This window comes from Petaurus breviceps, unplaced genomic scaffold (genome assembly GCF_028583685.1).
Source record: "Petaurus breviceps papuanus isolate PSGF00001 unplaced genomic scaffold, PetGlider_PUasm1.0 90925, whole genome shotgun sequence".
In the NCBI taxonomy this organism is placed as follows: Eukaryota; Metazoa; Chordata; class Mammalia; order Diprotodontia; family Petauridae; genus Petaurus; species Petaurus breviceps.
This window is the reverse complement of record NW_027187380.1, coordinates 9702901-9766444: the sequence shown is the minus strand read 5'-3', so window position 1 is coordinate 9766444 and position 63544 is coordinate 9702901. Positions and strand designations below refer to the sequence as shown.

At 42.1% G+C, this 63544-nt stretch overlaps 2 protein-coding genes across 2 annotated transcripts in view; both read right to left on the bottom strand.

Moving 5' to 3' along the window:
- Positions 1 to 2834: 2834 nt before the first annotated feature.
- Positions 2835 to 46324, bottom strand: KCNH6 (potassium voltage-gated channel subfamily H member 6). Its single transcript, XM_069076854.1, is given in 13 exon segments — positions 2835 to 5203; positions 8586 to 8820; positions 10038 to 10218; positions 10386 to 10667; positions 14980 to 15177; positions 18576 to 18828; positions 21268 to 21467; positions 23610 to 24009; positions 28948 to 29373; positions 35603 to 35814; positions 36112 to 36273; positions 45285 to 45515; positions 46249 to 46324. Coding segments are annotated over 13 exon segments (2973 nt in total). The 3' UTR covers positions 2835 to 5086.
- A 6330-nt stretch (positions 46325 to 52654) lies between these two features.
- The window catches only part of LOC138152768 (angiotensin-converting enzyme-like), a 44997-nt gene continuing 34107 nt past the window's right edge, over positions 52655 to 63544 (bottom strand). Inside the window, 3 exon segments of the mRNA XM_069076853.1 lie at positions 52655 to 52992; positions 54472 to 54662; positions 63312 to 63434. Of these exon segments, the coding sequence (XP_068932954.1) occupies positions 52655 to 52992; positions 54472 to 54662; positions 63312 to 63434 (652 nt within the window).

The window sequence follows — 63544 nt, the reverse complement described above, 5'->3', positions numbered from 1 at the left end:
CCCAGGAATCTATAGTCTTCACCAGGCTGCCAAAGGTATTCGTGCACAAAAACATTAAGAATCCAATGGGCTTGTTTCTAAAGGCCTTTATAGCTCTTAAGTCTTGTGACCTGTAACTTTTGGTTTTAACAAATGATTCATAGTTGGATTCCTTTGAAAATGACAACATCCTTTGTCCTAAATCTGTTTATTTAATTAAGAGACTTGGGGTGGCTTAAGATGGGAATAGACCCAGAGTGCTAGAAGCCAATGCTAATCAGAGACCAATTAAAAGCAAAGACAAGATACCTCTGAAAGAATGTGCTTAATAGCACTGTGAAATTATGGTCTAGTTACCCCTCAGAGAAAAATATATTTCTCTGAGGCTGTAAGTTATTGAGAGCTTATAATTGCCATTGATTGGAGGCTTCCCATACCAATGAATTCACAGGTCTCTCAATCTATTGACCCCCTTTGTATAAAGATGAGACAGACTGGAATTGTGTGCACTTTCTTAATTTTAGTTGAAATGTGGTAATACAGAAATATCTTGCCTCCTTTATTTTAAAATGAAATTTTCATTATGAACTTGATAGTCATCAAACACTATTCTATTTACAAATGACAAAAAATGATTGCATATGACACTTAATCTACCATGTAAAGCTTTTCATTTTTAAAGTATACATCTTAGCATGATAGTATCAAAACTGCCCCTGTTGTTTGGGTCCTCTTTTGAATTTTGTTCTGTGTACTTTTGTACATAGTTCATTCATTCATTTCATTTCATTCATTCATTCCTATCCTTTTTTCCTTCTTTCTTTCTTGCCTCAACATACCTCCAACATCCCTCCCTTCCCCCCCACCTGTAAGAAAGCTATGCTTTGTGATAAATGAGTATAGCCAATTAAAATAAATGAGTAGTATTGGTTCTGTATGAATGTCCCCCATCTGTCTGCCAGAAAGTGGAATATTAGTTCTCATTAGTAACGAAGTACTCCATTATCAATTTTCCGGGATAAAATTGGCCCCTACATTATCAGGGTTCTTAACTTAAGTCTTTTAAAATTATTGTCCTTTACAAAGTTATAATTATTTTTCAATTATTAAGACTATAAGAGCATAATGACCAAACTAGGATTTTACTTAAAACTTGAGTTTGTTTCTTCACTAAACCTCAGCAAAAGCACAGCAAGACAATAGGCAAAATATCTAAAGTATCTAAAATATCTAATATCTCTTCCCATTCTACCTATACCTCTTTTCCCATTACGAGTCACTCTTCATATATCAAAAGCCTTGGTCCCTTAGGTTTACATCAAAGTTACTACATATATAATTTATTAACAGGATGATAAATAATAATATGGATATAAATGATTATATTAACTCTTAGAAAGACAGCAGCCAGTCACCTCTAACAACTCTTTCGGCAGATCTTGTTTCATACCTTGTGAATAAACTTGAGGCTATTTCTCTTCTCTGCATTGCCCCTTGACACCATAACCATCCCTATGTCTTCCTTTGTTCCAATCTCTGATAATTAGGCAGTTCTCTTCACCAATGCCAACCTCAACCTTTCCTATCTTCTCCAGCAGATTGCCTCCATTATCATTCCCTCTAATCTTTCATCTCTCCCTCCCAAAAACAATTAGCTACTTCCCTGCTGTATTCCTCATTCTTGAAAATCCCTCACTAGATCCTACCATTCCCTTAAGCTATCATCATCTTTTATCTTTCCTCCCTTCCACAGCCAAACTCTTTCAAAGTTCTCTTCTCTTACACACTGGTCAAACCTTTGCAGATTAGTTTCCTACTTCATCATTCAACTGAAATTGTTCATTCCAAAATTAGCAATGATTTTAATTGACGAATCCAATGGCTGCTTCTACAACCTTATTCTTTGTACCCTTTCTGTAGCATTTGACTCGCTAGGACTACCCTTTCCTCCTGGACACTCTCCCCTCTCCGTGTTTCTGTGATGTTGTTTTTTGTTTGTTTCATGCTCCTCTTACCCGCCTGACTTGAAAGTGTCTTTTTTAATAGGCTCTCCTAAAGCAAGATTAATGCCATGCCACCTAACTCTGGAGATAGCCCACATAACTGTCCTGGACCCTTTTTCCTTTTTTTTCTCTGTACTTTTAAAAAATTAATTAAAACAAGTATTTCTATAACATAGCATAATAAAAAAAATGCCCATGAAACTACAGATCTGTTGTGTATAACTTGCTATTCCTTTTAAATATCATAAGTTTATCATGTAAATTTCTTTTTCTCTATACTTTTTCACTTGCTGATCCCATCTACTCCTATGGATCTAATGGTTTTAGATAAATTATTATTATCTTTTGTTTCTATGTTATCTACATTTCCTACTGTATCCCTCCACTGTCCACACCCTCAACATCTGGTTGGTGAGAGCCATCCCCTACAATAAAGAAGAAAAAAAGATTCAACAAAACTAACCAACATTTCAAAAAAGTTTGACATTCTAAAATGTTACACACTGTCAAAGGCTTGTCATCTCTATCCTAGCGTCTCTCCTGAACTACAGTCTTGTATCCCCAACTGCCTGTTGGCCATTTCACAATGGGTGTCCTCTGGTCATCTCAAACTGAACATGTCCATGACTGAACTCATTTTCTTTTCTCCCTTCTTTTCTCCTCTTTCCCCCCTGTCTTCTGAGCTTTCCTGTTCCTGTCAAGGGCACCGCCATCTATCTTTTCAGTGTGTCAGTTTATTAACCTTGGTGGCATCCTTGGTTGATCTCATTCATCCCACTTATACAATAAGCTGTCAAATTTTGTCATTTCTTTCTCCACAATACAGCCTAGCCAAAACGTCCTTCTTATGAATACATGGCATTTTATCTCCCTTCTCTATGCTTTTATTTAGAATGCATTCCTTCTTCATCTCAGCCTGTTGAAATTCCTGGTTTCCTTCAAAACCCATCTCACAGTACACCTTCTGCATAAAGCTATTCCTGGTCATCCTAATTCCTAGCGCCTTCTCCCACAAGGCTACCTCTTACCAGGTTTGAATATAACTATAAATTTGCATGTTGTCCCCCATCCCCACACCAACTTTTAGAATGCAAACTTTAATAAAAGGGACTATTCCACTTTTGGTTTTTTATCTCCAGCATCTAGCTCAGTGCCTGGCACATAGTAGGCATTAACAAATGCTTATCAATTGATTGATTTCCTGTTCCTCTGCCAGTAAACCTAATCTATGGGGGGAGGGGGAGGGGAAGGTGAGGGAGTTGAGGAGGAAGAGAAATCCCCAGAAGAGAAAATCCTGCAAGACTCTCAGTCCTACACAAAACTCACATTTCCTTAATCTCCTTTAGAAGGAGTGTAGGAGTTTAATTATTTTGTATCACCTCAATTTTAGTACCCTAGGGACAGTGCTTCAGTTGCCCCTACCATAGTTATAGCTCTGCCATTTGCACACTCCCGTTCCCAGGACTCTATGATGTGACTGCCCAGAATATGAATTTATTACTACTTATCTAAGCTTGTCCTTCCCTCCACACTCTTAAATTTTGGTGGGTTTTTTTTTTAAAGGTGATCTCAACTGATATGATTATGGATCTGGGTAAGTGACTAAGCTGGACAACCCACAGCTATATCACGCATACAACCCAGTATGAGTTTTGATGGATTTATTAACTGGCTAAATGCCACAACTTCCCCAAAGAGGTCCAAGTGGCATTGCAGATCTATTAGAAAAGTCACTTTGGGATAAACATCAGAGGAGCAAAGGCCATTGTAAGTGGATTGGAAGCTATGCTTTTCCAGGGAAGTGATAACCACAGAAGGCAGCCTGAGTTTTCTAGCCAGAGACCATTTTTTTCTTGGTAGAAGTCACTCAGAACATGTATAATTAGTTCTAGTTGTGGGGGAAGGGTGGTAATTTTGTCCTTCTTTCTAGATTCTGGATATCTATCAGTGAGGACCAGAGATCTTTTCTCTTCATCCCACTGGTCCTCAAAAACCTGGCCCTGAACAACTAGATGGTTCTTTTCTCTATGTACGGGTAATGGAATATTAGATCTTCCCTGTCCATTAATCGGCCTATTTGACCACGTGTCCCCTTTTCTCTTGGAACAGGAACTGTGTTCCCAGGTCTAAAGGTACACAGGTATTTCAATCATGTATGTCTTTTTGCCTTGAACTTTTGCTCAGTTCACAGCTGTGACACATCCTGAGTCACATAGGGCCCATATAGAGATTTATATTGCTTTGGGGGAGGAGCTCGCTTAGGGGAAAGTTTGCTTATGGGGAGGCTTGCTTGCAGGAAGGCTTTCACACCTTTTGGTACTAACCCTAGTTGGCACAGAATCACACGATGCCTTCTGGCTTTGAGCCTATTAGTTGAAAACTATATATCCTGGGAGGTTGGTGTTTTATTTTGGGGCTCACTCATGGGAAGAATGTTTCCTTGTGATATGGCCAGATGAGACTGAGGGTAGCCATTGTTAAGGAGCACCCCCTCCTTTGAGAACCCAGGTTGGTGTTCCCTGGTCTATTACTTTGGTTAGACAGTTGGAGCCCAGTTTACTGTTTCTTTGCTTGTATTTTCTCCACGTTCAGGGTGCTGACCTTTCCCCTAGACTAGTGAATGATTTATATATGTTTAATTTAAGTAAGATTGTTGACCCCTTTGAAGCTGTCTTTCCTTTAGAAAAGCAGATCAAAGAACCCGTGCTAGCAGGCCGTCCTGGGTGTGCTGGGGTGCTTTCTAATATACTCTATCACATGGTAATGTTCTTTCTTTCCTCACATTGCAGGACTCCTCTTCCATTGTAGCATGATTTTATGAAGATGGCAAGAGAATCTGGGAAAGATGTTGAGTGCCTGCCTTACTGTTAATGAAACAATGTTGTTTTGGGTTCATCTTAGATGGTGCTTGGAAGCTATTTTTCTAGAAAAAATGTCTTTAGAGACCATGCTGTAGAGAGTTTGGGAGAAGCCTCACTCCCAAACCTTGGTGATGTCTTCCTACTTTTCAAACCCCTATATTACCTACATACCTATACATATATGGAACACCCAGTCCTATCAGCAAGGGTGTCAGTTGTTATAGGAATCAGTGAGTCAGATTCCTAGATAGACCAGTCATGCTGCTGAGCCACATCTGAGGGGTGCTTCTGGAAGTCCAGCTATTTGGGGAAGGATTAAAGGTATTCAAGGAGTGAGGGCAAGTGGGGACATCTGAATCCCTATACTCGATGCAATCTCAGAGGGGGTGACTGAGGGGACAGAAGCTGGTCAGGATATCATTTGATGCCACCAGAAGATAAATGTCACTGAACGAAGAATCTCTTCATTTCTGAATATATTTTTCCAGGTCACTGTAGCTTGGAGTCTGGAAAGGGGGGAGAAAGAAAGTGTGAATGATAGGTATCCTTCAGGCCAAGGAACAACAGGACAGGGTCTCCCCACTTTTGAAAGGACCTCCTGCTCCTGCTTAAAGATACCTCTCAGAAATCTACCGCTCCACATCCAACCCACATTACAGATTGCAAGAGTTGGTAGAAATGTCAAGAGATAATATGGTAAAAAAAAAAAAAACCTCTATATTTTTTAAATGAAACTTTTTCAGTAAACAGAAATAGCTTTTTTCTCCCATTCCCCTCTATTGATTAAAGAAAGAAAAAACCCTTGTGACAATTATGCATAATCAGGCAAAACAAATTCTAGCCTTGGTCATATCTAAAAAAAGTCTCATTTTGCACCCTGAGTCCATCCCAGCTTTTTGAAGAGGTGGGTAGCATGTTTCATCATTGGTGAAATCCTCCACCTTTAGGCTAGAGAATGTTAGACTAAGAATTCTTAACCTCAATTTTGTAACATTTCAGGATTTTGCTAATTATCTCAAAGAGTGTTATAAAATTCTTCTCCCATGAGTTATGATGAGCTTTCATTTAAAAATAAATATGTATAACACCCTCCTTACCTTATCAGACCTCTAAATCTTTTTCTGCCCTAGGAAGTAGGAAGAAATATACCAATGTATAAATCAAGAATTCAGTCTTTGGTGACTTCAAAATCCCAACTTATCCCAAATTATTTCCTATTAAGTGCAATGCCTGTCCAGCCACTGGACACACAAGAGACCTATGAGGCGCTCTCGCTCTGCCCCAGCCCTATATTCAAAAGACAAGAGAAATACAGTAATAGACACCAAATGGAAGACGCCTGGGACCTTTCTTTTCCTGTGAGATCTTATTTGTTCCTTCCATCTCCCAGAATTAAAAAGCTCACTTTCCAAAAGCCAGACGTAGAGGTCCTGCTTCTTTTCTATTCACATATCCTGACTCAAGGAAGCTTCTGCATGAGTGGGAGGCTGGGTATTCCTCGGCAGCTTCCTTCCACCCGCCCTCCAGCTGCTCTGCCCTTGCAGTTCTAACAACAGGACTTTTACATGGGGAAGAATATGTTACAGAGGCAAACCCACAAGATGGAATAGAGGTGTGCCAAATGAGACAAACTTTTTAGACATGGGTGATGTGTTTATGTGTTTTGCTTAACTATATTTAGTTGTTCTAAGGGAAGGTCTTCTATGAGAGAGTGTGTGTGTGCCCATGAATTAGTGGGTAGTGAAAGAAATGAAATAAAAGAGTATCAATAAAATATTTAAAATACACAAGAAAACAAAAGGTCAGACAGAGACACAAAAGAGGTAGTTTCATTACCACTTGTTTTAAAAAAAAAAACACCTCTGTAACATAATCAGAACAAGTTAGTGGTTTCATATACAGTCTTTTCTTTTTTTCTGTATTCAGTTCTGGAAGCTCCTTGAGAGCGGGGTCTGTCTTTTGCTTTTCTTTGTAACCTCAGCATTTAGCACAGTGCCAGGCACATAGTAGACACTAAAAATATTAGTTGACTGACTATTGAAATGTTGTTTGTTGATGATTATCATGTTCATAATAAATAAAAAAAAGAAAGAATCCAATAAAAGATTGGGAAACAGTTCTTTGCATCCTGAAGATATTCAGGTTTGGATATCTTTTGCTAAAGCACATCCTAGAAGTATTCAGTTCAAAACACACATATGTCTGGTTAACACCCCAAACTACCTCCCCTGGACCTCTTTTTATTTTTATTTTAAGCAATTGCGGTTAAGTAACTTGCTCAAGGTTACATAGCCAGTTATTTTGTGTGGGTGCCAAGTATCTGAGGCCAGAACCGATCCCGGGTCTCCCGATGCCAGGGCTGGCGCTCTCACTGCGCCACCTGGCTGCCCTTTGGACCTCTTTTTAACACTCTCTGACTTGAAGAGGTTTGTTATTCAGTCATTTCTGACTCTTTGTGACACTACTTGGGGTTTTCTTGGCAAAGATACTAGAGTGATTTGCTATTTCCTTCTCAATCTCATTTTATAGATGAGGAAGCTGAAGAAAACAGGGTTAAGTGACTTGCCCAAGTCTAGTAAAGTATCTGAGGCCAGATCTGAATGAAGGTCTTCCTGACTTGAGGCCCAGGGTTCCATTCACTGTGCTACCTAGAAGAGGTTATCTCTTTGCCAATAGGTTGCTGGTTCTACAGAGAAAGGACCAAAGCAGCTCTAACCTTAGAGGGGGAGAGAAGCAAAAGTCCAATCAAGTCTGCCTTGGGTGGAGATAAGGACTTATCAATAGCAAAAGACTTCTCGGACAGGCTTCCCCCACAGCCTGCATTAGGAACTCATGTTTAATAAGATAGAGTTTGAGGCAAGCAGAGTGCCAAGGGACCGCTGAACTCAGGAACTCCTACAATTTGACACTGCTCTAATAGATCTTTCTGTTAATCTGTAACTTCCCACCTGGAATAGGATTTCAGCTGTCCTCGACTTCATTTGTTACCTTGTGAAAGGAGTCTCACCTGCCTAGGATAAACTCCTGTTTCCTAAAGGCACTGATATATTTGTGTGTGTGTGTGGGGGGGGAGTTGGGGGTTCTTGACCTATGACCTCAGGGGTATTTAACTTGTCCTCTGGCTCTCTAGCCTACAGACTTTTGCTCCTTGGATGATCTGTCTGAGATTTACTCCTTCCTCCGTCCCCCACCATGAAATTCAACAGGTTCCTCACTAGAAAGTCACACCCCTGGCTCCAGTTGGGGGTTCCCACATTCCTCAGTGGAAAAGCATAAGAAGTCCTGAGTCTCGGGGCGGCTAGGTGAATACAGCACCAGCCCTGGAGTCAGGAAGACCTGAGTTCAAATCCACCCTCAGAGACTTAACCCAAAAAACTAGCCTGTGACCTTGGGCAAGTTACTTAGCCCCAATTGCCCTGCTTTCCCCCCTCCAAAAAGGAAAAAAAAAGAAGTCCTGAGTCTCTCTGTACTACCTCTGGCCCCAGTAATCAGCATCCAAACTCTGGGACCCTGAACTAGTTAAGAAAAATTCTTTGCAACCCCTTCTGAATGATACTTGAGCTTCAAGCTCTTGCCCTAATTATTATATTAGTAGAATCTAGGACAGAGAATAAAGCTGGAATCAATGTCCTGGCCGTAGTTGTTGCATGTATGTTAGTGTCACTGTAAATGAATCCTGATCGTGAGAGAGTAGTGTCCATTCTGCCAAGCCCACCAAGGAGAAAAGCTCTGCTCTGCTCACCTGTCCAAGGGGTGTGGGGTCTTCTCTAGGCAAAGAACCCTGCAGCTTCATGGGTCCAGGGCCCTGAGCACCACCAGCAGGAGCAACAGTAGCAAGAGGGGGAGGGGGAGGAGGAAACAAGTCCACAGACTCTGAAGCTGAAGAGACAGGGTCATAGGCAGGGGGCCCTTGGGACAAATGGCGGTGCAGGAGCTTCAGAATGATGCTGAGATCTGAAGACATCTGAGATTCCAGCCTGCCAGAGAGATCCTGGAGGTCAGGGTTGGATGGAGACACCAGGGAGCAAAGCAGACTGGGAAGGATGGCTCTCTCTTCTCTGCCTTGAGGGCTACTCATGATAGAGTTTTGCCTCTTACCCTTCATACCAGCCACTAGTGACTCACTACTTATTATTCTCACTTCTCATTATTATTTTCACTACTCTGCTATGCCTTTAGCAGAACCCTGGCACCAACAAACTGGACCTACTTTTACCCCATTAAGGACTGTGAGGCTGACCATTCCCCTGGCCCTCTTTGGGGCTCTACTGAGTGAAATCATTTAGCTAATTATGTTTTAAAGTGTTTGGGTTGGGAAATTTATAGGCAAAGGAAAGTTATATACATTGAAGTAATTATTTCTCCTCCCTCCCGTCCTGAGAGTGGGACTCTGATCTTAGAGCCACACTGGGCTTTGATGGATCATGAGATTTTTAGCCAAACTACTACATTTAGCCCACACTTGCTCTCTACATACCTGGTTCCTCTTTTTGTTTTGTTGTCTCCAGCTGCTGGGAGCTAAGGGCAGGACTGTCTTGCTGGCTTTTATATCTCTAGCACTTGGCACAGTGCCTGGCATATAGCAGCACGTAATACATTCTTCTTTTATGTGTGCATGAATGTATGTACCTATCTATTATTCTGTGTTTAAGGGTTCTTAACCATATCCATGGACCCCTTAGATTTCAGGGGATCAGGGAATTTGAATGGGAAAAAAATTACATCTTTATTTTTACTCACCTTTGATTTTATTTGTAAGTCTATGTATTTTATTTTGTTTTTTAATATTAATTTAATTTAAATTTAATTTTATTTATGCATTTAAAAACATTCTGGGATTGGGTTTCAAGGTTTTACCAGAATGACAAAGGAATCCATGACACAAAAAGGTTAAAATTCATTATTTTACCTATATATTTATACAATTGCATAATTCTAACAGCTAGAAAATGTAATAGGAAATGCATATAAAAGATTCCTGCACTGGAAGGAACTGGATACCTTCTAAAGTCCCATTTTCAAGTTTAAGATTCTATGGTTTGTCAATAAAAAGTGGTCATTAATTCAAGACACTCATTGTGTCCCTGGTTGACCATTAGGAGGAGCTCTTACAGCACCAATTCCAAGGCCTGCCTTTGAACCTTTTATTCCCTCTTTGCTCCTCACTCAAAACATCCTGGAGCCAGCACCTTACCTGTTCAGCTGGGTCCTGAGACACTCCAACCTGGAGCCCAGATCTCTGGGCCAGCCATCCTGGCCTCCATCCTGGGGACTGTTCACCAGGGGTATGTGCTGGGAAGGCATCCGATGGGGAACTGCAGGACGGTCAGCCCAAAATTCAAAGACATCTTGGGTGCCTGGGAGTCTGGCTCTGGCTGTAAATGAGAAGAGGAAGTCAGGGCAGGGAAGGAGGCAGGGTGTGGCTTGATCTGACCTGTCAAGGCCAGTTTCTGCCTACCTAACCATCTTCCTATTTCTTTCACCTTCCTCCCTCCCTTGCTATGATAGAGCCAATCTGGGGGACGGGAGAAGAGCTACTCACCTGAGTACTTCTGGGTACTGCTGCCTGCTTGAGCTAAGGAATCAGCTTTGGGACTGATGAGGTTTAAGCTGGCAGAGGAGAACTCTTCCTGGGAGCGAGGGTGGACCCTGGGTCTGGAGGAGTTGGAAGGGCTTGGAGGTCTGGTCTCAGGCTCACTACTTAGGGAACTGGTCAAGGAGCTGCTACAGAACTCATCCCATGGGGCCTTGGCAGGGGACCCCTGCAGGTGGGTGAGTGGTGACTTCCTTAATGATTTCGTGCCATCCAGCCCTGGAGAGATACCTAGAGAGGAAGGGGTTAAGGGAAAGGGCCATGGAGGTCCAAAGGAACTAAAAGCTTAGAAAATATACTTACTCCCCAACTGAGTTTCCAACCCAAAGGGAAAAGGTTTCCACACCTTTACTCCAGGAATTGTTATTAATGGAAAATAAGAATCAGGAGTTGAAGGACCAGGCTTTTAGAGGGCCCTTCTTCATGCCAGTTCCTTCGGGGTCAGGAGCATCAAGGAACAGAGATTCTTATTCACTAAGAGAGAGAGAACCTTGATGATATCTGCTAAGTGTAACCCTCCCCCAAAAGAGAAGATGAGGTTGAAAAACTCCTGGGAGGGAAAGGGACTGAAGAACAATACTGAGAGAGGCTGGGGGTTGGGAGAAGGGAAGGGACTGACTCTGCTTACCAAGCTTGCATCGTTTTAGAACAGATTGAGGAGGCCTGGCCCAGTGGTAGGGGACCTCCTGGTCCTGGCTGGGTGGTGATCGGGAAATTCTGTCTACCTTGGGGGAACAAGAGCTTTGTGTAACAGGAAGCCAGATCATCTCCTTGCTGAAGCCTTCCCTGAGCCCACTCCCACTGCCTTGTTAGGGTTCTCGAGGCCCTCCGATTTCCTTGCAGGTCCCTATCTTTGTATACATTTCTTTTCCCTACCTCTAACTTCCAATAGGAGGGCAGGGATTGTCTACTTTTTGTCTTTGTGCCCCCAACTGATTACAGTGTCTTATACAAAGTAAGTACTCAATAAATGTTTTGATTATGTTCATTCCTTTCCTGATTCTTTTATGATTCCCATCAGAAACTGATTCTAAGCAGGAGACAAAGAGTTCAGAAATCAAGAATAGTGGATTCCAAAATGTAGGACACTAACATGAACTCAAAGGCCTACATGTAAACCAGTAAGAAGGTAGGAAGATAGATCTCTCCTTCACCTCCCTTCAATAACGAGTCAAAGATCTTATTTCCAATACAACCCCACTGCCTGCTCTGCAATGTCAACCTTGAATACTCTAATTAGGGGTATGCTAGTAAATGTTTAACAACCAATTGTTCTCAAAAAGTCTATGGCATGACACCACTTTTGAATATTTCAGGCACATTTTAAAATTTAATCAGAATTATTATGGGAAGGAAATAAACATTTGTATAGCACCTACTATATACCAGACCCGTTACTAAATGCTTTCACAAATATTATCTCATTTGATCCTCACAACAACCTTTAAGGTAGGTGCTGTTATTATCCCCATTTTACAGTTGAGGAAACTGAGGCAAATAGAAGTTAAGTGGCTTGCATGGGACACATGGCTAGCAAGCCTGCTTTGGAGACCTCTGTGATATGTTTCATGGGTCTCTTATCTCTATCTAATAGTCTTTTTGATGATTTACTGAGAAATTTAGTGCTTTTATAGAAAGCCTCTTCCAGAGACAGGAAATTCTGCTGGGCTCAGGACTTTTTTTTTTCTTTTTGGAGGTGGGAAGGCTGGGCAATTTGGGGTTAAGTGACTTGCCCAAGGTCACATGGCTAGTAAGTGTTAAGTGTCTGAGGCTGGATTTGAACTCAGGTCCTCCTGAACCCAGGGCTGGTGCTCTATTCACTGAGCCACCTAGCTGTCCCTGGTCTCAGGGCTTTTAAGAGCATTAGAGAAGAACTCTAGTTCCAGCCTCTGTCTTTTCTCTGATTCTCACTGGGAGAACAGACTTAAGCTTATGATATCTTGAGGACAGTGACTGGTGGGCACTAGTTCCCAATAGCAATGGACAAGGAAGCCTAGTTTCCATACCAAGGACAAAGTCAAGACTGGTCAAGCCAGTGGACTGAAGAGGCCTTACCCAACCTGCCATGTGCCTTAGGGTGCTCAGTACCCCATGGTAGACCATTCTCCTTGGTAGCTGGGCCCAGAAATATGATTCTTACCAAGTGTCTGTTGTGTGTATATACATATGTGTGTATGTATGTATGTATATATGTATATTTGCATTTATCCATCCATCCATCTATCTATCTATCTATCTGTCTGTCTGTCTGTCTGTCTGTCTATCTATTGTGACTGTAGGGCTGGTGATGGGTCTGGGCCTGATATCACTAGAAATGGTTTTGAAGAAAACCAGCCAAGAATTCCAACATGGGGGGTGGGAAGTCAGTGTCATGGTAAAGAATGGTCAAGCCCTCCAGGATACAAACTCATAAAGAAGGCCCTGTCTCATTAGCACTGGCTAATAGCCAATCCAGAGGTATTAGCGCCAACTTCTCCAACAATTTGGTTCTAAAAGATTTAGTAGTGTGTGTCTGGGGGAGAGAGAATGGAAAGGACCTGAATCTCTTAGAAGCAGTGTTACTATCCCTCAATCACACAGTCAGAGACAGAACTAGAAACTGAACTCAGGGGTCCTGGCACCACCATGACTTTGCCAGCCTGCCAAATAGCCAGGGGAGGAGTTTCCTCTTAACTCCACTGATAGGACTTTATGGTAGAGATCTTAGAGATCATCTAGTTCAGGGGTCCTTAATCTTTTTATATCTTTGGCAACCTCTTCAGAATAAAGTTTTTTGTTTGTTTGTTTTTGAGGAAGTTGGGGTTAAGTGACTTGCCCAGGGACACACAGCTAGTAAGTGTCTGGGTCACATTTGAACTCAGGACCTCCTGACTATAGGGCTGGTGCTCTATCCCTTGGACCACCCAGCTGCTCTCAGAAAAGTTTTTAAATGCATGAAATAAGATTACAAAGGAAGCTGATTGTATTGAAATACAGCTATCAAAGTACATATTTAAAAAAAAAACAAGTTTGTGGACCCCAGGTTTAGAATCCCTGACCTACTCCAGTTTTCTCATTTTACAGATAAGGAAGTGAAAGCTCAGTAAGGGAGGCAGCATAGTATAATGCTTTGAATTTGGAGTTAGGCAGTGGTTCAAATCTCTGCTTATGCACAGGTCTGGTATTTAGGGACCCTCCTTATACTATATTAAATTTGCCCTCATCTGTACCATGAAGCCCATGTGAATTTCCTGTTGGCCAATTCGGATTGTGTGAGATAACTCATTGCTAACTCCTTGGCAAGTCTTCGTTTTCTTATCTCTAAAATTCATGGGGTGTGCTAGAACTCAAGCTTCTTAAACTGTGGGTCTCGACTGGTCATCACCCACAGTTTAAGAAGTGCTGAAGGGGTCAGTGAGTGGAAAAAGTTTAGAAAATCTCTCAGGTCCCTTTCAACTCAAGATGTATGATCATAAGAAGTGATCAATCTCAGGGCGGCTAGGTGGCGCAGTGAGTAGTAAAGTGCTGGCACTGGAGTCGGGAGGACCTGAGTTCGGTTCCAGCCTCAGACACTTAACACCCACACAAAAATACTAGCCATGTAACCTCGGGCAAGTTACTTAGCCCCAATTGCCCTCCAAAAGGCAAAAAAAAAAAAGTGATCAGTCTCAGGTCAAGTAAAGAAATAAGTAACAGGAATGGCATTTGAATCCAGGTCAAATTCAGTGTTCTTTCCACTATATTTCATGCCTTTCACACTAGGCTGAATTTTCTTGTCCTCTTGGACCCCCTGGGGTAGTGGGGGTGGGATGTCACTTTTCTGAAACCTTAGCTTGGAAGTGCAGCATTAGTGGTCATGTGAACCACACCATCTCAAACCAAACAGTTGGAGAAACTTGGGCTCTCTGACACAATCTCCTTCTTTTAAACCCCTGCTTGGTAATATAGATGGTGATCAAAAAGATCTTCTGAGATGAGTACTCTAGGCCCATTTCAAAGATGATAGATGGGCTATGGTAGGGGTAAACAGCCAGCCTGATGTGGTACCCATAATGAGGGTGGAGATACTGGAGTTTTGAGCATTAATTTAGGGACTCCTGACAACATTTGTTCTCCTTCAATAGGTAGAAACAACTGAGCTTACTTGGCACCTGGCTAGTCAGAATTGTAAGTTAACATAGAAGGGTACCAGAGGGTATCCCTACCCTACTTCTTCCCTTGGTAGGGGTTTCCCTTGAAATGACCTCATGTTATCCCAGGGTCTCTGTGTTTCTCCCCCCGCCCCCCATTCTTCCCCATCCCACTGATGCAAGGGTTTCTATTTACCATGTGTTACTGGGTTTTAAAGTCTGAGGTCTTTCCCCCTCCCATACTCAACTGGATTTGTCTTAAAATGTTGACTTGGATGTGTGTTTCATGCTTCTTGTCCCTGGATACTTTTTGGTAGTGCTTTCCTGGGGTGACAGAATAGTTAGTTAAGGGATTGGTCTGATGGGGTTGCTATGCTGACCCTCTTTATTAATGCCCCTGCCTTGTGGAATGCCTCCTGAGCAGTCCCTCTGACTCACATCATGCAAGTTGAAGGTGATCTCCAGTTTGCTCCAAAAGCTCTCAGAGAAGGCAGGGTACATTTCTAGCACCTCCAGCAGGTCTTCCCGTTGGATCTTGTGCAAGTCACAGTAGGTCAATGCCCGCACATCTGCGTTGGACTTTCCTGGCCGTGTGTAGAGGCTGATGGGCTCCCCAAAGATGTCATTCTTCCCTGCTGGCCCAAGGTAAAAACAAGTGCTTGTGGATAGGGACCTGGCATAGAAACTTCTACTCCCAAGATGTCACCCCCAGAGATGGATGGCTCTCCAAGTCACAAGCACTTCTTCCCAGATTTCCCTCCCAGACCCTCTAACTTCTGACCCACCTTCTTCCAGACTGGGGGACTTGACCCAGTCCCAGTATTGCTCTGTTAGAGTGAATTCTGAGGAAAATGATGGTTGACTATGGGGAAAATACCTCTAGACCCTCAGGGATTATAGAATCTTGAATCCTTAGGGACAGAGCTTGTATCCCTTCTCTTTCCTTTTTTATTCCATTTTTATTCATAGTGACCCAGTGCCATGCATCCTTACATTGGTCCCTGCCTGCCATATTTCCTTACTGAAGCCACCTGTACAATACCCAACAATTCAAATTCCAACCATATGGTCCTATCAAAACCTACTCTTCTGTGTCCTCAGGGTCTGCTTTCTAGGAAAATGAGTCCTAATAGACCCTTAACCTTTAAAGAGAGGGTGATTAATGGTGAAAATTCCAGGTCCTGGGGCAGGCCAACGAAGGAGATATTTGGGGCCACAGGGAGGCTTAGGAATCTACCAACTGTTCTCTGCTTGCAAAGGCCTGATAATTAAGAACATTCCTTTTATCATATCAAATTTGCTCTCAGTTTCAAAGTAGAATTATAGAATGATGGATTTAGTGCTAAAGGGAACCCAGGAAGACATTTAGTTCAACCTAGAGGAGGAAATAGAAGCTCCAAAGGGAGAATCAACTTGCTAAAAATCCACTGTGAATTATCATTTACCAACTCAGAATGTATGAGCATTCAAACACTGCCCTACTCCTTGGCCCCTGTGCCTTTCCCACCCCAAGTCCCAGTTTGCTGTATCCTGTTCACAGTCAAATGTCTGGAACAATCAACTGGCTCCAGGCCAGAACTGTTGGTACTTGAGTGGAAAATAACAGTGGTAGTAAGGGAACTTCTTTTAAATTTAAATGTCTATACATTTATGCCTCTTGAAGGAAGGTAAGGGTTCTAGACTCATCCTTGGGGTAAGCCCTTGGGAGCAAGTGTCTGGCTTCATTAATGCTCCCTCTTTCCCATTCGTAGAGGGAACTTTGAGGGGATTCCTACATTGAGCTGGAGGCTAGAACAAATACTGTCTAAAGTCCCTTCTAATTTGGAAGATCTTAAATTTATTTTAAGGTTTTATTTTGGTGTATGAAAATAAATGCTTTGGTTTAAATTGTTCCATATTTCATGTTTGGACATGTCATAGCCAGCATGTATATAAAACTTTAAGGTCTGCAAAGCACTTTACCTATATTATCTAGTTTCTCATAACAACCCTGGGATATAGGTACTATTATTATTTTACAGTTGGGAAATTGAGGCTGAGAGGTAGAAAGTGACTTGTTCAGGGTCACACAGCTGGTTGGATTTGAATTCAGGTCTTCCTGACTCCAGCCTAGTGCTCTATGCACTGAGTCACCTAGCTACCCTATATACATATGTGAGTAGTTTTTCTGTCTACATGGTTTCTAAGTTTTCCTGGGGCAAAGAACTATGATATGTATAATATATGTGTGCATATATATATACACACATAATGTAATTGTGAATATATACATATAACCATGCAAACATAATACAGTCAGATACATACATAGTCACACATATACATACTCAGGCAACACAATACAGTAATGAATGCATACATACAACTGTATACACATAATACAGTCATACATATATACAAACAGTAATGTATACACAATATAGTCAGGCACGCATACAGTCATATATACATACATACATACATATATTTCCATATGACATTGTGGTGTAGGGTAAAAAGCACTGATTAGGTTCACATCCTGCCTCTGCTGCTTACCTGTGTGACCTTGGGAAAGGCACTTAATTTCCCTAAGCCTCAGTTTCCTCATTTGCAAAATGAGGGCTTTGGATTAAATGACCTCCAAAGACCCTTCCCACTCCATATCGACTGTCTTAACAATCCTACATCTTCTTTATTTCCTCGATTCCCTCCCTCCCCTCCCTTCTCCGATCCAGTGGAAAGAACACTGGACAGGGAAGGAGTCAGGAATCTTGGTTCTAGTCTTGGCTCACAGACAAGATGGATTGTGTGACTGCTTAAGGCACTTCACCTCTTGAGCCTCAGCTTCCTTAACTGTTAAAAAAAAAAACAAAAACAAAAACCCTGAAACCTTCAGGGATCTGTGATTGCATCAGTACAATCCCTTCCTCCATCAGATCACAACCCTTCTATACCTCAGCAGATGGTCTTTGTGAATGACTGTGACCAAAAAGCCCCTCTATCTGGGCAACTAAGCTTTTGGGAATGATCTCTCCCACTGGGAAAAAAAAGTATAATACCTTAAAGCATTATATAAACACCTGTGATTATATGGGCAGCCTGGCAGAGTGCTACAGTATGCCATTTGAGGTACAGATTCAAATCCTATCTTGGGCATATGCTATATGGTATGTTCAAATCCTTTCACTGACATACACTTACTTACCTTGAGGGCCAGCTTCTTATGTGACCTTGGGCAAGTGGCTTAACCTTTCTGAGTTTGAAATAACTGTCCTAGGACTTAACCTGTTAAGTTATAAATGTTATCGTTTGGTAGAGTGCCAAAAGAGTACCTAACACGCACGTCCTAGAGGAGCTCCCAATATTGACAAAGTCACAGATTATTTGTGTATTGTTTTTATGCACAATTTAGGGGGGGGGGCAGAGGAAGCATGTTGTAATGGATAGAGAAACCATTGACCATGCGCTCTCTCTGTATATAGGAACCCCTTCTGCAACATCTCCAACAAATGGACATTCACCCTTTGTGTGAAGAAGGAGGACCCCCTAACTTCCATTCCATTTTAGGGTTGGCTCTGATTTTTGAGAATTTTTCACTTACATCAAATTTGCTATTCCTACCCATTGTTTCTAGTTCTGGTCTCTCAGGCCAAGCTAAACAAATCCAATTTCTCTTTCATATAATAGATCTTCAGATACTTGAAGATCGTTATATTCATACTTCCTTCCTCTCCCTACTCTTTTCTGCTTCAGGCTAAACATTCAGTTCCTTCTATTAATCCTTATGTAATATGAGTTCAAGGAGGATTTCAACTACGAAGGGAGGGAACCACTCAATATGACCTGTCCCTTCCCAGAGGAAGTCCCAACATTTTTGACCTATGTGATGCTGCCTCAAATGACAGAGAGATCTGGCCAGACAGAGGTATAGAGAAGATACCAGGACATGTTCTCTAGGAATGCATGAGCACAAGAGGGGTAGGAGACTAAAAGGACCACTCTTTCTCTTGGTCCACTGGTTCCCTATCTTGGGCTGCCTAGCCCACCCCACCTAGAATGGCCACAACAATGTCCTCACGGAGAATCTCAATGGAGCCTCTGGAAATGAAGTAGAGTGTGGTCAACACGTCCCCATAATGCACCAGTGTGTCCCCTGGAGGTGCATGTGTGGTCTTGAACCTCATGGCCAAGGCGCGAAGACAGCCTTTGCTGGCACCCTGGAAAGCCTGGCAGTGTTGCAGCAGAGAGCGGTTCAGATGCAAACATATGTCAGCCTGCAAGCACTCAGGAAAACCCTTCAGCACCTGTGGAATAGGGTGGGATGTAAAGGGACAGGGGAACAGGATCAGGGGTGACAGGAAAAGTAGGGTTAAAAAGGAGAGCCTGGTCTTTAGGGAAAGGTTCCCAGGAATAGAATTAACTTTTGGGGTCACTGCCAATCAGAGGAAGTTGTCAGTCCTGAGGGAACCCTGAGGAACGCTACATCAAATACCAGAATGGTTACTAAAATAAAGGCCTCAGCTTAGTTCTGGAGTTTGGAGTGTTTTGGGGAAAAGACTAAACCAGAATCCTTAAGAAAGGGAAGAGAGGGAAAGGAATTGGAAAAAACGAGGAAAGGGAAAGGCAGTAGAAATCTAGAGGATTCCTTGGTCAAACCCTGAGCTTTATAGTCACCTACTACCCTCTACCTCCATCCATGGGGAAAAAAAGGCAAAAATATTAAGAATGGACACAGAATAGAATTTTTTGTTGTTGGAAGGGACCTTGTTATGTTGTTGTTTAATCATTTTAGTTGTGTTGGGCTCTTCATGATCCCATTTGGGGTTTTCTTGGCAAAGATACTAGAGTGGTTTGCCATTTCCTTCTCCAGCTCATCTTGCAACTGAGGAAATTGAGGTATACAGTGACTTGCCCAAGGTCACACATCTAGTAAGTGTCTGAGGTCAGATTTGAACTCAGGAAGATGAGTCTTCCTGATTTCAAGTCCAGCACTCTATCCACTGCATCACCTAGCTTCCCCCAAACTGTGGGGTATCCTGTCATACCTAGGAGCAAAGAAGAAATAGTAATAGTTCTCTCCCTCACACCTTAGCTACCAGTTACTCACTTGCCTTCTCTTGTATCATGTTCATTCATTTATTATGGACCTACTATATGTGCAGAGCACTATACAAGGTTCCAGGGATGTGGGAGAGATATAAAGTTAGGATCTTAACACATCACTCATCTACCTTCTCCTCACTCTCATTCAAGGGAAGAAAACACTTTGCCTACATTAAAGAGCTAAGTAGCTGCCTTTCTGGCATAATGAAATAGAATCAAAGCATTTCAGACTTGCTAGCAAGTCCCTAGTATGGTATCTCAGGGCATATGACTGTAAATGATTCTTCCCTTTCCTTTTAACTGTAAAACCTACCATTATCAGTGCTAGCCTATTTGTACCTTCTCTCAACTCTTAATCTGGAAATTTGGGTAACAAAGAAAATGGCCACTGGTGAAATAATTTGCTTGAGGTCATAGAGGTAATTAATAACAGAGGTGGATTTGAATTCAGGTCCTTTGACTCCAACTCCAATAAGTATCTAAGATAGAGGACTTTGGTGACGATGGCAATGCTTGCTAGATCTTTTCTTCTTTGCAGGGTACCTGCCTGGGTTTGGGGAGTAAAGAGACTATATTTTCAAACTACCTAGAAAGGAGAGTTCAAAGATTCCATTCTGCTTAAAGGAGGAAAGAAACTCTCAGAGATATGGGATACATCTCCAGTTACCAGACCATCACAAAAAATGCTGGGGGCAGCTAGGTGGTGCAGTGAATAGAGCACTGGCCCTGGAGTCAGGAGGACTTGAGTTCAAATCTGACCTCAGACACTTGATATGCTTGCTAGCTGTGTGGCTTTGGGCAAGTCATGTTACTCCAATTGCTTTGGCCCCCCCCCCCCCAAATGCTGCAAGCAAAATCTAGAGTCCTGGCTCCCAGGCAGTGGCTTTTGCCATAGTACCATTATTTTTGCACCCAACTCGACATTTCCTCATTTCCCTTTGGTAAGTCATGACTGGACTGAGGGTTCTGGGCCATAAGCATAGAACTAAATAGGGTCAATATGTGGATTTGGTCTGGACCTGGAATTTCATTGGTATAGAGCGCACTTGATAGGGAAACTCCTTTCTACTAATATAGATAAGTAACGTAACTTCTGGTCTCAGAGAGTTGTGCTAAGGGGTGAATTGCTCAGGGTCACACAGTCAAAGTGCCAGAGGCAGTACTAGAACCCAGGTTTTCCTAAGGCCAGCTCTCAACTACATGCCTCTCACTACGTCCATATCACAACTAAAACTCAACCTTCAAATAATTTTCAAGGTGAAGGAAAGCAATTAGCAAACCCATGTATTGTACTTGTGTTTTGCCTTTTCTTCCTGAGAATAATAGTTTTTTGTGTGTTTGTATTTTCACACCAAAGATCCTGGTTCAGCAAATGAACCATCATGTCTCAGTATTAGTACTGTCAAGTATAACAAACAAAAAACCATTTGAACAGATGGTTCAAGAAAAAATACTCGGTATGTGCTTCCTAATTGTTCTTTCTTCATTTAGTTTAGACGTTATCTGAAACTTGTTTTTTTTAAACTATCACCATTGTATTATATACAGTCAGTATTCCTTGCCCCACACCCCCCACCTGAATATTTCCTTCACTTTTCTACCTTCCTACTGTATCTCACCATGCCCAGCTTCCAACTTACTGCATTCATATCGATACCATTTGTGTAAGACCAAGCATGCTGAAAATACTCCTCAAGGCGCTGACGTAGTGGGTTCGGGATCTGATGGAATCGGATGAACTCCTTGACCCGAAGCATCTGGGTGTGATAGCGAGCAGTGCCTGAGTAGAGCCTTTGGATGATAGCGGACACATTGCCAAAAATACTGGCATACATGAGTGCTGAGGGGAGAAGCAGAGGGTGAGCCCCTGATACCCAGCAGCCTCAACATCCTGGGTTATGGGGGGGAGGTTGAGGGTAAGCTCCTAGACCCACTGAGGCACTCTTCCTTCAGGCCCTCTGCAACTTCAAACAACTCCTGCATGGTAGCACTATAACTAGTTAGTTATACACCCCAGGCATAGAAAATAATTTTGCCAACATTTTGCCTTCATAACCTAAACTCACATCTTGCTTGGGAAAGTTGTAGACCTTTTATTGGGAAACCTTTCCCAACCCTTCTTTGTTCTAGTGCCTTCTCTCTGTTCCTTATTTCCCATTTATCCTATAGATAGCTTGCTTTGTTTCTCCCTCCCCATTAGATTGTAAGCTCCTTAAGGGCAGAAGTTGTCTTTTGCCTCTTTTTATATCCCTAGTAGAATTGAAACAGTTCAAAGGCAACTCATGATATGCAAATTTAGAGTATTCACCCCAAATGTTCACATGAACTATTTGTGCCCGACCTGTGGTAGAACATTCCCAGCTCATCTTGGTCTGATCAGTCAGTCAGATACATTGGAACCTGACTCTAGCATAGTGATGTCATTTTGGTCCTCTTCAGGATGAAGGATATCAACCACCACCACCACCACCATATCCCTAGCACCTAGGAAAGTACCTGGCACATGGTAAGCACTTAAATATTTGCTTGCTTGATTTTTTTTCTTGATTTTGTATGTCCCTCACCTTTGGGCATCTGAGACAAGTGCCTAAAGCCCTTGTAATGGTCTTGTTGCTCAGGTTTTCTGAGGTTATTTAAAAAAACTTTCTGGTTCCCAAAGGGTTTCCGGAGCCAGGCACCTTCAGGGTTCCATTCTCCCCAGGTTCCCATGGAGACTGAGGAACAAAAAGTCAGGGACCATCAACCACTTTCGTGAAACAAAAGACCTTATGGATTCCCTAAGCTACCACTTCCACTTGCCACCTTTTAGCCCTCCAAAAACAACAAGAAAAACAAAAAATCCCACCTACCCCAAAGCACAGTAACTTTCCAATTCACTTGGGAAGTTTTTGGCAGAAAATCACTATGAGTAATCAGTATTTCCTCTTCCCTCTCCTGTCTTCTCTCCTGGGACCTCCTAGCCTAGACATACTTTGATTCAAGGAAAAAGGAAAACAAAAGGGGGAAGAATATTTTCTTCCCATTGTGTACATTTTGTTCTTAGTCTATTCAAAATCTCTTTTCCTGAAATTTTATCTTCAACTCTGCCAAACAGGCTATTGTAAATAAACCAAATTATACACGATAAGTTACAGGTGCTACATTTACCGTACAGGATTAGGGGTGGTGGTGGTGGTGATGGTGGAACCAACAAACAAAATGATTTTTAAATATTTAAAGGGCATAAACAAAAAGTATTGATAGATCATATGATATAGTGGACAGAGGGCTAGTCTTTGAGCTGGGAAGATCTAGGTTCAAGCCCTATATCAGATATCTATTAACTATTTGATTATGGACAAGTCCCTTACTTCTTGGAGTGCCAATCAATTCTCTAAGACTTTAAGTTAAAGATGAGTTGCTGATTTATATAGGTGGTAGTAATTTCCACATGCATCATATAAGAGGTCCAGACCAAAAAAATACATATACTTCAATTCCCCCCTGCCCCTACCAAACTTCCAATTTCTCTCCCATGTTTGTTCCCCCATAATTTGGAAAATGCTTTCTTCTCTATCCCAGACAACAGCACACCTTGAGTTGTACTTGGTGATATCTCACAGACTACTTGGAGGCCTCCTACCCCTTCTTAACCCTCATAACCCAGGAAAATTTTTCCTATTCTCAGGTCACTTTGATCAGAAAAAAAGATCCCACAGAATACCCAGGACTATCATTTCAAACACAAATAACAACAAAAGTAGAACTTGCCTGAATCAGTGGGAAGAATGAAGCTTTTTGTTTTTTATGAGATACCAGTGAGAACTTTTGTCTCAGAAACAAAGATACAGACACTGACATACTACCAGGGACCAGTTTCAAGACTTTGCCCAACCACTATTGTGAGAATAATCCCCAAGGGAGAAAGTGGGTAGAGGATGAGCAGAGGACAAGGCAGAACAGGAAGGAGGAAGTCTTTGCCCCACTGAAAGCCCTCACTCACAGCCAATGAGCATGACGCAGATGGAGAAGATCTTCTCAGGGTTGGTGTTGGGGGATACGTTGCCGAAGCCCACACTGGTGAGACTGCTGAAGGTGAAGTAGAGGGCTGTGACATACTTGTCTTTGATGGAGGGGCCTGAACTGAGGTCACTGTCATTGTAGCGCTTGCCAATCTGGTCCCCCAGGTTGTCGAGCCATCCAATCTTGTGTTCCAGGTAGGGGCGCTCCACATTGCCAATAGCATACCAGATGCAGGCCAGCCAGTGGGCGATGAGGGCAAAGGTGCACATGAGGAGGAAGAGCACAGCGGCTCCATACTCTGAGTAGCGGTCTAACTTCCGGGCCACTCGCACCAATCGCAGCAGCCTTGCTGTCTTTAGAAGCCCAATCAGTGTGGTAGTCTGGGGTAAAGGTAAAGGTGAAGGATAAAGCGCCCTGCTAACCGCATTGGGCGAGCAGCCCAGGGCAACAATATGGTAATGCATTCACTCATTCCCTCCTTCACTCACTCACTCACTTAATTTCAACACTACATTGTTCAAACACCTGCTATATTTGCAAAGCACTGTTTAGGGCATTGGGGATCCAGAGATGAAAACTGACACAGTCTTGGTGCTCAAGTGACTTACAATCTAGTAGAGACAATAACATGTCTACACAAATAAATGGGGCACTAGGTAGAGTCCGATAGGGGACAAGGAAAGCTAGGAAAAGTGCCAAGAGAAATCTGAGGAGGTGAGAGACGACCTTTACCGGGAAGAGGGGCTGATGGAGGAGGCGAGAGATGGGTCAGGGTTAAGGGAAGAGAGGCGACGTCGTGTTCAACAGATGGAATTAGACATAGGGACCTTCTTAAACAAAGGACAGGAGAGAGCAGGATGAGTCTGACGGATGGAGAGTGTTTAAGTATGGCTAGAGCACAAGCAATGTGAGGGGGGGGGCATGATGGATGAGGCTGGACTGGTAGGTCAGAGCCAGTCTGTGGAACACCTGAAGGACTGGATAAAGAGTTTAAATTTTAGTTCATAAGTAGTCATTAATTCATTTGCTGATTCATTCATTCACTCACCTATTCACTTGCTCAATAGCTGCCATCCACTGACTTAGTAAACAATAATTCAAGTGGTATGTTTTGTATACTCAACCCTGTATTAAGCACATGGGAGGATATTGTGTGAGACATGGTGAAGACCCCTCATAGACTCTTAGGCTGGGGAACCCTCATAGAATTTAAGGCTGGGTTTTCAATTCAGTTGTTTTTTTTTTTCTGTAAAAACAAGCTACTCACCCTGAAGTGTTCCAGGAGAAGAGTATGGGAACACAGGATGCAAATGCATCTGCATGTTCACCCAGGTCAAGACACTAACAAGGATGGGAGTTGAACAAGAATTCTTAGAATACTAAATCTGCAGGACAATCATATCTGCTTGGTTCCTGGCCCAGTTATACTTTAAGGGCAAGCTGACCATGAAGTATTTCAGGAACAAGGACGAGGACACAGGCTTTGATCACGTCTGTACATTAATCTAAAGAAAAGGGGCCCCCCAAAATGTAGGAGTTGTGTCAAAGTTAATGGACTGCTAAACTTACAAAATAACCATACCTGCTTACTTTGTATTTCATCACTGTCATTGAGGTAGATTTATTGTGTTTATATTGTACCCTCAAAGCTCATGATAATGGGCCAAGAGGAAAGGGGTTAGGGAGGGATATTGCAATTAGGGGTCTATAAAAGAATTTGTCTTCTCTGTGTCTGGTGCAGTCTGGCACTGAGAATGCATTGAATGCACTTGATGTGAGTCACCCTTTCTGCAAGACTCCTTTCTACTTTCTACCTTGAGAAGCCTCTGAGTTTAATTTGGGCAGGGGTCTTTACTGTCCCACACAATATGAAAGAAGAAGAAGGGAGGACAAGGGAAAGGGGAGAGAACAAACATTTATTAAGTGCCTACTATGTGCCAGTCACTATACTAAGTGCCTTACAAAAATTATCTCATTTGACTCTCATGACAACCCTGGGAGGTAGGTGCTTAATCTTCCCATTTTATGGTTGAGGAAACTGAGGCAAGCAGAGATTAAACAACTTGCCCAGGGTCACATAGATCATAAGTGTCTGAGGTCAGATTTGATCTCAGATCTTCCTAGGTCCAGGCCCAGTACCACCTAGCTGTTATATCTTGTTGTTCAGTCATTCAGACACATCTCACTCTTTGTTATCCTGTGTAGGGTTTTCCTAGCAAGTGGATTAAGGTAAATAGAGATTAAATGAATTGCCCAGGGTTACATAGCTAGTGAGTATCTGAAGCCAGATTTGAACTCAGATCTTCCTGAGATGAGGACCGCAGCACCTACCTGCCTCAGTTGCTATATCTACCACTGAGGAAATTATAATTTAGTTGGTGGAGATGAAACAGAAATGATAGAAACTATTTCTCTTCAGTCTTTTCACTTGTAACCAACTCTTTGTGACCCAATATGAGGTTTTCTTGGCAAAGATACTAGAGTGGTTTGCCATTTCCTTCTCCATATAGAAACTATAAGAAGAGTTATAATGCAATAGGTGAGGCTGTAGATAGTAATGTAAGTGCTTATGTTAGTGCTGGGATGTAGCAAGACATGGTAAGCTAGAGTGTTGGACTTGAAGTCATATATTCAAATCCTGTGTTGGATACTTAGAGTTATGAAGCCATATAGGAAAGAAACTTACTTTTCTGAGTCTCAGCCAAGTACCCAAGACTCATAAACCAAGTTCTAGCTACATTGTGATCTGAACAGCTTACACACAACTATGTTGGGGCTTAAGGGGCATAGGGTAGAGGTTTAATCAGAGGGAGGTAGTTTCGGAACACTTTTCAGAGGAGGTAAATTCTAAACTTACGTTTTTCCTTCCTAGATCATAGAAGGAGTATGGTTTAAGAGGCTGAGAGCTGAGATGGTGGAAAACTAAAGGCCTTTCTCCTTTTATATCCTGGAAATAGGAGCTTGGGGGAGGGTGTGGGAGGGCAGGTCTGGTCCCCTGAACCTGCTTGAAGCCTGCTGTTTGCCTTCCCTGGGAAGGAGGAGCACAGTCTTATAAAAATTGTGTCAGTAGTACTAAAGCTGTCTGCAATAACTCCTAAGGAAAACAAAAAAGGATGATGTTTAAATTATGTATGTCATGGCTAATGTGCATGAGTTTTGTATAATGGATATCGTATTTCGTGCCTTCTCAGTGGGTGGGGGTGGTGGAGAGTAATGGGAGGGAGAGAACTTGGAGCTGAGAATAACAACAAAAAATAAAATTTAAAAAATGAATTATGTATGTTAGGGGCAAGTGGAGAATCTTGCTCCAGGATTGCTATAGATGAGATGATAACAGATGTCAGTGAGAATGACTAATCAGGTCCATTTTGATCTGTGTTATCTTCTAAGGACAATGATCTTAGAACTTGGAAAGGACAGAATAAAAATGTTTATGGGAGTGGAAGCCTAAGGTAAATGGGGAGGTGTTTGGGAATTTGCCAATTTGAGATGTGGTTTCAAAAATTTTTTACCGATGTTTCCACACAGTTAAAAAAGTTTAGAGACATGAGGTAACTCATAGATATGATTGATGAACTTTAAAACATTTTGTGAAGTGGGAAAGTTGTAAGACTGGAGAAAGGCAAATTTTCCAATTTTGGGAAAAAGTAAGTGGTTATATGCTGCAAATTATAGACCAAGACTATGCCTGGAAAAATTAACCTTCTTAACCCAGGATCTGTACTTGATTTGTTTTGGAGGGGGGAAGGCAGGGCAATTGGGGTTAAGTGACTCACCCAAGGTCATACAACTAGTAAGTGTCAAGTGTCTGAGCCAGATTTGAACTCAGGTCCTTCTGACTCCAGGGCTAGTGCTCTATTTTCTGCCCTCCTGTATTTGATTTTTAAGATACTTTGATAATCAGTATCTTTTGTATTTTATTTTATGCATTTAAAAACATTATTCTGAGAAGGGGTCCATAGACTTCACCAGACTACCAAAGGGGTCCAGGACACAAAAAAGGTTAAGTACTCATGTTCTAGAATATATTATTAAGGGAGTATGGGAATAGAGGAGTACTTAAGGGCATCTAGGTGGTACAGTGGATAGAGCACCAGGTCTGGAGTCAGGAGGACCCGAGTTCAGATCTGATCTCAGACACTTACTATCTGTGTGACCCTAAGCAAGTCACTTAATCCCTGTTTACCTTAATCCACTGGAGAAGGAAATGGCAAATCACTCCAGTATCCTTGACAAAGAAAACACCAAAAAGGGATCACAAAGAGTAAAATGACTCAAAAACAACAACAATAAGCATTTGAAAAAGTTTCTCAGGCCATAATAGGAATAAGATGGAAAGATGTGATAGCAGTTAAGTGATTTTTTTTTAAGCTGGTTGAATGACTGGACCCATATAGGGAGGTCTTAGCAGAGTATATCAGGGATCTGTTCTCAATCTGTGCTTCTCACTATTTTTTTTATCAATAACTTGGACAAGTACATATATAAGCATATATGTGGATGAACACAAAGTTTAGAGGGAAAATTGACAATATTATTATCTGTATGACAGTGCCTAGCACATAGTAGGGGCTTAATACATGCTTATAGAGTATTTGAGAAATTATAGGACCAAAAAAGATTTTAACAAGTTATAATCATGTGCCAAATAAAATTTGGAAGGCAGCAAAGTATGATGAAAACTGATTGATTGGAAGTCTGGATACCTTGGTTTATATTCCACCTTTGTCACTTACTGACTGGGTGAAATTCATTTCATAGCCTTTGGCCTCAGTTTCCTTTTCTGAAAAATTAAGGGATTGAACTAGGTAGCCACTGAGGTCCCTTTTCGCACTAAATCTATGATCATATGACTAAAATGAAATTTAATGGGGATAAATGCAAAGTTCTGGCCCAAGTCCTTAAGTAGTTTTTCCACTGACCTAGAATCTGAAAACTATGGTTAATTGGCTTTGGAAAAGGTATTGAACCCTGTCAAATATGGATTAACAACACTAAGTAACATGTGGATGACAAAAATAAAAAAGGACGTCCAAAGTGTTTGAAAGTAGGCACCATACTGTAATGGAGAGGATATTAGATAAGAAATCAGGACACCAGCACAGAAACTATGCCATTTACTTGTTTTATGAATTAATTTTTCTGGACCTCAGTTTTCCTCTTTATAAAATGAGAATATTTCATCTAAGATATTTTTAAAATTTAATATTTTATGAGTTTATTATGGAGGAAACCCTATGGAGGAAATCCTAGGAACATAATAGATGTGTCCCATGACAGTCAACGAAAGTTGGTAACCTGGTACAGGTCTCTCTCACCTCATCAGAACCAGTGTGGAAGATGAGAAGGTCAAAGGGAATTGCAGCCACCATGTCGATGAGAAACCAGCCCTTGAAATAGTGCACAGCGATCTTGCCTGGGTGGCTGACCACTTCATCATTGGAATTGACATATGTGGTTCGGAAGTTGATGACAATGTCTACAATGAACATAATATCCACAATGAGCTCCACTACAGTGAGGGGGTTACAGGAGTAGCCACAGTTCCAGTGTCTGGACTCCTCTTGATCATTGAGAAGGAAGGCAGCTGAATAGGGGGTGAAGACAGCTGTGTAGATGACCAAAAGCAGGATCAGCCAGTCCCACACAGCTTTGAAGGGACTATAATGCAGGATGGTCCATCGGTGAATTCGGGGAGCCTGCAGCTTGTACTCAGGAAGCACATCTGCACCCAGGGACAATACCTATGTTAGAAGAACAAAGGAATAATGTCTGGATTGAAGTAGGTACAATGAATGGTCTCTGTGGCAGAAAGGGAATCTATGAAGGGTGAGCACGAGGAGAAAAAGTATGTGAAGGGAAGGAGTCTGTGGCAGGTAAGTGTGAGGGGACAAAATCTGGGAGAGGACGGAGTCTAAGAGGATTGAGAATTAGTGAGGAATAAATATGAGGGATGGAATTTGTGAGGGTTGAGTGTGAAAGAATAATGATAATATTTATGTGGTACTTTAAATTTTGTAAAGTGTTTTACAAATATTATTCCATTTTATCTTCACAATAACCCTGGAAGGTATGGGCTATTATTAGCCCCATTTTACAGATGAGGAAACTGAAGCAGGCAGCATTGAAGTGACTTTCCCAGGATCATATAGTAAATATCTGAGTCCAGATTTGAACTCAGGTCTTCCTAATTCTAGGTCCAGTGCTCTATCCACTGAATATGGTCTATAAGAGATGGATGAAGGAATCTCTGTTAGAGAATAGATATTAAAAGGAGTTAATATTAACGTGGAGTGAATTTGAAGGGATAGTATCTGTGAGGGATGAGGTCAATGTTGGGATAAGTCAATGAAGGGTTAAGTGGGTGGGAATAGGGTCAGTGAGGCTTAGTGTGAGGGTGGTCCTTTCAATATACCTACTTTTCTACCCAGATGAATAGAAGCAGAATTCAGCTGTGCCATCCCTTAAGAAAAGCTGACCTTTTCAATGCCAAACTGTTTTTAATATACACAGGTGAATGTTCACATGTATAAAAGGATGCCTTGGTTTATAGGATTCACTAGAGGGTTCTTTTAAATAGAGCGTTTTAAATCATGTGTGATTGATAGAAGTTCAATCTTCACCCAACTTTTCATAAACACTTCTGCTCTGTAAAGCAAGTCACTTAATCCATATGGATCAGCCTGTTAAAGTCAGCATCCCACATATGCACATATGTATGTAACTCTGTGTGTGTGTGTGCACACCCATCAAATTTGAATTTCATTCCTCTGCTCCCCACCTCTCTTATCTCTCCCCACCCTCATGTCTTTCACAGCCCACAGGAATCTGATGGAGAATAGTGGAAAAGACAGTCAGGATCAGGGAGTCAAACAATGGGGGCTTGTCCTAGCTTTCAAAACCAAGAGAGCTAGATAATGAGCTATGTGATGGCGAGTAAAGTGGCACCTAGGGACAAACAATAGTTGGAAAGGTGCCGGTAATACATAGAATAATATATATATATATACATACAATTATATGTGTGTGTGTATATATATATACATATATATATATAGTATGCATGTATATGTATATATTCCAGGAGAGGGATAGCCTATGGTCCAGATAGTCTGATCTTCAGTTCCGTGGAAGGTTGGGAGGGAAAATAGATCCCAGTAGAGGTACACCATATTTGTGGGCCATTGGGGATGGTGGATTACTACATGGTGATGAGGGCCAGCATAGCCTGAAAACTGAGGTACAGCTTTACAGGGATGGAACTTGCCAACCTAGGGGCAGCCAGGTAGCACAGTGAGTAAGCGCACCGGCCCCAGAGTTGGGATGACCTGGGATCGAATCCGGGCTCAGATACTTACCACCATATCCAGAAATAACTGGCCGTGTAACTTTGAGCAAGTTACTTAACCCCAATTGCTTTAAAAATAATAATAATAATAAAAAAAATTAAAAAAAAGAAATTGCCAACCTAAGGAAGCACACCATCTGGGGAGGAAGCATGCCCCTTTGGATGCTGATGCCCTGTGGTAAGACCCCATTTATGCTGTTATAGTTTTGTTATAGTTTATAGAACCAAACTTATTTATTTTCTTATTTCCCTTAGCACTTTACCCAGAATTCTAAACACAGTAGGCGCTCAAAAAGTGACTGATAAATGAACAAACAAAGAAGTAGCATCTCTAAAGAGGAAAGGAGAATGGGATTGGTTAACCAAAAGAAATGCCAGGGAAGAATGTGGGATTTGCCTTCCCTCCTGGGGAAAGGAAAGAATAAGTTACCAGGATATTGCATTTAGTACTGTCCTTAGAGTCTAGATTCCAAGGTCTTTTTGTGACTTTAGTAACTAAACCCCATTGGACAGAGATCCAAGACAGACCTGCTTCATGCTAAATCCTGCCTTATAGAAAATGGCACCTTCTTTGTTCCCTGTACCATGAGATATTGGTGTAATAAGAACACTGGTAAGCCTGGAATTTCATAGAATCACAGTATTTCAGAGCTGGAAGGTACCTTAGAACTTATGTAGTTCTGCCCTTTCATTTTACAGAAGAAGAAACTGAGGCACAGACACCTTAGTCCAATTTCCTCCTTTTACAGATAAGGAAACTGAAGGGAAATGATTCCATAATGCTCAGAGAATCACATAACCTGAAGTGGTACATTCAAGGTCAGAGAGGATTACCTGATATGAGTCAGTAAAGGCCCCAAGACACTGTGGCTCAGGAAGGGGGGGCAGGAATGAACAACTCTGGTGTGTAATATGCCTGAAAATTGTGCCCTTTGCCTCCCAAAGTTTCCCTTGATCACTCAGGTGCTGCCCCTAAAGCATAGATCCAACCATGTCACATACTCTGAAGGTCCTTCCCTTGTTCCCCCACTCAATGGCTCACTTTTACCTGCAGGATTAAATATAAAATCCTCTATTTGGCTTTTAAAGCCCTTTATAACCTGGACCCTTTTTACCTTTTCAGTCTTCTTACACCTTCCTCTTCTCCACAAATCCAGTGAAATTAGCTTCCTTGCTGTTCCTGGTGCAAGACACTTCATCTCTCATCTTCATGTATTTTCCTGGGCTGTGCCCCCTACCAGGAATGCTCTCCCTCCTTATCTTCATCTCTTGCCTACCCTGCCTACCTTCAGATCCCAGATAAAATCTTACCTTCTGCAAGAAGTGTTCTTCCCCATCCCACTTAATGATAATACCTTCCCTCTTTTGCTTATTTCCAATCTCTCCTGTATGTATCTTGTTTGCATGTAGTTGTTTGTGTATTGCTTCCCCATAACCATATGGGCCCCTTTAGAGCAGGAACTCTCTTGTCTTGTATCTTTCTTATATCCCCAGCATTTATCACAGTGCTTGGCATAGTGTAGGCACCAAATAAGTGCTTGTCAACTTGACTTGATTTACACCCCCATTTCCTGAAGCCATTGGCAAGCTCAAGTCTGCTTTCTACCCCAGTATTCCCTGATTGTTTGTAGTGCTGACAATCTGGAATTTTGCTCAAAAAAAATATTTCCCTCCCCCCCCCCCCCAATTCCCACCCCCAACCCACTGGAGCAGGCATGTGCTCTGTTCACCTTGTCTGGGCATATGTTCTTTAAGTATCACCCCTGAGTGCTTCTGCCCCCCCATCCCACCCCAGCATGAGATGGGGGCTGTAGAGAGTGAAAGAAAGAGGGATTTGGTAGGAGTGAGGAGAATAGGGCTGAAGAGATGTGGGACTAGAAGAGAGCATCACAGTGTAGGCATGCAACTAGGCTCTGGATGGGATAGATCCAGAGAAGAAACTGATTTTTCCACTGCCTGATATGATGGCCTCCAGGGCTATGTGGGAGGAGTCCAGGATGGGAAAGGAACAGGAAAGTCCTCATGCCTAGAGCAAGAGCTTATCAACATTGATCTAGTCACCTCTGCTATCTCTCTCACCCACCAATGACCCTTCATCCACAGAGAGGTGGCAGCTGCCAAAAGCACCAATGAGGGAAGTAACCCTGTTGCCTAGCAACTGAGGGTGGTCAGCCTGGTGTGTGTGTTTGTGTGTGTGTGTGTGGGGGGCGTTGTTGTGCATCCTTCATTCTCAAAGAGGACCAGAGACATCAGGAGTGTATTGTCTTGACTTGCAAGTGAATTGGATTTAAATGAGGCAGAGCTGTGCAAGGTCATCAGCCTTACTTTCTCCTATCCTGGTTCCTCCTCTCTGGGAGTTAGGAGAGAAGTAAGGTGTCCCATCTGCTGATTGCTGTCATACAGCCCCTTAGCTATTTGGTCATGGGGAGACTTGAGACTTGGAGATGGGAAATTACTTGCCTGGTTCATAGGGTGCTAGAATACAGGTCTATCTTACTTGACCAAATAGCTAAAGGTCAGGATTAGGGGAATTTCCAAGGGTGGGTAGTAGAAGGCATTCCAACATAGATTCAGTTAGTGGAAAATTTCAAGCTCTCTCGGGAGCTGGATGGTACATGCTTCATCTTATAACCCCTCTACCCCAGCTGGCTTCCAACTCTGAAGTCAGACATTTCCTATCCCAGAGCACCATGATGCTGGGGAAAGAAAGTGGAATTTGCCAATAGGAAACTTGACTTCAGAACCTGATTCCAGCACTCATGAGCTGGTTAACCATGACAAACTGTGAAATACCCTTTGGTCTTAGTTTCCTCTTCTAAACCTCTTGATGGAAAGGATTTCATTTTCTTTTTATCCTCACCACCTAGCACAGTGCCTGGTATACAAAAGGTGAATAATAAATGCTTGTTGCCTGATCTTTAAAATTTGAATAATCACACTTGCATGACCTATCCCACAGGATTGTTATGGGGAAAGTTAGAGCAGTGCATGTGAAATGTGGAGCTGGAAGACCTGGGTTCACATCTGGTTCTGCCTCTGACCGTTTGTGTGAACTTGGGCAAGCCTCTTCTGATCTCTGAGCCTCAGCTTCCTCATCTACAAAGTGAGAAGGTTGAATTCAACTACCTCCTAACTCCAAATCTATGATCTCATGATCTTAAAGTTGGTAAATTTAGAGGTAGGGCCTGGAGTCAGGAAGATCTGAGTTCAAATCTGGCCTCAGAAATTTACTAGCTGTGTGATCCTGGGCAAGTCACTTAGCCTCTGTTGGTCTCAGTTTCCTCACCTGTAAAATGGTGATAATAATAACATCTACCTCCCAGAATCAAAAGAGATAATAATTATAAAATGTTTAGTATAGTGGCTGGCACATAGTATGTGCTATAGAAATATCATTATTACTTATTATGATTATTAATCATTATCTTCTCAACAATCTTTTGGAATTGGACTTGGCAGCCTCTGAGGTTTCTTCTGGCTCTAAATCTATGATCCTATTATTTCCCAAAGACAAGGAGGATGGATCCAAGTTTGAAACCCAGGGGAAAAGAGGAGGAAGTTAAGGAGAGAACCCTTCCATTCCTTCCTCACCCTTTTCCCAATTTCTCTTCTTACTTTCCCTCTTCCATCTTCTCACTTCATCCTCATTCATTTCCACTAGAGGTGACAGGACAGTATCCCCTGGTCCCCTAAATAATTCATCTTTTCCTCTCTTCCTGAGAACAGCTCCTTCCTGGTAGGAGCCATGGAGGGCAGCCACTACCTTCCACTACCTTCCAACAGTCAAATGTTCCCTCCCATTTGATAACCTATTTGCTACAATCCTTGCCTTCTCCTTGTTCATTCCACTACCTCCAAAACCCAGAGATCAGGGTACTGGTGGTAGCCATATCCTGGAAGAGGGGTAGAAACTAAAATGTAGAAGATTCAGCTGAAGTTAACCCAAGCTGGGTTAGTCCTACAGAGTGTTCTCAGGAACATAAAACCAGATGATTTCTTCTGAAACCAGCTGTTTTCCTAATCCTCCCTAACTTCATTCATGCATACCATAGACTCATTCTATATGAGATGATGCTCTTCCCTCGGGGCCAGAGTTGAACATAGAACTGAAAACTGTCACAGGGATATTGGCTCATCTGTCAAGACCACTCCCTTGGGGGATTACTAGCATGGTACAATAGACTTTTAGATACTTGAGACTGTCTCATGTAATTACTAAACAGCCTGCAGAATCAGGACTCCAGGATTACCCTTGATATAGACAACAGGGTATAGTGGACTACAAATTGTCAAACAGGACCAATGTATTGATTTGTTTTGCTTAACTTCTTTGTTATATGAAAGGGTTCTATTAGTATGGTAGGTCAGGGATGGGTGGCATTGGGAAATGACAGCAATGTGGACAAAAGCATTAATAAAACAGAAAAAAAAAAAGAGTGAAGAAAAAAGACACAGCTCTCAGGGAATTCTTGGTATGCCAGTCCTTTATCCCCTCCCCTTGGCCAGATACTTTGCTATGCAGATACTTTACCTGGCATCCAGGGTGGGCTCTTTCATGTTTGCCCCCTCCCTACCACCCTCTCTGACTAAGCCCAAACAATGCTTTCCCAGGCTGGTTCCATTACCTGAGTGACCTTCTCTGTGACGTTCTGGGTGCGTTCCACCACTTTGTGTGGGGCGATGATCTCAATCTCAGTGGTAGAGCTGGATGGGTGCTTCTCCAGGTTAAACTCCACAAAGTTAAGTGTGAACTGGGGAATTTGGCTGATCGTGTGATATTTGAGCTGGTCTGCATCCGATGCAGAGCTTCGTCTACTTAGCTTGCCCCGGGAGCACTCTGAAAGCATTGTCTCCATTAGAGCAGGCAGTTTCATGGACCGAAGGGCAGGGCAAGGTGGCTGAGATTCTTTACCCCTTTACTCACCCCCACAAAGGGAATTTGCTTGGGAATTTTGTTAGGGGGCTGTCTGAGTTCAAGGGCATGGGTAGAGTAGGGAAGTGGAGAAACCATGTGCAACATGGACAGAACAAGAGGACAGAGGGAAGATTCCCCGTTCCTTGCTGTGTAGTGGTAACTCTGCCTTGAACAGTCACTTCCCCCTTCCCCCGTCCCCTCTCCCCTTGGCTTTCTCACCAGAGTTTAGGAAGCCCTGGGACAACAGGTGTTGGGTCAGATTTCGGCTACTACTCTTGGCCAGGAGCTGCGCCAGGTCCTCAAAGTTGAGAATGTACATGATGACGGCTCCTTCTTCATTCTTTATGGGCACCACATCCACCAGGCAGCGGAAGCATGAAGCTGTGGAAAACCAAGGAGCACAAAGAAGCTGGAGATACCAGTCTAGCTAGGTCTCCTAACCCTTATCCTGGCCTCTGCCCTGCAGCATGACAGAGAAAAAGCCAGCTCAGCTTCAGAGATGACATGGCCAGTGGTGGGAGCTCAGGAAGGTGACTGAGCAAGGAACTCTGATCTCTCTGAGGTTCTGGTCCTAATGAGGTCCTAAGGATGGAGATTGGAGAAAAGCAAGGGAACTTCCCTTCTCCCTTTACACACTTACAAAAAGAGTTGACTTAGGGAGTTTGGTAGGGGCCTGTGTCTGAGACAAGTTCAAGGGAGTAAGCAGAGCAGAGAAACAAAGCTATTGTGTACAACATACATCCTGTAGTCTGAAATCCCTCAAGGATTGTGCAATCCCGGGCAGTATCCAGGGCCTGGAAGGATGGAAAGTGTGTATTGGGGGTAGGGCTGGGTCCCAGCTCCATAGGTAGTGGCAGAGAGAGCAGCTAAGCTGGTCATTAGGGGGCTGAAGTGGCATCAGGGCTTGGGAGGACTGTGCTCAGCTCCAGCTGCTCAGGGCTTAATCTCTGAGGTTTGTTTCTGTTTTAATTAAAATTGAACAGATGGGGATTAGATTAGTGCAGTTGGGTGGGTGGGGGATTGAGACCCCACTGGAACCTCTGGCTGTCCTTTGCTCTCCTGTCTCTCTCCTTTCCTTCATTTTCCACCCAAGCATCTCTACCTCTTATTTTGGGGGATATGCTCTTGAGGTACATCATGTCACATTCCTGCTCAAAAATTTCCAAAGTTTCTCTCCTTTGCCTACAAGAGTGCAGACCCCTTATTCTGGCATTCAAGCCCCCCCACAATCTGCCTCCAGCCTACTTTTCCAACTGTGTCCCTACTAGTCCCTCTAATATACACAATGATTCATTTCATAGTTCTAGGGAGTTCATATCCTCATGGGTCTACACATAGCTTTATATAGAGTGGAAAAATACTTTAGAAATCACTTAGTTCCATTCTCTCATATTGAAGATGAGGAAACTGAGGTCCAGAGAGGTATGATTAAAGCTAAAGACCATATAGGTTGTAAGTAGCAAAGTTTGACTCAAACTCTTGTCCTCTGACACTCAAACCAGGGCTCCCTGTCTTAGTATTTCAATGGATCAGCTATCTCATCTTTATGAGTACTCCCTTCAACCATGTAGATTGCAGTCCCTTTTGTGCAACTATGTCCTCCCATAAAGCCTACACCAGGGTCTACCCAAAGTGCTGAAAGCCTCTAGGCCCTACCTTCTCAATTTATCTTTTTCTATCTCTCCTCCCTTGCAACTAAACTTCTTGGAAAAGCCACCTCCACACATTGCTTCCACTTCCTCTCTTCTCATTCATTTCCTGACCTTTTGTACTTATTAAGTGCCAGGTACTGTGCTAAATGCTAGAGATACACATATACCCAAAAAGAAAGGCAGCCCCTTCCCTCAAAAAGCTTACATTTTAATGGGGGGGAGAAAACATAAAAGGGAACTGAAAAGTGAGGGGTGGGAGAGTAGAGCAGGTAACCTGGAGGGTTATATAAAATATATATAAAAATAGGGGAGCAAGGAGGTAAAATGTGGTGAATGAGAAGCACAGCTGGAATGGGAATGAAACATGGCTGGTCAAGGCCCATTCCCAAAATGGAGGCCTCCAGAAGGAGCTCAGCAATGGGAGAAGAGGGTCAGCATGGCCGAAGGACATTCAAGGATGTGAAGGGTTCTAGGAGCTGAGGAAAATTTCAGGGTAAGAAGGCAACTGAGTCATGGTGGTGAAGTGAGGGAGGTCAGAAGGTAAGGCTTCCAAGTCCTCATCACCCAACTGATGCTGTTTTCTCCAAAGTTACCAACAATTCCTTAGTTGCCAAAATCTGACAGTATTTTCTCAGGCCTTCTCCATACCTCTGCAGTGTTTGATGCTATTGACCACCCTTTCTTCTCTTGGATACCCTCTCTCCTCTGAGTTTTTATGACACTGCTTTCTCGGTCATCTTTCTAATTTTCTGATTATTCCTCAGTTTTCTTTGATGAATCACCATCCTCTCTATCATGCTCTTCAACTATGGCTGTCCTCCAAAGTTCTGCCCCTGAGGACCTCTCCTACTTGGTGATTTCATCAGTACTTCATTAGCTTCCATGGGATGAATTATCACCTCTCTGCAGAGTGGGGGCAACTAGGTGGTGAAATGGATAGTGCCAGACTTTGAGTCAAGAAGACCTGAGTTCAAATCTGGCCTCAAACATTTATTAGTTGTGTGACCCTGGGCAAGTTACTTAATCTCTGTTTGCCTCAGTTTCCTCAATTTGTAAAATGAGCCAGAGAAGGAAATGGAAAACCACTCCAGATCTTTGCCAAGAAAACCCCAGATGGGGTCACAAAGAATTGGACACAACTGAAATAATATAACAACAATAACATACAAATGACTTCTAATCTATATGTCCAACCATAGTTTCTCTCCTGAGCTCTTGTCACCCATATCCAACTTTCTCTTGTATATTTCAAACTAGATGTCACATAGGCATCTCAAACTCTTCATGTCCCAAGCCAAATTAATTATCTTTCACCTCCCACCACCCCCAGACTCATTTATCTTCTCAACCTCTCTGTTTCTTTCGAGGGTACCACTATCTTTTCTAGCCACCCAGATTCCCAAACTTGATGTCAGCCCTGACTCCTCACTCTACATATCCAGTCAGTTGCCAAATCTTGTTGTTCCTACCTCTATAGTATCTCTCACAACTCTCCCCTTCTCTTTACTCACATGGCAACCACTCTGGTTCAGATTCTCTTTATCTTTCTCCTGGATTACTGCCACAGCCTTTTAATTGGTCCCCTTTCCTCAAGTCTCTCTCGTCTATAATTTATATTTCATCTCACTCCCAAAGTGATTTTCCTAAAGTGCAGAGCTGATCAAGTCATTTCTCCACTCAAATTTCAATGACCCCCTATGTCCTTTAAGATTAAATATAAGGAGGATGACTAGGTGGAGCAGTGAATAGAGCACCAGCTTTAGAGTCAGGAGAATTTGAGTTCAAATCTGGGCTCAGACACTTAACACTTACTAGTTGTGTGACCTTGGGCAAGTAACTTAACCCCAATTGCCCCTCCAAAAAAAATTAAATATAAGCTCCTTTGTTTAACTCTTAAAAACATTTTACAATCTGGCCCAAACCTCAGTTTCCAACTTTATCATATGTCATTCCCTTTCTTGCATTCTATTGTCCAGATTATTCTTGTTGCTTTTCCTCACACATAACACTCCTTCTCCTGTCAACATGCCTTTCCACTGGATGTCTCCCATGCCTGGAATAGATTCCTCTCCTCTCTGTTCTCAGAATATCCTGTTTCCTTCAAAATTCTGCATATGCACCACCTTTTCCTTATTCATTCAGATGCTACCTTCCCCTCATCAAGAATTTGCCTTACTAGGGTATAGAAATCCATCTTGCCCTACTAGAAAGTTGTGTGTGTGTGTGGGGGGGGAATGGAGGAGGATATAAGAGAGAAAAGATTGGGGGAAGGGGTATTCAGTAGTCTTACTATTTTGGGGTGGGGGTAGGGAAAATACAGGGAGAAAATTTGTAACTCAAAATCTTGTGGAAATGAATGTTAAAAACTAAAAATAAATAAATTGGAAAAAAAAACAAAAAAAAAAGAATTTTCCTTGTACTTATTGCATGGATACCTGTGTATGTTTCTAGTGTACAATAGAATGATAGAACACAAGCATCTCTGATGGAATGTAAGCTCCTTGAGGGCATTTTTTTGTCTGTATTTCCTCCCTAACATCCTCCCCACATACATTGTACCTGGCATGTGACAGGTGCTTCCTAAAGCTAGGGGCAGCTAGGTGGTGCCATAGTGCATAGAGAGCTGGCCCTGGAGTCAGGAAGACTGAGTTCACATCTGGCCTGAGATAATTATTGGCTGTGTGACCCTGGGCAAGTCACTTCACCTCTATTTGCCTCAGTTTCCTCAAGTGTGAAATGAAGACAATAACAACAGCTACCTCACAGGATTGTTGTAAGGATCAAAGGAGATGATATTTATAAAGTGCCTAGCATAGTGCCTGGTACATAGTTGGCACTTACTAAATGCTTTTTTTCCTTTTTATGTTCACAGGAGCCATGGTGTCTCTGTAAGACTTGGCATCTCTTCAGTGCATTTTTTTCCCTATGACCTCCAGACACATTGGGTCATTTGGTTACATACAACTGATGTCTAAGGCAGGATTTGAACCTGGGTTTTCCTGACTCCGGATCTAGTGCTCTGTCCATTGTGTCAGCTTCCTTCTTCCATCCTCAGCTCCCTGGTCCTGATCAGTATAACTTCTACATGTAGCCCAGTGCTTGATTGTGGGCTTTCACATAGGGCAAGCACTTCTCGAAGCTCACCCCACTCTCCCTTGCTATCCTCCCCTACCCTTTCTACCTAAGTTATATGGCCCTAAGATATAAAGACGTACTGCCCATTTGACTATAGAGATCCTCCACCATCTTTGGCTGATGAAATCAGCTATGGCACAGCTTAGTGGAACCATGCCCAGGGTCTGGCAGAAATGACCAAGCTGTATGGATTTGAGCTATTCTTCTGAGATACCTTGTTATCTCCCCTTTCTCCTTAGCCTCAGCCCATGGGCACTTGACCAAAGGAAGTGTGAGTCCCAGTCCTCAACTCCTTAGAGCCAGCAGCAATGGGGACTCAGAGGTAGAAGGCAGGATTGGTAGAGAGACCAGATGTATCTGCACAGTGCAGCTAAGTAAACCCAACAGAACAAACCCTCTCCTTTTCTCTCCTTTATTCCCTCACCACTGTGAGCAAGAATCCCTAAGGTCAGATTCCAGACTCCAAAGCCCCAAAGTATTCATTCACCAGCTGCTGGGCTTGGCCCCACAGGAAGACATTCACACAAAAGAGCTCAGCAGCAGAATTTTCAGGCTTAAGTCAAAGGGGGCCTGTTGCTGCCAGCTCACTTGATAGCCCAGATCTCTGGGCCTTCCCTGTCCTATTCTGCCCCACAATTGGTCTTAGGATAAGCATTCTGTGCCTGGTTGTAATGATTTCATGAAATAGGAGTTGGACAGAATCAGAACCTTTAAGAAAGTCACTCCCTGCCTCTATATCACAGTTTCACTGTATGAAAATAAAGAGATTGGATTAGATGGCTTCTGAGGTCCCTTCTACCCCTAAAATTCTGTGATGAAGGTTTGTGGTCTTGGATTTTGTGATACCCATTTCTTCAGAGACTGAACAACCTCCTGCAGCCATGGTTAGAATTTTGCTCCTTCCCCAGACCTGTGGTTCTGTCCCTTTCTAGTTAAGACAGTGTCAGTTGGGAATGCTTCACAAGATTGGGGCCCAGAGGAAAAGTTGGGGGACCCTGCCCAATGGAGAGATGGTGGTGGGGAGAAGGTGGTTAACGCGTTGTCTCTATGGTACTGCTGTGTCCCTGTTGGTGAGTTGTTGAATCTGAGAATATTAGCAGAAATTAGCAGACACGAGGCCATTCTATCACACCCTACACTCCCTTACCTATTTTACATATGAAGAAACTGAGGCCAGAGAGATGAAGTAACTTTTACCTAGGAAAGGCAGCCTGGAATAGAGGAAAGTACAATGGTTTGGTTCAAGTTTTACTAATGAACTGGGTGACCTGGGACAAATTACAGCTCTTTCCTGAATTTTAGTTTATTCATCTGTAAAATGGGAGTTTGGAGCAGATGATTAGATAAAGGAGTTAATTAGTGTGTGAATTAGAATTCAGGCCTCCTGGACCCCAGGTCAGTGCTTTCCTCTCTGTGTTGTTTCCATAACACTCACTCATCAGCAGCAGATGACAACACAGGCAAGTTCATAGATTATATAAAATTTACAGCAGTCAACACTCTCCCATTCCCTGACACCCAAGTGGTTCCTGAGAAATGTTCAAACCCAGTATACACAGAAGTACGCTAATGTACAATTATACAGGCACACAGTCACACATATTCACTCCCATAAAAACACAGAGTTCTCCAAACAGGGAATAAACCACCTCTCCCCCTCCCCACCCCAGTTGTGTGAATCTACATCCCAAGAGGAAACAGATGTGATCAGCCTAGAGGGAAAGAAGGAACTTTCTTCCAAACTCCTATAATGTTATTTTATCCATATTTCACTCCTTCAGACTACCAAGCAACATAGGATCACAGTATATCTGAGTTAGGAATAATTATGTCCCCTTTATTTTTACGGGAGAGGAAACTGAGACCCAGAGAGAGGAAGTGACTCCTCTGAGATTACAGTCTATGAGTAGAAGTCAGGATTCAAATCCAGTACCTCCAGTATTCTTTCTATTATACCACACTATCTCCATTTGTCTCAAAGCCTGTCATTGTCACTTTGGGTTGATCTTTGCCTCAGTTTTCCTAACTATGAAATTAAATAGCCATCCACTTTAGCTGCAAATCTTGGTAGCCCCAAGGAAGAACTTAGAGAGGCCTTAGCCCCTTGTCCCTCTTCTTTTACTTCTCAGTTTAATGGGACATATCCTTAGCCCTATCTCTGTTTCCGGTCTGTGCCTCTTTCTTTCCCTGCTTTTGGAATAACTCTCCAGGGCAGATGGGACTGGTCCCTGGTTGCTGCCCCTTCTAACCTCTGATGGGCAGGGGCTCCTTTCTCATTTTTCCTCTTCAATCTAGGGTCTAAAAATGGGTATCTCAAATCTATTTACTCAGATAGGTGCTTTCCTTTGAGCCTGTCCGTCTTATGTTTTCTCTCTTCCTCTTGTCTTTCTCAGTTACTTTTTCCCCCTTTTCCCTCTCCTCCTCCTCTCTGTCTCTCACACCTTCTCCCTTTCCTTGCTCTGTTTTTTCCCCCACCTACCTCACTCTGTCTCTCACCCTCTCCTCTCTCAGCCACCTCCCCAACTCTGTGTGAAATGCTCAGAGGTGGAGAAGGTAATAGAAAAACAAAAAATTTCCACATAGGAGATGGATTCTTCCCATCCTCCTCCACCTATTCTCTAGAATAAGGAGGGAGCCCCTGACATTAAGAGGAAAATGACTTTCCCAGAAAAGGACTCTGGTGTCTTTCCTTCCAGATACTTTATACCAAGCTAGTCCAGGCCAGGTTGTCTGCTTTTTCCCTTCTTTCTTCAGGGTTGTTCTGGGATTGTAGGCTCACTCCATTCTTCTTAAAAGCACCTAGGCAATCCAAACCTCTCTCTCTCTTCCAAATGGAGCTAAGACTAATGAACTTGAAACCTTATTGGTCATTTGAGTTCTCCTGCTCCCTCCTTATGCCAGGAACAATATTCTATCTTCACCACTGAAGTCCTACTCTAGAGGTTGACAGTACCCAAAATGTATATATGGACCATAGGCTTTTACACCTATTAGACAATACAAAAAGATCTGAATTTTTCCATTGGAAGAAATAGGAAGTTCAAAGTCCCTTTAACCTTTTCCTTAGCCCCAAGATATTTTTCCTATGTGCTCTACAGAAGAGGGATTGTGGTATAGTAGAAAGAATACAAGATTAGGAATCAAGAACCCTCAGTTCTAGTCCTAATTCAATGTTTTCTTGAACAAGTCATTTCCCCTCTCTAGACCTTAGTTTCCTCCCCTGTAAAATGGGGGAGGTAGGCTAGGACTGTACAATCTTTAGGGTTCCTTCAATATCTGATAATCTATCATTCTAAACTTTGACTCACACTCAACTCCAACGGGGTAACTTGGTCCAGGTAAGTGACTAGTGGGGTGTGTCATGAAGAGTCTGACTCCCATCTCCTATTCTGCCCTTTTGTCCAAGTTTCCTCTGTCCCTTTTTGAAGTGCTGACCCTTTTTTTAAAAACAGTAATCCACTTTAGGGGCTTTCTGGATCTTGGGCAAGTAGTCCCCATCACCCTGTTGTGGAAGAGAAGGAAAGGTAAGGTTCTTGCTGAAGAGCCCCTGGTTTAAGAGCTGAAGTCCATCCCTATTTTATATACCACTTTCCCAGCAATCCTAGGAGGCTGGGAGTATGATGGAACTTCTAGTCCAGGGTCCTAGATTTAGAGCTAGAATGGAGCTTACAAACCATCTAGCCCAATTCTCTTATGTTACAGAACCAAACCTGAGAAAGTTTTAAGTAACTTGCCCAAGGTTATAGGGTGGTAACAGAGGTGCAGTTTGAATCCAGGTTCTCTCACTAAATCCAACACAGTTCCTATTGCATCAAACCCAGCTCTTCCTTCCTTCTGCCTGTCTGCACTTCCTGAGGCTCTAGGAGTGGTGGAGGTCCTGAAGGAGAAAATGGGTGACCCTAGTTCCCTAATCCCTGCCCACGCAGAGGGAGATCAGGGAAAGTTAATTTCTATCCCAGCTGTCTGACATCTGGGGCTAATAGTGACTGAGGACAGCAGGCACTTCCTAGGCTTGTCAGTCAGTAGGCTAAGGTTTGATGGGGTGGGAAGGAAAGGCTAGCACCGGAAAGATCCCCAGAATACTGAACCAGAAGCTTGTGCGAGGTCTGGCCCCATTTCTGGCCATGAGGTCTTTCAGTTCTACAGGGATAGGAAATATATCCATAGATGGCTTGGAAGGTTTTTTTAAGAGCTTGAAGGGACATTAGAGATTATCTAGCTCAACTCCCTGATTTAAAAGAGAAAGAAACTGAGACCCACAGAAGGGGAGCAATTTGCCCATTGCCCATTGCCAATTGACTAGAAAGTAGCACAGCTGGCACCGGAACCCAGGTTTTCCAATTCTACATCAGAGTTCTTTCCACAGTACCTCTATCTCCCACAGAATTCATCATCTGGCTGCCCCTAGATCCTTGCTCCAAGTCCCCCCAACTTGAACATTAACTACCTTGACCCCATCACCTAAAACCCAGTGAAATCTAGAACTGGAGAGGGCCTTAGAAATGGTCTAGTTCAATTTCATTTTTACAGAGCAGGAACTGAGGCTTAGCATGACCCTGCCCTTTTCTCCTCTCCCCTACACTCCAACAGGAGGCCTGACCTTACCATCTTTTCTGTAATAGAGGATCTCCAGTTTGCATTCCTCAGCACCCAGCAGAGCCTGTGCCAGTTGGGACACAGCACTTGGTAGGGTGTCAGGACCAGTGAGGAAGTCACAGGTACAGGGTCGTTGCATCACTTCCACTCGGGAGTAGCCAAAGAGCTGGCAAAACCCATCATTGCAATAAATGATGGCGCAGTTCTCTATCTGGGCATTGGCGATCAGGAACTTTCGGCCTAAGAAGTAAGAAGACGTCAGTGGTTAGGACTGAAGTTGGGGTTAATAGATGGGACAGGGAGAGGGGCAAGGGAGTGGAGAATCAAAAATAAGGAGTTTGTGGGTATGGAATCAATACCAGGTTGGAATCAATAGGTAGTGATGAGAAGTAAGTGGCAGGGACTGATGAGAAAAGGGTGGGGAGCAGGAATGAAGAGTTTGTTAGGGGAGAGGAATGTGGGAACTATAGGTTCCCTTAGAGGGGCTGATTTACAACAGGTCCTGGGAAAAGAGGAAAGTGGACAGGTACAGGACAAAGGCACTGTTCCTGTGCATGATGCCTACTGAATAATAAATATTTATTGAATTGAATTTTAACAGATTAAATTTTGTTCAATTAAAAAAACCCACAACAATTGGGCAGAGAGGAGAGTCCTGCTTATCTACTCTCTACGCCTAGGGAAAGAGCTTAGGGATGATAGGCATAGAGAAACAGGATAGATAAGTTGCTGGTAGTTTGATGTGAGGGTTTAAGGAACTTGAAGCATCCCACCTGTTCCCTCTCCCACTCAATTGGAAGAGCTGTAGAGAGCACCCCAGAACACAGAACAATCCTCCTCCCCTTACACTGTTCTTCACCTTTTGGAGCTTTCCCAGACCCGTCATCCTTCTCGATTCTTCCCGACCTCCGACGCTCCACCCTTCCAGAAGACCCATCTACCCTCATAGGTTCACATACTCTCATACACTTACTCTGGCCCTCGAATTTTCGAATGATTGTGTCCAAGTAAGTGTTCTGGGGCGCAACATGCCCCCTGCGAATCGGCATCCTTTGACTGCATGGGCCCAAGGAGCCCGGATCCTCCGACCCCTGGCTCTCAGTTGGGCTGCCAGCACCTCAGTCGGTCTAGCGGCTGCAGGTTCCTGGAGTTAGGTGGGTGCCGCCTCCGAGGGTAGGGCTCTCCCAACCCCCGTCAAGGTGCAGGGGAGCTGCGGGCTTGAACTTCCACCCGCAGCTCCCCTGAGATCCTACCGGGTTAGCCCCACTTTATACCAGAAGCTGAAGACAGAGGATGCCAAGACCCGGGAGCTGTCCCTATCACAGTGCTGAAAGGAGGAGCTTGGGCGAGAGAAGGGGCAGGATCATGGGCGGGGATTTTTGGTGGGAGGATATCGGAAAAAGGCTCAGGATATGTATTTATTTACTTCCCAGCCTCGCCCCATTTGGCATAAAGCTTAAGGTTCTTCTGCATCTGCGTTGATCACTCTCTGATACTTCTCTCAGGACAGGTTTTTAAATAGAATGGGGAAAGATAGGTTGGGGAAGGACCAAGGTTCACGGACCCTTTGAATGTCAGTGGAAAGGGACCTTAGAGATAACCCAATCTTCTCCCTTCATTTCAAAAGAAATGGAAAAAAGCCTAGAAAATAAGAAATAAGAAAGGAAATAAGCCTAGAAAAAGATTTGCCCAAGGTCAGACAGCAGTCAGTAGTGAAGCTGGAATTATATTAATAGTTCATCTAGTGCTTTTCTTCACAGCAACCCTGTATTTGTAAAGTTGGTTTCTGCATCTATAAAATGTTGTTGGATTAAATGGTCTCTAAAGTTTCTATTGGCTTGAAATTCTAGAGGATGAGGGTGAGTCCCTTCCTCCTTTGTCTAGCAGCAGTTCGCTGTCTAAACTATGATCCTCTCCCAGAAACCTACCCTTTGCTGAAAACCTTGGGATTATTTGGGTGAAAGAGCACGATGGAGTTACTTAACAAACAAACAGAGCACTATACTTGGTTCTTTGGGGGCAAAGAGACAAAAGATCCAGATTATGCATAGACTTCCATTCAACCCCCTCATTTTACAGACATAGAAATTAAATCTCAGAGAGACTGAGTGACTACTCAAACAGGTGGTAAATGGCAGAGCCAAAAATTAAATCCAGATTCCAAGTTTAGCACTCTCACCACTTCTCCCAAAGGAACTTAAATCCTTATTATATCAAAACAAGAACAATAAAAAATTAGCCTATCAAAAAGGCAAAATATTTTTTAAAAATCCAACAGACAGAAAACATAAGCGCTGAAGTATAAAGAAGTTGTCAAAAGATAGTAAGATTAATCTGAAAAAGATTTTTAGAAGCAGTCAGTTTTGAGCAAGACAAAGTTTTGAGGGGAGAAAAAAGGTTTGGGATAGATAGGCAAAAGGGGAATGTCTCATGATAGGAAATGCCCTAAGCAAAGGTATAAATATGAGTGATGATGCAGGGAACAGCAAGAAGATTGTTTAAAAGAAATAGGGGTGCTGGTCTGGAGAGTTGGAGGTGATGATGGAGAGATAAAGGACCACTTAATGGAGGATCCTGAATGTAATGTCAGTGTGATAGCTTTGCAATTTATATGCCATACTGGGGGTGGTCATCCTAATCTTTATCTTGCCACTGGACCCAGATGGGTCTGTAGAAGAAAGTGAGACTGGTGACTTTGCACAGTCCTTCCTTACTTAAATCCAATTCACTTGCAAGTTATGGAATCACCTTCCTGATGTCATGGTCCTCTTGGAGAATGAAGGACAAACAACAACATGATGCTACTCCATGAAACACAGGAGACTGCACTATGAGTGGTCCAAATTAGCTAGTGTGCTGCTTTCCCTAACCCTATAGAAAGGCCCTGTGTGTTCTGCTAATTAATCATAGAATATACAATAGTATATGCAAATTGTTTACCGAGTAGGCTCTCCTTGAGGTACCAGCCCAGTAGTCCCTTCAGTTCATTTTTTTGGTGAATGTATGGTAATCTCCCAAAAGGCTCCTCATTGGCTACTAGGGAGCACTGAGACTACAACCACTTATACTCACCTTTTCCCTTCCTCTCTCTAAACCCCCTTACCCCACCCTGCAATTCCACAGTATTAAATGGAATGCTAGCCAACTAAGTCATAGAAACTAGGGGATTATATGAAATATTTACTCTCAATGATTAAAACAGGAAATTGATAGTTGTAACCCCATCTTACACCTGGAATCTTTTGTCAAATTGCCCCCTACATTTACATATACTGTAGTCACATGGTTTATTGAATATAACACAAATAAAGGGGAAAATGTTAAGTAATCCTACCTGAAGTCCTACAACCATCTCTTGAAATTCCTCCCACATAAACTTCTGGATCTTTAGGATTCTGGGGAAACAGACCCAAACTGCAGGTCGTGGAAAGGAGTAAGGAAGGGTTTGCATGTCTGGGACCCTTTTTGGGGTCAGGGACTATACCAAAAGGAAGCAAGGGAAGCACAGTGAGAAAGCTGTCTCCCCTCCATCTCAACAGTGGATGAGACTTTCAGTAGCTTCCAGTTCTTGCCTCTCAAATTTAATCAATCAAAAAGCATTTATTGAGTACCTACTATGTACCAGGCACTGTGCTAAGTGCTAAGATTCTCCCAGACCTATATGCCTTTGCACAGATCTCTTCACTTCCCTGATCCCTCTATATCTTAGAGAAGATTAGGGCAATTTTACTTAGCTTTGTCTCAGGATTCTGCTTCCCTTTGTAGGAATATTTCAGCTCATCACAGTAATGAAATAGTGCTGCAGAAATACCTACTACATCAGTTTGCATTTAGAGTTGATATTATCAACAAAAGGGAAGTATTGATTCTTAAGATAGGAGATAAAGTGATGAAGATGGTGTTTGGTGAAAGACTACAACAGCATCGGTGAGAGGGAAAGGACTCAAAGATCCTCACATGTAAAATGGAGTGTGGAGAGAATGGGCTAAAGTATTTCTAAAGTCCCAACTCTAATAGTCTACCTATAAGACCAGATAGGATACTTTTTGCAGGAGTACAGATTTGAGGGAATAGAGCTCTGGACTGCTGGGAATTGAGAGTGAGGGAGACTAAGGAGCCTTTGGGAGGCCACAGACAAATGTAGTGGTATCCAACTCATAGGAATGGGGTCACTAATCCATACATAAGGATCCCTGTGGGATGCATATTGACTATTTAAAAATGTAGTGATATTTATGTTTTATTGTATTTTTATTTTGCTAAATATTTCTCAATTACATTTTATCTGGTTTTAATCTGCTTGGGAGTGTGTTGGGAATCACGTAGCCTGCTGGTCATGTGCTTGTCACCTCTGATATACAGAGCTACTTCACTCTGATTCAGTTTCTAGACCTCAGTCCCTTTTCTTCTGCTGCCCCACCCTCTTCCTCCTTGATAGGACAAATCCTAGGAGCATAGGATTTAGAGTTGGAAAGGGCCTCGGAGTATCATATAATCTAACCCACCTCATTTTGCAAATGAGGAAACTGAAAGGTGAAATGACTTGATAAAAACAGAGCTAAGATTCAAACTCAGGTCCTCTGACTCTGAATTCAGTGCTTTTTCCATGACACTAGTACCAAGATGGTAGAAAAAAATGTTCGCTGGTAGACATCACCCCAGTATCACCTATTCCTGCAGTTCTCAAAGTTGGTCCAGGAATCCCTGAGTTTCTGAGACCTTTCCAGGAGTTCTACAAGGTCAAAACTATTTTCATAGTAATATGAAGACATTGATATAACCCACATGAACAAAAGCTCTTTGTGGGGTCCTCAAGAATTTTTTTAATAATGTAAATGAATCCTGAGACCAAAAAGTTTGAGAACCTCTGCCTCCTTTGGGGAGACATTAAGTCCTTTGGGAAAACTGTTATTACCTGGTGACTGACAACCTTCCTAAGGGAAGGTATTGTGGGGAGTAGGTGAAGAAGCTATGGGAGAGGAGAGTGTAGAGCCAAAGGTGAACAGATGCTCTGACTTACCTTTCTTTATCTCTAACGTTAGAGAATAGCAAAGTGGAGGGACTCCCACCTCCTACTCTATCCTTGCATCACCCACTAGGGATGAGGGTCAGAAGTGAGTCTGTCTGACCCTTCATTTATGTACCATAAATGACAGCTTTCTGTTATCCTGCCACTGTCACTGTCTTCTTAAATAGTGTTATAACTGTTCAGGAGCCTGGTGAGACCCAGAGCCATTCTATGCTTACTAGCTATGTGACCGTTAACTGTCACTTAACTTTTCCTGTCCTCAGTTTCCTCATCTGTAAAATGGGGGCAATAATAGCACCAGTTCTCAGAGTTGCTGTTGCTCAGTCATTTCAGTCACATTCCTCCTGACCCAATTGAGGGTTTTCTTGGCAAAGATACTGGAGTGGTTTGCCATTTTCTTCTGCTCAGTCATTTCAGTCACATTCTTCCTGACCCAATTTAGGGTTTTCTTGGCAAAGATACTGGAGTTTTTTTTGCCATTTCCTTCTCCAGCTCATTTTAAGATGAGGAAACTGAGGCAAACAGAATTCAATGACTTTCCCAGGGTCACACAGATAGTAAGTGTCTGAGGCCAGATTTGAACCTAGGAAGATGAGTCTTCCTAAATTTAGGCCCTTGGCTTTATTGACTGCAATACCTAGCTGCCCTGTCAGAGTTGTTATGAGGAACAAATGATTTTATATACGTATATATACAAATATATCACTTGTAAACCTTAAAGTTCTGTATAAATGCTAGTTACTATATCATCCTCATCATCATCATCACCACCATCATCATCACTTTTTATCCAGAGACCCAAGAAACTAAGAGTAGCTCCTCCTAAAAACAAATGGGCAGGTATGAGGGCAGAATGAAGAACTGTTTCATTTTTCTGCTTTGCAAAGGATATCTGGTCAGGGATTAAGATTATAGTGAAGAGAAGAAAGAGGCAGCCATCCTAAGGGTATCCAAATTCTTCTTCTTTTTCTTGAGGGGTAAAGGCAAGGCAACTGAGGTTAAGTGACTTGCCTAAGGTCATACAGCTAGTAAGTGGCAAGTGTCTGAGGCCTTATTTGAACTCAGGTCCTCCTGACTCCAGGGCTGATGCTCTATTTACTGTGCCACCTAGCTGCCCCACAGTGTCCTAACTCTTGAAGGTAAATTTCCTTTTTTATTTTCTCATCAAGATATAGGAGGGCAGTGGGAAAAATATTGGTCTGCTGCCTAGGGACCTAAATCCCTCCATCAGCTTCACCTCCCTTTCTTCTCCATTTCCCCTCTCCTCTCCCCCATCCCCAGTCTCCCCCACCTCAGGGAATTTTTATAAGAAGTCAGTAAAGATATGTGCTTATCTCTCACTTCCCAGGACAACAGGGAATAGACTTGGAGGCTAGAGGAGGGGTGGGGAAGGTGTGCTGATCAGAACCTCTCTTGATAGAAATGGCCACAGATTAACTCTATTTAAATATTAAATAAGTCATTTATTTATTATCTGGGCCCTGGGTCCAATTTCCTGAGCTTTCCCTGGTTTGGGCTTGGCTCTTTAGCACTTGAGGTCTGGGAGGTTTGGAAGCTGAAGGGGATACAAGCCCTACTTCTGGAGCCACATATATCTAGGTGAGACCTAACATGAATTCTGCTATATTGCAGGGGCTTTCAGGTCAGGAAAAAGGGAGGGATATCTTTGGTGAGTGTACTGTGACATTTATAATGCACACAAATGTTATACCAATAAAGTAAATAATATATTTACTTTTTTTTAAATAGAGAGGCATCAGCAATATCCTTCCTGACCTAGGACTACCCTCTTGCTCTCCCCTCCAGCCAATTTCCTGGGATTCAAGAGAATACAAAGTATGACTGACTTGAAGACCCAAGCCCTAGGGATTTGGGGAGTAGATGGGGTTTGGACATAGACCTAGCAATCAGGCAACTAGAGCAGAGGCACCTGAGCTCTGGAAGGAGACTGGGAGATAAAGCTTGGGGCTTCAGGCACATTTGAACACACACATACACACACAGTATCACAGTCATACACACGCACATAGCTATATAGAGTCTTATACACACTCAGTAATACCTATTAGTCACTCATGCACAAAACAGCACACACAGTCATGGGCCCTGTAGTAATACATAAGCACACATAATCATAGCCATCCATAATCACCACCATACCCAGAGCTATACAGTCACAAATATAGATATAGCTATACAATCTGAAGTCAGCCTCCACTCTTGGTCTTATATCTGCTTTCTCCCTGCCCCCTCACCCCCACCCCGGCAGTTTATCCTTTCACCTCTGACCTCCCCCCACCCAAATGTAAATACAGTCTGCATCACTGATGTAGCCCTTTGTTCCTGGCCCCTACGTTTTGTTTTGTTCGTTATAGAGACTGATCTTCCAGGGTTTCTTGGAGCTGAGGATGAAGACATGGACAGATAACATCACCACAGACATCAGCAGAAACAGGCTCAGGCCGAAGAGCAGGTACTGACTCTTGATAACATTCTGGATTGTCATACGGACCCCCAGAAATGTGCCTTCCTTGCTTGGATCGGGCATCTTGCCCTCAGATAGAATATTATAGAGTAGACCTGCTATGATCAGGACAAGGAGCAGAGATAAGGTCAGCAGCACCCACTGCCCAGCTTTGGCATTAGTGCTGGCCATTTCCATGGACAGGAAGCTCACTTTTCTTTTCCCTAGGGAAAACACAGTAAAACCAGGGTTAAGTACCAAGGAAAAATCAATCCCGTCTCCCTCCCACTCTAAATAGCCTCTGAGGGACATGGATGGGTTGTAGGATGGGGAATTTCTTGAGTGCCTCTTAGGACACTTGCCAAAGGAGGATGCTATGGTTAGAACCCCCCATCCCCCACCAATCTCTACTTTCATTATACTTATAAGCTATTCAGCACTCATTCCCCACACATAGATGCATATGTATATATATATATATATATACACACACACACATATATGTGTGCATACAAATATAAATACATATTCTGATTTCAGAATGGTACCAATCATTCTGCATATATGTATATGTGTATATATAATATAAAATTGTATTTAATATACAAATAAATATTAAATGTAGTAATATAGAGATAATATTCATATATGTATCATATGTATATATGTATATAAATATATACTCTAGCTTCAGATTGGTACAAACACATTGTGTGTGTATATATATATGTAAAGATGTTAAATACAAGAATATTTTAATACATAAAGCATATTTTTAATACAAAGTATGCATTAACTGTAGAACCATTTAATAGATAAATATTTATATGTATCATGTATGTGTATGCATGTATATAAATACCTGTGTATATGCATATTACATACATATTGTATGTATGTTATCGTTCAGCCATTTCAGCCATGTACAACACTTTGTGACCCCATTTGGGGTTTTCTTGGCAAAGATACTGGAGTGGTTTGTCACCATTTTTCAGATGAGAAAACTGAAGTAAACAGGACTAACTGACTAGTCTAGAGTCACACAGCTAATAAGTGTAAAATAATATTTGAACTCAGGATGATAAGTCTTCCTGACTCCAGACCCAGCACTTTATTGACTGTACCACCTAGCTGCCCCTGATGTGTATGTAAATATATGTACATAAACATATATTATAGAATTGAAATTTGGGCCAGAATTGATGTCCCAAATTAGGGCAAGGTCTTGTCTGGGGCAAAATTAAGCTGGACTAGGATTAGTTAGGTGGTAGAGTGTACAGTACACTGGAGCTGGAGTCAGGAAGACTCATTTTCCTAAGTTCAAATCAAACCTCAGGTCCTAGCTGTGTGACCCTGGGCAAGTCACTTAACCTCTGTTTGCTTAAATTTCCTTATCTGTAAAAATGGAGATAATAGTACCTACCTCCCAGAGTTGTTGTGAGGATCAAATATGATAATTGTAAAGTGCTTAGCACAGAGCCCATCAAATAATAGGTACTGTATAAATGTTAACTAGTAGCAGTAGCAGTAGTAGTGGTAATAGTAGTTAGTAGTAGCAGCAGCAGCGGCAGTAGTACTAGCAGTAGAAGTAGGAACAGTAGGAGTAGTAACAGTAGTAGTAGTAATAGGAGTAGCAGTAGGAGTTGTAATAATAGTAGCAGTAACAGTAGCAGCAGCAGCAGCGGTAGTAATAGTAGTAGTACCACCATCAGAGATGTAGCAGCTGAACTCAGGCCAGCCCAGGACATCTTCCTGATGCACATTCTTAGAAATAAGCCAGTCCAGGAGGGGCTTAAAGTACTTCATAAGGGGCTTTGTTGACATATTATACTGCCCAGTGATCATCTTCATTGCTTCTGGCCATGGCTTGCTGAATCCAAGTTTCATGACATCCCTAGGGTGGAAAAGCCTTGTCATCAGTAATGCCAGAGCAAGCAACTTGTATCCCACTCCACTTCCTATTCTTGCCTAGATAGTCCTGCCCCCAGCTTGCTAATATCTCCTTTCCCAGTTTCCTGATGCTAACTCTTCCAGCTGGTCTCCTCCTGAAGCAAGGGGGTTGTCTAGCTCTTTGGACTGGAGGGTGGGAGGAAGAATGAGGAGGAAGAAGCATGTAAGGACTATAATCCTCAAGACCAGCATATTTCTGGGTGCAGTGAGTTGCAAAGTGTCCCTTTACCTATGTAAATATGTGAAATCTCTCAACTGCTTTTACTCATCCCAAACTTTATCTTTAACTATTTTATTTATATTTATTCTTCATCTATATATTTATTGAATATATCCTTGTCTATGTACTCATTTTCTCTCCCCCCCTTAGAATGTAATTGTCTTAAGAGTAGATAATGTTTCATGCTTTGTATTTTTATTCTCATCCTTTAATAAGAATGTGATTAATAAATGTTTGTTGACTGATTGAATTGAATTAAAAAAACACTTGAAAAGTGCTTACTACATATAAGTCCCTAGGCTCAGATCAGTCTGACTGAGGAAAATAAGACCTTAAAAAACAGACTAACTCAGATGGCAAAAGAGGCTCAAAAAGGCAATGAGGAGAAGAATGCCTTAAAAAGCCAAATTTGCCAGATGGAAAAAGAATCTCAAAAGCTCAATGAGGAGAATCATTCCCTCAGATTTGGAATGGAGCAAAGGGAAGCTAGTGACTTTAAGATAAATCAAGATTCTGTTAAGCAGATCCAAACAAATGAAAGAATAGAAGGCAATGTGAAATATCTCATGGGAAAAACCACTGACCTGGAAAATAGATCCAGGAGGGAGAATTTAAAAATTATTGGACTACCTGACAACCATGATCAAAGAAGGAACCTAGAAATCATCCTCCAAGAAATTCTCAAGGAAAATTGCCCTGATGTTTTAAGACCAAAGGGCAAAATAGAGGTTGAAAGAATCCACTGATCACCTCCTGAAAAAGATCCCAAAAAGAAAACTCCTAGGAATAGTATAGCCAGGTTCCAGAATGCCCAGATCAAGGAGAGAATATTACAAGCAGCCAGGAAGAAACAATTTGAATATTGTGGAATAACCCAGGATCTGGCAGCTTCTACACTGAGGGATCGAAGGGCTTGGAATATGATATTCCGGAGGGCAAAGGAGCTGGGATTAAAACCAAGAATCACCTACCCAGAAAACTGAGTATCATGTTTCAGGAGAAAATATGGTCATTCAGTGGAATAGAGAATTTCCAAGGATTCTTGATGAAAAAACCAGAGTTGAATAGAAAATTTGACATTCAGATACAAGAAGCAAGAGAAGCATGAGAAGGTAAACAGGGAAAAGAAATCATAAGGAACTTATCAAAGTTGAACTATTAACATTGCTACATGGAAAAATGATAATTGTAACTGATGAAACTTTTCTCAGTATGAAAATAGTTGAAGGGAATAAAAAAAATATATATGTATATATGCATATATATGTCTATATCAGAGGGCATACAGGCATATGAATACATATATGAATGTGTGTATACATGTTTACAGGTATATATAGATAGAAGGCACAGGACTGATTTAATAGGAAGGGATGATACTTAAAAGGTGAAATTAAGAGGTGAGAGAAGAATATAATGAGAGGCGAAGGGGAGAGACAGAATGGGGTAAGCTATCTCATATAGAAGAGGCAAGGGAAAATGGTTACAATGGAGGGGAAGAATAGGAAGGCAAAAGGGAATGGGTCAACCTTATTCTCATTGAATTTGGCTTGGGGAGGGAATGAAATACACACTAAATAGGGTATCTCACCCTACAGGAGAGTAGGGGGGAAGGGGATGAAAGAGGGGATGATGGAAGGGAAGGCAGGCTGGGGGGGGGAGGGAAGTTGGAAGCACCCAGTTTTGAAAAGGGGACAGGATCAAAGTAGAGAATAGAACAAGTGGGAAATGGGATAGGAGGGAAATATAGTCAGTCTTTTACAATATATCTACTATGTTAATGTTTTGCATTAGCTACATATGTACAACCTATACTGAACTGCTTATCTCCCCAGTAAGGGTGGGTGACAAGGGAGGAAGGGAATGAATCTGGAATTCAAAGTTTGAAAATCAAATGTTTAAATATATATATATACACTATTATTAATACTATTTTACATGTAATTGGGAAATAAGATACAGGCACTGGGGTACAGAGATCCACCATGCCCTGCTGGAAAAGTCGAAGGGGGTATGGGAGAAGATATGGGAGAGAGCAGATTGGAGGAGGGGATATCCTGTGTGACTGCTATTTTGGGGCAGTGGGTAGGGGAAAAACAGGGAGAAGATTTGTAACTCAAAATCTGGCAGAAACTATGATGTAAATTAGAAGTTAATAAAGCATTTGAAAAATCAAAAAAAGAAAGTTTGCCTGTTACTATCGTTAACTGAGGATGCCTTCAATGATTATGGTGATTATCATAAAATTGCAAAATTCCTTTAGTCACTTCTCCCAGCAGCACATTTAAACATTTAATACTTAGTATTTGTTTAAACATTTGAAATATTTAATACTAATTTTCTTCTATTGTTATTATGTGGTTGCCAAATAAGAGAATACATGTATTTGGAGTCAGAAGACTTGAGTTCGAATCTTCCTCTTGACAGTTACTGCTACGTAATCTTGGACAAGTCACATAGGCTCTCTAGGTTCCAGGTTCCCCATCTATAAAATGAGGAAGTAGGACTTGATAGTCTTTGAGGTCTCTTTCAGATTTATATCTCTAATTCTATAATTGTAGTCTCTGAAGAATTAAAAATGGGTTTTTGGGGTAGCTAGGTGGCACAGTGAATAGAGCAACAACCCTGGAGTCAGGAGGACCTGAGTTCAAATCTGGCCTCTGACACTTAACACAAAACTGGCCATGTGACCTTGGTCAAGTCATTCAACCCCAATTGCCCTACCTCCCCCCCTCCAAAAAAAAGCAACAAAAATGGGTTATCACACAGAGAGCAAGGAGAGATATTTAGCAGACAGAGCAATCTGCAACATATAGCAAATAGGGAACTTTGAGGACCTAGAGTAAGGTAGTCATGAGAGAAACGTATGATCCAAAAAGACAGGATGGTAAGCATGACGTCTAACAAGTAAGCAACCTGAGTACCCCACTGGTATCTTCCATATGTCAAGAGAAAGTAAGGAAAGTCTCCAGGTTGTTGGGTGGACCCACTGTGACAAATTTATGGAATAACATGAACAAGATGATGAGAAGACATGGAGAGGCTAGAGGGAATTCTCAGGTCTACAAGATTACATATCCTTTCCTAAATTTTAAATATTTAAGGTAGTAAGGACCCAGTGGGAACAAGAAAGTATGCAGTCAGGGTGGCCAGGTAGCACAGCGAGTAAGAGCACTGGCCCCAGTGTCGGGATGACCTGGGGATCGAATCCGGGCTCAGACACTTAGCACCCACCCAGAAACACCTGGCTGTGTAACCTTGAGCAAGTTTCTTAACCCCAATTGCTTAGGGGTGGCCAGGTGGCTCAGCGAGTAAGAGCACAGGCTCAAGTGTCAGGATGACCTGGGGATTAAATCTGGGCTCAGATACTTAGCACCACACCCCGAAATAACTGGCCGTGTAACCTTGAGCAAGTTACTTAACCCCAATTGCTTAAAAAAAAAACACAAAAAGAAAGTATGCGGTCCACTTGTAAGTTTCCTTATTTTGTAGATAAAGAAAATTAGGTAAAGAAACAATATGTGACTCACTCATGTCCACCTGCCCAAGTATCAAAGTTAGAACTTGAGTCTAGGTCTTCTGGCTCCAATTCTAGTGAGCCTTCTTTTTTTCTTTTTCTTTTTAAAAAATATATTTATTGCTATTATTATTATTATTTTGCTTTTTGGAGGGCAATTGGGGTTAAGTGACTTGACCAAAGTCACACGGCTAGTAAGTGTGTCAAGCATCTGAGTCCAAATTTGAACTCAGGTCCTCCTGACTCCAGGTCCGGTTCTCTTTTTACTGCTCCACCTAGCCACCCCTCTTTTTATTGCTATTATTTCTGGTTACATTTTAGTTCCAAGCTGTTTCCCTCCCAACCTTCCAATCCCACACTAGAGAAGTCAATATTTGACACAGATGTATATGTCAAACTATACAAAGTTCTACAAATCAGTCCTTTCTCTGGAGGTGAATAGCATCTTCCTTTATAGGTCCTTTGTAGTTGATTGAATATTCATATAACTCAGAATAGTGTAGTCATTCCCATTTACTCTTCGAACAGTATTGCTGTTTGTGTATACAGTGTTCTCTTGGTCTGCTCATTTTCACTCTTCATTATTTCTTGCAAGTGTTTCAATGTCTTCCTAAAAATCAACCTCCTCATCATTTCCTCCAGCATCGTAGTATTCCATCATAATCATATGCTACAGCTTATTCAGCCATTCTCCAACTGATGGGCATCCTGCCAATTTCCAGTTCTAGTGAGCCTTCTACTGTGCCACAAGAAGCACAGGGGCCTAAAAAATAGCTATTCAACTAAAAAGTCTTGTGGGAACACAACTAACCTATAAGAAGGGCCAGAGGATCTCCATAGGCCAAGCTAACTAAACCCAGAACTCAATAGTGAGTTAAGGACAAATGGGAAATACAAAAAGTTCAGAAATAAGATTCGATCCTTAAAGAAATAACTTGATTGTCTAGAGACAAGTGTGGAGATGCCTGCCAACACTAGAAAGATGCATAGGACACTTTGGGACATAAAGCATAGAAATTATTTGAGTGTAATTTATTATTATTTAAATACATTTGCAGAGAAGCCACAAACTTCAACCTTCTGAGAGGCAGGAAGAACTCATTTTTTCTATAGTGCTTCAAAGTTTATCAGATGCCTCATAGACATTATCTCATTTGTTCCTCACAACCAACGTGTGAGATAGTGCTAGTATTATCCCTCTTTTACACCATCCCCGGCTGCTGATTTATCAGTAAGAGAAACATACTTGGTAACAGTGAAAAGGCAGAGCAAAAATACTGTTTTCTTTATTTCTGTAATCTCAGAAAAGCTCAGATGGGAACGATTGGTTAGAACAAGAAAAAGTAGGGTGATAAGAATAGAACAAGAGTAAAGGATAATGAAATAATGAACTGAGACATCATCAGTCCTAGGGTTCGAGTCTATTGAGCCTGGAAATAACTATAGACTGTTGGAGCTAGAAGAAGCCTTTGATCCAATCTGATCTAAGCTGTTCATTTTAGAGAAAGGAAACTGAGGTACAGAGAAGGAAAGTGAATTCATTTCAATCTAATAAACATGTATTAAGTACTTGCTACTTTCAAGGCTCTGTGCTGGTGCTAAGAGAGACAAACACAAAACATAAATAATTACAGGTAGCATTTACGTATCTATATAGCACTTTACAAATATTATATAATTTGCTCATCAAAACAACCCCAAAAGATATGTACTATTATTATCTCCATTTTGTGAATAAGAGACTGAGGCTAGGAAACTTGCTCAGGGTCACACAGCTAGCAAGTTTTTAAGGCAGCACTTGAATTCAGTCCTTCCTGATGCCAGGTTAGTGCTCTAGCCACTGTGCCACCCAGCTACCTCTAACAATCAAAATGATCTCTGCCTTCAAGGGTCAGCTTGCATTCTACTGGGGAGGTGGGATACAACATGTACACAAATACTTAAGCATAATACACAATAAATTGTGGGAGAGAGAGACAGACAGTAGACAGAGCTGAATGTATTAACAATTGAGGGTATTAGGGAAGGCTTTACAGCAAAGGTAAACATGAGTTGAACTTTGAAGGAAGACAAGTTTTTTGATAGGAGGAGTTAAGTGTTGTTCAGTCATTTTAGTCATGTCTGACTCTTCGTGACCTCATTTGGGGTTTTCTTGGCAAAGATATTAGTGTGATTTGCCATTTCCTTCTTCAGTTCATTTTACATATGAGGAAATGGAGGCAAACAGGGTTAAGTGACTTGCCCAGAGTCACACAGCTAGTAAATATCTGAGGCTGGATTTGAATTCAGGACTTTCTGACACCAGGCCAGGTGTTCTATCTACTACCCTACCTAGGGTCTCAAACACTTACTAGCTTTGAGACTGGGCAAGTCAACCCCATTTGCTTCAGTTTTCTCATCTGTAAAATGAACTAGAAAAGGAAATAGCAAACCACTCTAGTATCTTTCCCAAGAAGACCCCAAATAGGGTCATGAAGAGTCAAAGTTAAGCAGGGAGTGCATTTTAGGCATGGGGAATAGCCTATGTGAGTGCACAGAGACAGGAGATGGAGTATTGCATTCAGGGAACAGCCTGCTTTGGCTGAGATACAGAATTTGTGAAGGAGAATAATATGAAACATGATGGAACCAGCTTGTAAAGGGGTTTAAGAAGTTTGTATTCAATCACTGAGGCACTGGGGAGCCACTGAAGGTTTTTGAGTGACATCATTAGACTTGTGCCTTAGGAAAATTGTTATGGAAGCTTCTTGGACAAAAAATTTGAAAAGGGAAATAGAAATAGGAAAATCAATGATAAGAGAAGAGGTCCAGGGAGAAGAGGATGTCTGCAAGTGAGGTTAGGGTGGTACTATCAACAAAATATGGAAATTGATTGGACATGAGAGGAAAGAGTCAAGGAGAACTCTGAGAATATAAACCTGGGTGACTGGAAAGATAGTGGACCTGGACAGGGGATCTAGACAAATTCAGTGAGCTTCCAAGGAGGAAAGTGATGGTGGTGGAAAGGATATCTGGAAGTGTCAGTGAAAAGCAAAGAGCACGCCTACTTCTCCCCTTCACTGAGTGTGTTTTGGGAAGGGCATAAGTGAAACAATGAATACTAGAGACGTTCAGGGTCTTACAGAGAGAGTACAACTCCTTTGAACACAAGAAGGAAGGGAATAAATATTTATAAAGGACCTACTATATGCCAGGCACTCTACAAATATTGTGTCGTTTGATCCTCATAACAACTCTGTGAGGTAGGTACTGTTATGATCCTCATTTTACATTTGAAGAAACTGAAAGAGATGGAGGTTAGATGACTTGCCCAAGGTCACACAGCTGGTGGGTGTCTGAGGTTATATTTGAATTTAGGTCTTTCTCACTCCAGGCCCAGTGCAGATTCACTATACCACATAGCTTCACCAGCTAGAGTGCAGGAAAAATATGAAAAAAGTTGCTATCCATCTACAGAGAAAGAACTGATGGCATATGAATGCAGATTGAAGCATACTTTAAAAATCTTAATTATTCTTTTTTTTGTCTGTATTTTCTTTTGCAACATGGCTAATATGGAAATGTTTTGCATGACTACACATTTATAATCTATATAAAATTGCTTGGCCTTCCCCAGAAGGAAGGAAAGAATTTGGAACTCAAAATTTTCAAAAATGAATGTTAAAATTTTTGTTTACATGTAATTGGGAAAAAATAAAATAAAATTTAAAAATGGAAAATATAATAAAAGATTATAAAAAATAGAGATCTAAGATGAAGGGGAGTTTGTAATGATAAAGCAGAGCTCTATTCCAAAGAAAAGGAAGGGCAGAAGGGTGGGTTTGAGCAGGATGGACATGAGAGTACAGCGATCAGTAAGAGAAAAGATGTTTTTCACCTCCGGAGACAGCAACTTTGAATCAGAGATTAAGGGAGCTAGAGTCTGAATTTGCTAGCCTTAAGACTCGAGTAGTACTAGTCCTAGAAAATACTAACCTTCTCCCTTCCCTACGATGAGGGAGGATAGTTTTAGTAGTTTTAGTTTAATGTTTACTCTCAAATACCAGACCTTGTCCAAGATCATGTTATTAGTCAAGGATTCCCAGAACAGAACTCTTTTTCACTCATTCTTGATAACCCACATGAAGCAAACTAGACTTTTGCCATCAAACTTGCAGATGACACAATTGGGCATGTTTACCACCACTACTACGCCCTCATGATAAGAATGAAATTCAAAGCCACCTTGATAAATTGGGGAAAAATTTTTTTTTACCCAATGCAAAAGAAAATTCAATAGTAATAACATCAACACATAGCAAGTAGTAAGATCAGTAATTAAGAATAACCAAAAAATTCAACTCAGATAACAGGATGGGAGAGCTTGGGTTAGGGACAAAGAAAACAGAAGAGAATCTGATGATTATCATTGACTGGGAACTGACTATACTCATTTTTTTTTTCACCACTGACATTTCCTTGTGAAGAAAAGAAAGCAGTATGATCTTAGGATATATTAAAAGGTGTTTTACATGCAAGTACCACTTAGGGAGATAGGAAAGGACCCTGCTCTGGGGTCCAGTAGAACTGGGTTTTTTTCCTAACTATACCAACTAGTTGCCCAAGATGATGGCTAATGACTGATAACATGATTTCCTCCACCCTCTTGGCTCAGTTTCCTGGACTGTAAAATGAGAAGTTGGACTAGATACTCTCAAGAGCCCTTTTAGTTCACATTCTATGGTTCTGAAGTCACATGACTCTTAGGAGATTATAAGGTGAATAAATTCCTTCCACCTGACCAAGGTTGGGACAACTCTTCTAGAGAATGTCTTGGAGCTTCCTGAGGATCAAAATAGCCAGGTGGGTACACTCACCCTAGGAGTTTTCCTGCCTCTTGGGAGTTGTAGATGTTACATTTGTGCAGGGGACCTATGTGGCCTGAGGCTCGACACAGGGCCTCATGGAATTGGAACTGGATCACAGAGCTGATAAAGTACCTAAGCAGAGGAGAAAGGGGTGGGAAAAAGTTAAGGAGCTCTGGAGGCTGAGACCATCTTGAAGTCTATTCTGCTACCTTGGAAGACTCCATATTGAATAGGGCTGAAAA